This window comes from Nuphar pumila, chromosome 7 (assembly GCF_984573655.1).
Source record: "Nuphar pumila chromosome 7, dmNupPumi1.hap1.1, whole genome shotgun sequence".
Classification (NCBI taxonomy): domain Eukaryota; kingdom Viridiplantae; phylum Streptophyta; class Magnoliopsida; order Nymphaeales; family Nymphaeaceae; genus Nuphar; species Nuphar pumila.
The window spans coordinates 121,710,822-121,782,910 of NC_143255.1; the positions used below are offsets into that span (position 1 = coordinate 121,710,822).

Sequence of the window (72,089 nt, forward strand, 5' to 3'; positions counted from 1 at the left end):
GAGAAAGTTTGATGAATATAAATGTGATTCTTGAATATAACAGTAGATAGAATGATTCTTGTAATAAATATATTTTCAATTTATTTGAATGTTGCAACAAAATTACATGAACGAGTGTGATCAAGTATTACATTACCTGCATTGAGCAACAATCTTCCCTTTCTCCATCTTCAAGTCATTTCTTACAACCAAGACCTGTGGAATAGTCAAATGCACCATATCATTAGCTGCAATACAACATTAAGTGATTTTGTTGAACATCAAAGAATTACCATTAGCTAATTAAACTCTAAATATCATCAACATTGATAGCATTTGTATCTTCTACTTCACTTTCCTATGAACCAAACAAAATAGATTTTGTTAACAAGTAATAGTAGCAAATAAAAGAAGTGAGTAAAAGAATAAAATTTATTGCATCCATATCTTCTAAAAATGTGTAACATTGTGGATCCTTCAATGATGATGAACCTATAAATAAAAAAATAATGCATGAGTTATACATTATAACATAAGCATTCACTAATTATAAAAAAATGAACTTTCATTACCTCGTGCTTCAGCTTACAACCAATTTTGAGAGCACATCAAAGCCTCTACTGTAGTTGGAAGAAGTCTACTACGATGTGGACTGATCACCCTTCCGCCTGTACTAAAAGTAGACTCTGAAGCAACTGAGGAGACAGGAATAACAAATATATCCTTTGCAATCATTTTTTGAAGAGGATACTTGGGACCACTTGACTTCCAAAATGATAGTATATCAAAATCTGGAGTTCTTGGCATCATCCCATCTTCTAAGTAATGTTCCAATTCTGATCTCCCACATGCTTTTTCAATATCTTTAGATTGTATAAACTTATCAAAGTCAGAAAGATCATCAATTAGTGGACATTTGGATCCAATACTTGATTGAGGAGGAGGAGGAAAAAGTTCAGGTTCATTGGAGTTGTTTTCTTGTTTTTTCATATTCACTAATCAACTCCAAACAAAGATTCTTAATCCTCATAATTTCATTTAAAGCCTCATTGTCTCCATAAATCTTCTTGTAATGATATTCCAACATGCTCAACTTGTATCTTGGATCTAAAACAATGGCCACTCCCATAATACCATAGATCACACTTCAATACTTATTAAATTTTACTAGCATTCTAAGCACCATGTTTTTCACCACATCTTTTGGATCAATTAGCCACTTAGTCATCTCAACTCTAATCCCACAAATAGTTGGAAAATAGGCATTTGTTGTAGGATACTTTGTACCTAAAGATAATTCTGTTGCACGATGAAATAACTCTAATTTCTTACAATTATCTTGTGCCACCTCCCAATCCTCTTTCGTCGGACAACGCTTGTAATGGGGATCTCGATATGTCAAACGAGTAAAAACATCTTTATAAAGCAAAGCAGTTTGAAGCATGATAAAAGTTGAGTTACATCGAATTTTAACATCAAGAGCAAGGTTTTTGGTAATTGAAATATGCATTTGATGAGCAGACTCTTCAAATCTTTGTATTCTCATGGGAAATGATGTCCAATAAGCAACACTATCACGAATTCTTTCAATTTTTTCCCCAATCATAGTCAAACCATCTTGGACAATCAAGTTGAGAATATGAGAACAACAACCTAATGAAACAACCGTTCATATAATATTAATGAACCAAATGAAAGTTTATCCAATAAAATATCTACAATTGCATCATTAGTGGTGCAATTATCCATCATCAAACTTATCAACTTTCTATCAAGGTTCCACTCGAACAAACAATCCATCAAACACTCAACAAGAACTTCTTTGGTATGTCGATAAGGTACATATAAAAACCTGAACATAATTTAATAAGGTGATTAAATATTGATATTGAAAAAACATGTGAGTAAAAATTGGAAAAAAATGATTGACATTTGACAAGTACCTTATGATTCGACTTTGCAATCTTGAAGTGTGCAGTGATAGCCATGTATCCCTTCTTTTGATTGGAAGATGTCCACATGTCTGTAGTGATGACAACTCTACTCTTAGTTTTTTCCAACAACTTTATTGTCGTGTCTCGTTTCACATTATAAATTTTGTAAATATCTTTCTTTACAGTGTTTCGAGTAATCATTTTGAACAAGGGTTGAAGAGTATTAGAATATTTTCTAAACCCATAATGATCAACCATACTAAGAGGATATTCATGTAGAATAATCATCATAGCAAGATCCCTTCTTCCAGCATCTTGAACAAATTGCCAATTCTCTATTATTTTTTTGTCATTCACTGTAGCTTTGTTTGTAGCCAAAATATATTGCTTCATATTATTATGCTTAAACCTAGGGCAGATCTTAATATGATCATGCAAATGAGTAGTTCCAGCCTTGGCACCACCAACAAGACATTTATGACAATGATTGCACTCTGACTTATCCGTTCTACCAATCTTTTTCCTAGTGAAATGTTTCCATACAACTGATTTATGCTTACTTGTCTATTCAAGTGCAAATCTACCTTAATCAGTTGATTGATCTTCATTATCTTCCATTGAAACATGGTTGCTATCAACTAGTGTAACCAGAGCTTGAGACATACTATGTGAACTAGAAGGTTGAGAACTTAATTTATTGGTTATTGGTTCTTCCTCTTCCATATCAAATTCTTGGCCACTAACTTATAGATCTACAAAACATTCACAAAAAAAAGACTATCAACAAATTTCCAGACTGCTTATCAGATATGAACTTTAATTAATTTCTCCATAATTAAAATTTTATACAGAAACAGAAACAACTTGAACCAACCGTAACCAACCAAAATTAAAATGCAAGAAACAAACAGAAACAATAACAACTTGAACAAATATGACCAATATGGAAAAGAAAATACTAATTTGATAAACCAATATGGCATTGTTAGACATCAATATGGCATTGAATTATATTCATGTCTGCTTGCAAAATTAATCCGGTTATAAGGAATTCCTGAAAGAGTATTCCAAGCAGGAAGCAACCTATCGGCAATGTCTTTGGCTTTTTGAAGAAATATCTTGTCGCTCGATAGGTTATATGTGCTTAAAAGTCCACCAACAACTCTGAAATCCAGTGGTGTTGGAAACATAAGACACTAAACAAATGAGAATCAGATCTACAATGCCTAGTAACGACATTTCAGCACAACATAAAAACTCTACACTTTGGATATCCAAAAATTAATTGAACTAGAAAATTAAACCTTATAATGCAACCTTATGGTTGCCTCAAAAACACTAGCTTCACACTCCTTATTGAAGTCCAAAGATTGTGCAATCCACCTGTAGTCAAAGGGAAAAAAATGAAATATGTACAACAGAATATCAAAGAGAAGGCTACAAAAATATAAATGGCTAATACCAAAGAAGCAACTCACTCAAATGTTCAGACCATAAAATCTCATGCTTGACCTATATATAACCAAATATGAAAGATAATGAAGTACAATATCATTACTCAGAAAAGCCTAGGGAGGTCAGAACTGGAATTTTGTAATAGTTCAACTTGTGATGTGGGTCCAGTCTTTTTCTGAAGAGAATCACAAAAGAACAATTCTACACTTGATTATTTTTTCATATTTGGTTCAATGGAGCACAAGTAACTAATATTAGTGTTGGAAAATAAAAGGGCACCAATATGGGACAAAGGACTTAAGAAGCACATGAAATCAATAACTTGAAGACATTCCATGTTCACAATTCATGAAAGGTTTCTTATGAAGACATTCATTCCAAATGTTCATTCGACCTAAAATTAGAGAACATGTTTTATAGTATCTGATAGGATTCTTCTTGCATGCAGTGCACACAATTTTGTTCTTCAATTGTATCACTCATGTACACAGGTGAAACTAGGCTTTTGTACTACAGGAGAAGTGATGCCTTCTTTCATGCTGATCCATTTGAATACATATCAGGGCCCCATATTTAGCACCCTTCACCATATTTTGTTACTATTGGACTTAAATCTGAAAAAGTCAGTCCATTGATAAGTAATAACAAGCAAACTTTAAATGACTTGAGTGAAAATGGTTATCAATATGGCACTGTAACTTGAGATCTGCCTATCCATGTTCAACTTAGGAATTGTTGGAAATTAAACCATTTGATGTTGCCCAATCAAATTAGCCACCAATGTGCCAGAATACCACCAATGGTTATCATCATTATTTTAAAAGAAAATGAAAACAAACCTGTATGATAGTTCCTTCGTAATCATTAATTGAAGGCAGTGTCAACAATCCATCAACAACATATTCCCTCAAAGTTGAAATGTACAATGTCGAAAATGAGTTTAATCTTCATTGGCTGTAGTTCTTAGGTTCAAGAAAAAGAAGGTGAAGAAGAAAGGGAAGGTGATGAAGATGGGGAGAAGAAGAAAGAAGAGGAAGAAGAAAAAGAAGGTGCGGAAGATGGGAAGAAGAGGGGCGTTGGCAATGGCTGACGTTCGAATGAAAGGGAAAGAGAAGAAGGTGAGGAGAGGGGTCGGCGACGACGCTGCTCCGACGATGCAAGGCCACAGACGGGGAAAGGAAAAAGAAAAGAGGGAGGAGATGGCACCACAGAGGAGGCTCACGGGAGTGGCACAGGGCAACGACAGAGATGGAAGGAGGGAGAGATGGCGTCGGCCAACAGTGGTCGGTGTCGGCAAACGGTGGTCGGTGTCGGCAAATGATGGTCGACAACGGCCCATCTCCAACGATAATGCAGATGGGGAAGGGAAAGAGGCGACGTCCCGGCTCCAGGGTTAGGAACTTAGGGTTAGTAAACAGTAAGAGAAAATATAAAGGGGCGGGGCGGGGAGGGGATGGGGCGGGGAGTGGATGGGGCGGGGAGTGGATGGGGCGGGGAGGGGGAACGTGCCAGTCCATCCCCGCCTCCATCCCCGCACGGGGATGAATTTTAACCTTCATCCCCCCCTCCATCCCCGTTTCATGCCCTCCATCCCCGGTCCAAACGGGGTGAGGCGGGGCGGGGCCCCGCTTTCCCCCGGTCCACTGCCATCCCTAGTCACAATCACCATTTGTTGCCTTATTTATTAGGGATAAGAGTGGGTGTTAGTTTTAACTAGGGGTGTCATTAGGTTGGGTTTGTTTCGGACCCAAGTAGAACCAGACTTGGACCCAAATTTTGGGTATCAAGTTCAGACCCGAGTTTAATCAGGTCCACTATAAGACAAACCATAGCCAGATCTGATAAGAACTATATGAACCAGACCCAGACCATACCTGGTAAAATAATATTTTTTTTATCATTTTTACATTGAAAATTTGTGGGTGTTAATCGAAACTCAGGTTGGGCTAAAATTTCACAAACTATACCTGGATCTATGTATTAATCGGACCTTCAGGTCCAGATCCAGGTCTTAATTGGGTCTTATTATTTATCACCAAACCTAGACCCTATAGGGTTTGGTCTGGTAAACCCGACCCGTTGACACCCCTAATTAATTTTAATCCATATCCAAACCAAGTTCAATTCACATTATCTGATGCAGATCAGAACTAGAATAGATAAAGTTTTGGTCTGTTCAGATCCATAGTCGAAATCAAGTAGGCATACACTGCATACCTGGATGGTTGTGGCTCACAATGGGGTCAAACCCGATTCGTGTATCTTTTCTCTTAAAAACCAGTTTGTTTATCCATCTTCTCCCATCAAGTAATATATGGTATTCTGGACATATATATAAAAGGCCATTTTTATGCAGCTCCACTACTGCTGTTCATGCATCTCAACATTTCTCGAAATGTACAATGCACCCATCTCAAGAAATACCAAGATGGACGGTTACAATTGAACTGATTTCATAATTACAGCAAGCAATTACTGTGCTCGTGCCTCTGAGAATCTGAGTCCTTGACAACGGCAGATCAGGTGCAATCACATTGCACGCTTAGTGTGTCACTGCACCTGATCTTCCCCCCATTATCTGTTAGCCCCCACAACTAACGGGCTATACCCCAGAGATGGAGGGCCGTCAGGTGCAAGCACACTCAAAGTGTACAATGTGATTGCACCTGATCCACCCCCATCCGTGACTGGGTTGAGCACTGTTCAAGGGTAAACTGGTTCTAGCTAAGGGTGTCAACTAGTTGAGCATGTCCTTGTCCATATACACATACCGGATCTGGTAGGATTTGGGTCTGAGTACAGATTGATGTCTGATTAATAATTCTGGTCAGATCCATAGGGTCTAATTAGTATATGAATCTTTTTTGTTTAGAATTTATTACCCGAAAAAACCACACCCGGCACGAAGACCTGGTCGCGCTGGCTCAGCCATCATACCTACGGTCACTGTACCAGCAGCGTAAAACTCCGAAGCTAGGACCCCTGCCCCCGGGACCTGTGCTATGCATTGGCTTGCGCAGAGGGGCAACACCCTTGAAAATCAAGCCTGTGTAGCAGTCAGGGCCCCAGTACCCCACTCCAACCCCCCTTGGGGCATTTAGTATATGAATCTGAATATGATTATGAAAATTTCATACGAGACCCAGGTATGGCTCAAGTTCCACTTGTGATCCACAATCTTTTAATATATCATAACTTATTATAGTAAATCTCATAGGAACTGCATATGGTTTTTTTCCTGCGTTAAAGTGTGGTGCGATCTGGATCTAGAACCAGCACCTTATAGTTGGATATATATGGTTGCAGACCCACCACGCCCAGTGACAGTCCAATCCAATGATCCCCCTGATTTTAGGTCCGATTAAGGTCACTTACCACTTAACCAGAGACTTAGCTGCAATTCTAAGATGCAAAGCCTAGTCGGATCCTACATTGGACATTTGTGAGTTCATCCGAGATCCGAAATGTTGTGCTTGTTATCTGACCCTTTTCTCCCTCTATGGATAGTCAAGCTAGTGTTTGCCACGAGTGGCATTTAGTGAGATTTTAATATAATTTGTATTTATATTCATAATATTAAAAAATTTATTGTGACAAAGTCATGCTATAATAGCAATAGGGAAGTAATCCAACCAAATCTAACTTGGTTTGTTCAGATTTGTTAAGTTAAAACTATATTTGATTATAATGGGATGCATATACGGTTTTGATCCTTGGCTGCTGAATCCGCCAGGTATCCAGATTTGATGGCAATCAAATCTTCTACATAGTATATGAATCAAGCTACACTACAATAAATTACCCCTTTACGCGGCGCAACTCAAATTCGCGCCAGTAATGTCTTTATTGTCATGAAATATTTTCGCGCCATTAAAGAGTTGTGTTATACTGGCACGATACATTTCGCCAGTATAAACCTTTACTGGGGCGAAATGTGTTTGCGTTAGTAAAGTTAACACTTTACTAGCGCAATACTACCACGACATTAAAGGTGTTTAGTAAAAAACTGTAAAATATTTGTATCCTTTATTGGTGCAAAATAAGTTAACGCCAGTAAAGTAAACACCTTGGATGGAGCAAAATATGTTTGCGCCAGTAAAGGTGGCCATTTACTAGCACAAAAATATTTTGCGCCAACAAAGGCTTCATCAAACATTTAAAAAAAAGGTTTGAGAGACATGGCCTTCCCGCGTTTCTTGAACCTTCAGTTCTCTCTCTCTCCCACCCTCTCTATCATCCTGCCATCTTTCTCACCCCTGCCCCCTCTTTGTCACACCCGCCCCCTGTCTTGCCCTCTCTCTTTCTTGCCTCGGACCCCTCTCTCACCCTTTTGTAGTGCTAAACACATCTTCATTGTTAGATTCACCATTTTATGGATAGATAACATAATGGCATTTTTGACAATACAAGGTTACTTTTCTGGACTTTACAAGTCTTTTGAACTTGGAGGGAATTGAAAAATCAAACACTTTTTTCCAAAAAAATAACTTTATGAAGTCATCAAAAGTTACCTTTTTGACATCCAAAAGTAACCTTGCATTTTAAAAAATATCATTAGTTTAATGGTGTTTTACTTATTTTCATAAGGTTGAATTCATCTAATGTTGAACACAAATAATTTAATATTAAGATTAACCCTTACATATATAGTCACTAAAATATGAGAACTACCAGAATCATGATTTTCATGATTTTTTTGTTCTTTTCTCTTAAATCTAAGAGTAAGGCTATGATCTATATGCTTGGTTTTATAAGGACCAACTCTTAAATCATCCAATTACGATGCATAAACGTTACTATATTAAAGCTTTAAAATCAATAGCTCATAATCTCGATAAATATTCAAGCATTCAAAAATTATATTTTTAATAAAAAATAATTGATCAAATAGTTGATTCCTAGCAAATTTACCATGTTTAAAACATCATGGTTGAATTTGCAAACAAAATGCATTGAAAATGCCCATATTTCTTGTTCACACACACACACACACACACACACATATATATATATATATATATATATATATATAGAGAGAGAGAGAGAGAGAGAGAGAGAGAGAGAGAGAGAGAGAGAGTAATGGGTAGGTGTGAAATGTTAAATGATACATCCTAAATGATTTTTTTAGGGTTTTTTATTTTATTTTTAAATTATGACCGTACTGATGTGATCTATATACTTGATTTTACAGGGATCAGCTTTTGAAGTGTTCGATTCCGACACATGAGTGATTTTTTATAAGGTTCAAAAAACCAACAGTCCAAAATCTTTATAAAATTGTGAAGCTTTAAATATCAATTTTTCATCAAAAACACATGATCCATGTGTGAATTCTTCGTAAATAGACCATGCCCCAAACATTTATTAGGTCAAAACTGCAAAAAAAAAACACCAAAAGGGCAGAAAAACTCATTTAGCATGTATCATTTAGTACTTATCAATTTCGCACCTACCCATTTATCTCTCTTTCTCTCTCCCTCTCCCTCTCCCTCTCTCTCTATATCTATCTATCTATCTATATATATAATCCTAGACCATCCCAAAACCCTTTAAAAAGTGTACTTGCATGTGTTTAATGCTTAATCCAAACTTAGATGTCTTTATAATTGCTTATTCACTAAGAACCATGCTTAAAATAAAATCAATTTAACAAGAATTCTTTATTTTTAGTTAATCAAAGTTTTTAGTGTAATATGAACAATTGATGTTTTTTGTTCAACCAAAAACACATCTAAACATAAAAAAATATTTAAACCAATGAATGTTGTCTACTAAATGAAGCATATAGATCACCTCTACGCATTTGGATTAAGTAAAAGCTCATGTAAATATGTTTTTTAAATGAGTTTGGGATGGTCTGGTAGATAAATGGCCTAGAACTTACACATTACTCTTGATTTTTAGTTAATCAAGTTTTTGGTGTAATTGTAATGCTCCAAAATTTTTAATTTGAAATAAGTGAAAATTTGCAACCAATTTTTTTTTTTGAAATACAATTCATCTCGAATGAGAAGATCAATATAGTGCGAAAACAACTTTTGGTTTTCGAATCGAACAACCTTGGGCAAGTTACAAAAACTAATAACTCTGAACTGGACTAGGTCCAATTCGGATTTGGACTTTGATCCATGTTCGCACACAAAAAGATTCCATAAAAAATCCAACACCACATGAATTAAAATAAAATGCAATATCATTCAAACATAAATTAAAATGTATAAAAAATCATTGGACCATGTCCATACATATGAGTCACAAAACATCTCAGTATAATTGAGATTAAAAAATCCTAGGATCAACAAAAAGATAGAAACATGGTCCCTAGCCTTGCCACCACATTGCATCATCGAACCTCCGTTCATTCATCACCTATATTCCCATGAAACGGGGTCAGACTCTTACGAGCAAATAAGTTTATACTACTAACAATAATATTGCACATGCTAAAACATTAATCACAACCATGATATCATAGTTCAATAATTCAACATATCATGATATAACCAAAATAAAAAGTAAACATGTATCTCAGCATTAATGTAAATAGCAACATGAATGCAGATAACAAATAAGTATCTCAACATTAAAGCATAAATAATATTTTCTAAGTCAATGCATATCTTGTTTCTATTAGTTAACATCTCCTGAGTACTCGGGTGTAATTCTTGTATCTAATGAGGTCATGACAGATGTTTATTATGCTATATGAATTTTTTTTCCGAAGTGCCTAACAAACCAGATATCCAAATTGGGTGACCCGTGCGCAAAATAATTCATGTAAAAGCTAGACGTTTAGTAAGGATTGCAATCCAAAACTATCTGCAGTAGTTGAGGTATGTCACCTAAGACATATAAACAACCCCAACTTCCCTAACTTCGAGTGACTGAAGACCAAAATGAAGGTCAGCGCTCTCATAAATATTCAATAAGGCATGTAAGTGAATCTACATGTACTGGTGTCACTTGAGGTTGTACCATCTACCATTTTCAAGTAGACCATCAGTGTAAATGGGTTACAAGGCTTTTTTTTCTTAATTAATGTGTTTAACATTCTCATGTACATCGATTCTTGAGCCAAATAGGGCTCAGTAGCCTAAGTACCCTCTTAGGACAATAGCTATAACAAGATGTTATGTACCCAAACTCATTTGCGTTGCTCTAGCACTTTTAGCCCACATGAGCAATTTTTCGATAAAGGCGAGTGCAATAAGTCAAGGTGTGAATATATGCATGTAGTATGGTACGCCCTTGCTTCATGGGTTCTTAACAAATCCAAGCACATACACGAGCTATCAAATAAATGACATGACTCACATGCATAATAATGTTAAATGCAATAATAGAAAATTTTACATGTGTGTCCATTAACACTGCAAAGGTTTCTTGAACCATATGCTTAATACAAACAATAATAGTGCAAGTATGAATCAAATATACATAAAACCTTGTATATATTGTGCTTCACATTCATGTCATGCATTTCATCTCATTGCGTAATCTATTTATGCATTTAGGTCATACAACATTTCATTGCATACTTAGTCATGCATTTGTATCATACACCATTTAATTTATTGCATACTTAGTCATACATTTATATCATAGATACTTATCTGCTATCCATAACCAATGTATATATATACAAATACTCTTAAAGACTGCAAAAATGAGTATTCTTTTGAAATTTTCAACTATGCATATATGTATATAGCGCGTACCTACCTCTAACAGGGTACATGTACAATTCGCACCATATATATATATATTATATTTTTTGAAACTAAATATACATATATATTTTTCCTTTGAAACTGGGTATGTAACATACACATATCTTAGAAGCTATATACTTTTATATATATCTATGTTTTTTTGTTTGAACTGAATATATATATATATATATATATATATATATATTTCTTTTGGAAACCTTTTTTTTAAGGAGTAAACCAGGCTGCTGCACAATGCTACCAGCCACCTCTTGCCATGTTTCAAAACATGCAGCGTGCAGGCATGGTGGCATGCCCTGCTGTTCACTTGAAATAAAAAATTTGTTGTGGCCTGCCCCAAGAAGCACAGGCAGGCTAGGGTTGGGCATAACCCTGCCTGCAGCGCCCAGCAGTGTAACGTGCACTGGCTGTGCATCAGTAGCTGCAGCACCCAGCCAGTGAGACGCGTACCGGCTATGCGTCAACAACTTGCAGCACCCAGCATAGGTGCACCGGCTCCGATGGGGCGAACCCCTGGGCTAGGTTCAGACGTCTGGACGCACAGGAGGAGTCCAAACCTTGGTCAAAACTCGCAGCATGCACCCATCACTATAAAAAAAAAACACAATGTGAGAAGAAAAATATGATGGAAAAATAAACTATACTCAACATGCTTACATTAACCCATTACTGAAATACAACTCAGCATGCTTATGACTAACAAGAATGCTTGAAATGAAAAGACCAAAACACAAAAAAAAAATTCACAGCATGCTTACATTAACCGATTGCTGGAATACAACTTAGCATGCTTATGATTAACAAGAACGCTTGAAATGAAGACAAAAACACGAAAAAAAAACCCACATGTCTACATTAAACAAAATGCTTGAAAATAACATGAGACAAACGCAACTTGCTCATATTAACAAGAATGCTTTGAATAAGATAACTTAGTCATTTGCTATGTATTAAAAATAGAGAATAACCATCAAATGCATCTTATAATAACACTTAGTCATTAGACATGTATTAAAAGTAAAGATCCACCATTAAAAATACATTTACATGTAAAACATGTATTAAAAATAAAGATTAACACATTTACATGTAAACTAACCATAAAATATGTATTAAAAATAAAGATCAATCATTAAAAATGCATATACATATAAACTAACAAAGACCAACAATTAAATATGCATCTCCATGTAAATTAATCATAAAACTTGTATTAAAAATGAAGATCATACATGTAAACTAACCATAAGACATGTATTAAAAATGAAGATCAACCAACCATTAAATATGCATATGCGTGTAAACTAACTATAAGATATATATTAAAAATAAAGATCAACTATTAAAGATATCAGCAATGTTACAACTTGCCAACTGATGGGAGCGCTCACCAGTTTGTCATCCCTATTCCCCTATAAAAAAAATTTCAAGGCCTTGTTTATCCTCTTTAGAACCGAGTTTGGGATGGAAAAAAGTCTCATAAAATGCTATGCCACTGTGGAAAGGGCATGTTTGACCAACACATATTTTCCTGCTTGCGATAACACCTTTGCCCTCCATGATTGTATTTTACACTGTATCATGTCCTTCACTGAAGTCCAAAGATTGGCCTTTGTAACCTTCTTGTGCAATGGAATCCCTAAGTATTTCATAGGTAGCCCCTGCTTTTTACCTTGAAAGACCCTTCTTGCCAAATGTTTCAATTTTCTAGCTACTTTTTCTCTCTAATAAAAATTTAATGATAATCCCCAAATTTATGATATTTTTCTCACCAACTTTGCCAAAATATTAAAACATCATCCAAAAAAAAGAATATGCAAGAATTGTCTATACTTGGCAAGTCCACTCCTCTATACAATCCGCAACTGCTTGCTTGGCGAAGTAGATAACTCAGCACCTCCATGGCCAATATGAAAAGAAGGGGGGAATTGGGTCCCCTTGTCTCAGTCCCTTCTTGGGCTTGAAGAAAGACCTATGTTGTCCGTTAATGCTCACTGCAATTGAAGATGATTCCAAAACCGCTGCAGCCCACCTTACCCATCTCTTCCCTTTCCTCACCTTCTTTAGGCCTTTAAATAAAAAATCCCAACTTAATTAGTGAGTCAAGGTCAAGATTTAGCAAAAAATGACTTTTTCTTGAAATTGTGAATCGTCTGAATTGCTTCATTGTGCGCTAGTAAACACCCCTCAAGATTTTTTCTCTTAAGTACAAAAGTACATTGCGATGTTGGATCACTTGCTTGAGACGGCCATATCCCCACAAAGACACCAATCTAAAAATTTTCAATCTCATTAACCCCTTGTTCTTTGTGGACTAGAACCAAGTATGACTCTCCCCCATCTACTTGGCAGACGTGCATTATGATAAAAATCATTAAAAAAATTACAGCAAATTCCTCTTGACATGGTGGCCATGTGGCTTTGAAAAATTCAATTGGGAAGTCGTCTATCCCCGAGGCCTTGTTGTTTGGGAGTTCCCAACTAACTTGCTTGACTTCATGCACCAAGAACGACCCATTTAAGTGCTCTTTGATAAAAAAAAAAAAGCACATGCATGCATCTCCAAAATCAAACACATCATGAACCAAGGAAGTAAAAATTAATGTTCTAAAAATAAACAGTGGCAATACTTACATTATCCTCTTTTTCATACACACATCTCCCTATAGACAACGAATTATGAGAATTTCTCTTCAGAGCGGATGCATATAAGTAAAAAAAAAAATGTATTTTTGTCTCCGTGATTCATCTAGTAAACTTTTGATCTTTGTCGTCACTTAATTTCTTGCAGCATTCTCCACTTGAAAATACTATCTATCAAGAATTTTTGTTTCTCATGTCCTTCTCCCACCTGAACCATCTGCATTGACCACCATGCTTTCTTAGAAATGATTTCAACTCCTCCTCCCAAGCCTCTAATTATTAAAACCCTGTTGCCACTTCTCTCTTTGACCATTCGATTAGCTGGTGCATAACCAATTTCATCCTCTTTAAGAACCTTAGGGCCTCTCAGGGTGCTTGTTGCAGTTGCGCCCACTACTGCTTAATTTGTTTGACTAGGGTCAGATCCTGCAGCCACCATAGTTCTAATCTGAATTTTTCACACATGGTTTGAAATAGTTATCGAGCCCATGGTAGCTCTTCTGTCATGCCTACTTTTTCACCATCCCCTTGTAACAATAAATCTGTCAAATTTTCTCAAATAGAAATCAATACGTTTGTTTGTCCATGTGTATATCCCTCCCGATATATGCACACCCACTATATCTCATTCCTTTATAAATTTCGCAAACCATCTCATGTTTTCTGTGAATCTTTCCTTCTTGTTTGACTAAAAAGTATGAAGTAAACAATTGAAATCTCCCACAGTACAATTTTTCTATGTATTTTACGTCTTAGCTCATCAAGTTCATCCCAAAACAACCTTTTCAAATGTGAATTTGTAAGACCATAACCGGTGGTTAAAGTGAATTTCTCATCAGAGGTTGGATTCTCAAACAAAGTAGTGATTGAGAAGATCCCCTGGTCAACAATGATGCCCCCTCAACTCGTCCTTCCATGCCACCCGATAAAATGAAGTCAAAGGAACACCCCCTCCAACTTTGATTCATTCATTATCTTGACTTCGATGTGAAACCCAAATCTCAGCAAAACATGAAATAAGAAGTCCCTTTCGCTTGAGCAAGAAGAGATTGGGCTGGACCTAGCATGAAAGAGATATTGATTGACTTCCAAGCTTGACCTTGAACCTGAAACCTTGACCTTTCCATTCTTCACCTCCTTACCTAACCTAAGCAGAGGGGAAGGTCACACTTGGAAACTGTTTTTTACTATGAAGTTTAATTTGGTTTTCAAAATACAAAATAATGTCTACTTTTTGTTATTTGATCATATTTACAAAAAATAAATGTTTTTTTGGCACCCAAACGCCCCTAACATTTACATGTAATGAAATGCATAATGAAAGAATTTAAAAAAGTAACCTTCCTGACACCAAGTGTCATTGGGCAGAGCTGCCACCCACAAGGCTTCCAAATAAGTTTTTAGGCCAGCCCCCTCTTCAACCTTTGGATCTTCTGTCATGGACCGAACGATCCTCTGTCCTTCTGGGAATCGACTGTTGTTAACCCTTGCCTTACAGACAATGTTTTTAGGCCCCCCGTGGTGTAACACATTGTATTATTCTTCCAAAATTAATATATCGGCATTTCTCGCACGTTCAATCCCCTTGCCTTGGCTTTGATTTCTCAAACTTCATTAAAGCACCATATGCTCTTAAGAAGCTCTTGGACTGGACTGGACTGTCTTCCAATCTCCATTCTCCTCCTCCTCTCGACTGCGCTCGCCCTCTTCACTCCCCCGCCTGTCTCAACATGAGCGCAGTCACGAAGGACATGTGGTGGAATGGTACAGATGAACTCGTTGAGTTCCCTGGCCTTTATTGCATTCACATCGGCGCAATCCTTTAAGGATCTCGCCAAGACCAAAAAGAATCTCCAATCAAATTTTAGATGAGCATTGTCTTCCTTGTTGTGGCTATCCCTATCCTGCAGCGATATGCTTACTTCTTGCAGCAAACCACTGTTGACATCCTTGGTCTGCTTCCAACTCATCCCTCACCAAAACTATCCGTTAATGGACGTGATTCATCTTTAGCCTCTCCCCCGCCCACTAAACCTTAGGCTAGTTGCAGCCATTTTTTTCCTGCCTATGGATATTGGGACGTGCTGCCGGCACACTCGAGGCCAAGGGCCAAGCTCCGGTAGACTTACCTATCCCGGCATCCCAGGGATATTGGGAGATGCTTAGGTTGGTTAACTAGCAAGAAATACATTTGACATATATTTTATAACATAAAGTGTGGATGGTTGAAGTGTTTGGCTTGCAAGAACTACATTTAGAGTTCAAATGGTATTTGCCTATAGCTTTCAAACAGTGAACCAGTTTTAACTTAGTTCAATAGGCTTAAGGTCCAAATTATACTGTGCAATGGACTGAGTATCCGACCGGTTTTTGGGCCTGAGCCGGACTGACTGGTAAACAGGCCGGGCTTAGGTAGGGCACAGTCTTTTGATAGTCTTTTTATATTTAAATTTTGACATTATTTAAAAAAAATTAATAAACTTCACATTTGTTAGCCTATAGTCTTTTTATAGAATAGCTGATTCCATTAATTTACATGTGATTTTGTTGGCAGGTAATTAGGTCTAGAATACCAATATCCTGTGTTGGGATTAAGTTAGGCAAATATTTTATGCAAATTTTACCAGTACACGAAATGTTCACGTGAATCTCCTTGTTATTGAAATGTTGGGACATTCGGACAACATGCATATCTATCAACAAACACCAATAAGTTCACTTGTGCCAAGGATAAAATTATCCTAAAAAAAATGAGTATAAAAAATTTTGGACATGAAAAAGATTTCGACAAATTACAAAGTATTTTGAAAATCATGCCATTTTACAAAGACAGTACGATCATTTTTTCAGAAAATTGATCTATGTCTACAATTGGGGATGGAAACCGAGCGAAGATCTGGCATATGTCTGAACTGGATCTATTGTATCTGGATAGTCACCCAAAAATTTGTCAAGGAATCAAAACAAATATGGACAAGTTTTATCACTATTCGTTGTACATTTCCGTACATGAAAAACAGTATATTCATCTCCAATGGATCTAGTAGCACCGATTTGCAAACGGACTTGAAATTACTCTGAAGATGGATCCAAATCTAGAACAGGACCCACTAAAAAATTTGGATCTAGGATCAAGTCAACTTGACCCAACCCACGTCTGTCTGTATGCATTCCTACTTATGATGGGCAAGCACGCAAGTGGATTTGTGATTATGTCAGTTGGATTCGGATCCAAATTTGAATTTGAATGTCTTGCTGACTGATAGATCACCTGTAGTGCACTTGCCAACACTAGAAAGTTCATCTATAACACTTGCGGAAGCAAATGACACGAAATAAAATCCTTGAAGTATACAGCCACTATTCAGACATAGGATTTGTAAAATTCAAATAGGAAACACAGTAGAGGCAAGGATAGAACCAAATTATGTTACAGATGTTAACTCGCTTCTAGGTTCTCTACTGTGCACGAAATTGCACGCCATGAATTCAGTGTTGATGCCGAAGATGGAAGACATCAACCATTGTTGGCTGAAAATATACTTTCATGTTGCAACCTACTTCTAACCATTCCCCTGTTGAACCATACAAATCCATCCTGATAGCAATTCGCACAGTGCAAAAGCTTTGATTGTGTGTCAACTTACAGTTTACACAGAGTTCACTGAATCATCATCACTAGTTTCACTGTCACTGCTGCTTCCACTCCCACTCCCACTTCCACTTCCGCTGCTTCCACTGCCACTGCTACCACTTGAGCTGGATGACTGTCCATCACTCGCTTGTGCGTTGACTTGAGCACGTAGAGCTTCTGCGGCATTTGGACCCTTGTCCACATCATCATCAGTAACATCCACATCAGCAATCTCATCATCAGTGTCATTCTCATTATTCCTTATCATATTCACATTAATATTTAGATTTTCTTCATGATCAGCATTTGCTTCATCGTCATCCATAACTACATCAATACTCTCAGACTCATCAGTCTTCCCAATTGGAGATGAAGCTGGTAGCATTGGTGTGATGTTCGAATAATCAGTAGAATTCTTATCAGTAGTTCTGGCACCTGAATAATTTAAAAATCATGGACAGAGATATATATTAGCAAGAACATTTGCAAACAGCACAACAATCACCAGCTAGATGCATTAAGAAAATTATAAACAAGAAACTGCATGCCATTAAAAGAGCTGAGAGGGAGACCTCTACTTTTTCCTTTCTAGGTCATCTTTTACCAAATCTTCAGCAAGTAAACAATTGACAGAAAGTTCTGAAGCCATGTCATATCAAATAATCCATCAGGAATAATTTTCAAAAATCTGGATAGCTACCATAAACATTCTTGCAATTTTATCACAAGAAATTAAATTTCATAAAATAAGAAATTCCAGCCAAAAGCACATTAAATTAAAAATACCATATTTTCTAAAAGTTTCATGAATTTAAGGTGTTTTTCATTTTATTTCTAAATTTCACATTTACATTATTTCTGACATATTTTTTTATTTTTTAGCTTTATATAACGACCTTTTTTCCATATTTGCTGAAAAACAAAATTTGGAAATCTCTCTAGTTTTTCCCTTGTTAAAAAACAAGGGAATGGGATTTGTGACATTGTATTGGAATCTACAATCTAATAACAAATGGTACTGTTGCTGACAATAAAAGACTTAAAATTCTTGGTGTTAATGCAATAAAATAGAAAATGTGTGCACAAGTATCATAAATATCATTCTTGGGTTTGGGGAAGTATTTGGAAAATCTCCAAATATATGATATTTAAAATATACAAAAAAATAAAAGTATAAAAGTATAAAAGTAAAACTATAAAAATTGTAATCAGATAGTGATAGTATTGCAATATTCAGCAGTTGCGCATTTCCTGTGACAATATAGTAAGATTTAAAAAAGACCAGCAATGTTTGTCACATAGGTTCAAAACATATCTATTCTTGGATTATTAAAAAAAAACAAAACAATTGGTATGGCTGAAGTTGGCAAAGACATCTCCAATTGTCCACAAGTGAAGGTAACCATGTTTCTGCTTCTAATTTTGCATTTTTGCCTACGTTGTTTACTAGGTATTTCTGTAACTTCAGCAATCTTATATTAACATACTATATACTTCAATATGCTTTTGGAAAATCATTGATGAAGTTTAATATTAACAATATGATGTTATGTTTCCACATTGGTATTGCCTTGCTGCTAACAAGTTTCTTTTTCTCCTTTGTTCCTTCTTGTTCTTCTGAAACATAGGTCTGACCTTCAAGTATAGAGATACTATCAGAGCCATGTTGTTCGATTGCTCTTTTTCTTCAGCCTACACTAAATCCCTCTTCAGAATCTATTGCTCTTTTCGGAACCTGATATCCACTTCTCAATCTTTCATTTCTTTTAATGTTTATCTATCACTATCCTTATCTTTCCTTCTATCACATAGACACAACAAAAGGAGTAAAGGAATGGGACCACATTATTATAGCGTGATTTTACATTAAAAGGTGCACAAGGGCTCAACAACACGGAATAAATGGATGATCCCTGTGGCATAGCTTTCTACTCATTTTATTATTAGCATGATGGGGCCTGGCAGTGTGTTTTTCACAACAAAAAAGGTTATCAAATAAAAAAGAGACTGACTTTTGCACCAGCCTGATGCCAATGTAACATTAGCAGGTATCTGTATGAACTTACTGCGGGGTGGATTAATCTGCCCTTTTGGTCGATTTCATTACTTTCTCCTGTTTCACTTGCTTTCCATTCCTTCAACTACCTTGGTTCTTTACTTTGACACCCTTAATTTCTTTTCAATCATGTGTTATTCAATGCATTCATCTTTATAAAATCTACTTGTGACCAAAAAAGTCTTGTCCAAATTATAGCTTGGAACTTGGAAGAAATAAACTAATCTCTTCCTCTATATTCAGGATTTAATGGGGCACCTGATGAATCTGATAAGTCATTTGATTGTTAACAATTGGATGAAAAAGAAGGCAAAAAACGTGATCTCCAAGAAACATGCAGATTTTCTGGTCTTATGAGAATCTTTGGTTGGTTATTGTATGTTATTCCATCTCCTGCATGTGAGATTTTGTAATGTACCAGAAATATTCAGCAACAAAGATGAAGATGGCACAGCGATTGGAGCTGTATGGTGTCATGATTCCCAATGAGAGATCGTGCCCTATTCCTTTTCATTATATATTGGAAACTGAAAATTTACATGACAATAATATCCCTGCTAATATACAAGGAGATCTTTTACATATAGGGGTAAATAATGAAAAAAAATACTACAAACATGAATCAGGTATGGACCCAGATGCAATCTAAATCACATCACATCCAAATAGCTTCCCTCGAGTTGTGCACGCCTCTTTACCATGGACAACTTGTCCTTCAAAAACCAGAATCTTTGCTTCATCAATCCATTTGTGAAGACTCAAGAGATAAGCCAACTGATGTTCCATTCTAACAAATTTGGCTTCCAACTCCTGATCTTCAATTTTTCTCCTAATAAAATACTGATCTATTTCAATATGCTTCATCTTCCAGTAATGAATTTGATTCAAGGATATCTTTATTGCACTTTGATTATTGCACAAGAAGATAGATCGGGAATCACCTCACTACATCATTTAGAAGATATCTTATCTATGTAATTTTGGTTGTCACAGCAGCCATGGACCAATGCTCAGCCACACTGCTAGACCTAGCTAGTGCCTTTTGTTTCTTGCTACTCCATGAGACCAAAATTCTCTCAATAAAGACATAATAGCTAGATATTGATCATCGCTCATCTTTGTCCCTTGCCCAATCTATATCAGAATAAGCCATGATGGTTAAAACCAAGGTTACCAGACTAGGAAGCGGAAGTGGAAGTGGAAAATGAAACGAGAAGCGAAAGCGAGAAGTGAGATATTTTAAAATCTATAAGAAGCGGAAATCGATGAATCAATTTAAAAGCAAAATAGGAATAAAAGAGAAAGTGATATGGGATCAAATGGGAATCAAAATACAAATCAATAGAGAAAGAAATAAAAACTAAAATAAAAATGATTATTCTTAAATTTTGTGATTTCGTAGTGAAAGAATTAAATTCTTCTCAAAATCCAAAAATGATGATTGCTAATTTAAAGAAAGTACATGAAAAGCACATGGAAACATAAAAAGAAGCGTGAGAAATGTGTATAGGAATCATGTAGGGAAGCAGGGATGAAATTTGTGAGAAACATGGGAGAATCGAGATTCCTATCAAGTTTCGAAAGCGAAGAGTTTTGCGCTTTTGAAGCGAGGTTCGGGGAAGCGCACTTCCCACCTATCTATGAAGCTTCTGGTAACTCTGGTTAAAACTTTTTTCTCTTTAGTCATCTTTCTATAACACAAACCATCTCCTATTGTACCTTTCAAATATCTCAAAATTCTCTTTACTACTTCCATGTGCACAGTTCTTGTCTCATGCATAAATTGCAATACCTGATTAATAGCAAAAACATTGTCCGGTTGGGTAAAGGTGAGATATTGTAACATACCAACCAAACTTCGATATTTGGTAGGATCCTCAAAAAGTTCTTGATCATTCATACTCAGTTTCTGATTTATATGACTAGAGGTCAACACTAGTCTGTAATCTTTCATTCTTGACTTGGCAAGGAGACTAACAATGTATTTATATTGAGCTAATATGAGATCTCCATCTCTCCTATCTACCTCAACCCCAAGAAAATATCTTAACTTACCAAGGTCCATCTTGAATCTTTTATTCAAGAGTTTTTTCACATTATCAATACGTTGATCAGAACCACCTATGATGATTTATATAATCCACATAAATAAGCAGCAGTGAAATAAAATTCTTACTCTTATAAATAAACTGCAAGTAGTCTAGAGGAGAATGATAAAAACCATACTTGTTAATTTCTAGGGAGAAACTTTCAAACCAAGATCCATGTTTCAATTCGTATATGACTCTCTTTAACCTGCACATGTGTTTTTTTTTATTATTCTCATTGTATCCTGGTGGCTACTCTATGTATACCTCCTCTTTTAACTCCCTATGCAAAAATGCATTCTTGACATTCAACCGGCTCAATTTCCAACCATGATCACTTGTTAAGGATAAAATAATTTGTATTATACCCATCTTAACAACCAGACTAAATGTTTCTTCATAGTCTTGTCCAGAGTTACCAGAAGTGCCATGCAATATGGGGAAGTGTGCTTCCCCAAAGCATGTTTCGGAAGCGCAAAACATGGCGCTTCCGAAACATGCAGGGAAGCACCAAAAAAATTGGAAAGCACGCTTTCCATCCTATTTAGGGAAAGCTCACTTTCTCTTTTTTCGCTTCCCCCTCGCTTCCGAGACGATTCTTGGTTCGCTTCTAAGTTGTCCCGCGCTTTCCGCTTCCTAAAAGTGCTTCGCTTCCCGCTTCCGCATCGCTTTCCACTTCTGCTTCCGCATCGCTTTCCGCTTTCCCGGCTGGCAACTCTGGTCTTGTCTATGCTCGTGTACGAACCCTTTAACGACTAGCTTGTCTTCGTACCTTAACCCACTTGGTTTATATTTTATCTTATAAACTCATTTTGATCCTACAATGTTTTTATCAGGTGGCTTCTTGACTATCTCTCAGGTCTGACATTCATGTAAGGGTTCGATCTATTAATTGATGGCCTCGATTCATCTATTTGATTTAATTGTCTGCTAAAAATTTTTGGGCTCTTCTTACTTTTCAATGAGTGAGGAACATCTAAAAATCAACACTAAAGTTTCCATGGTGAACCCATCTTTAAATGGGGTGTCGTATTCTGGTACATCTTACTAAGAGAACATTATTTGGGTCTAGGTTTAGACCCAGATCCAAATAACGATCCAATATATCTGGCATGAGACCCAACCTGACATGACATCTTGTTGTCCTGCTGTGTTGAGATTCCCAGTTGTGTTGAGACTCCTTATTGTGCTGAAACTCTTTGCTATTTTTTTCCTTATTGTATAGGGTATAATTGTAAACTTTATCTTGTAGACTTTGTATCCTACTCAAACATGTACCGTTTTCTATATATTGAAATCAATAGACCCACGTTCCCTCATTGGGAATTGTGGAATAGGAGCAGCAGCCCCAGCCTCAACGTCTTCTCTTTTTCTTCTTTGTGCTCTGGATCATCTTGTGATGCCTATTCTATTAGATCTAAAAAATTGTTGTAATTGTGGCTCATTATTCTCTTCATTTTGCAGTTGTTCACCCATATTATGCACCTCCCTACTTCTTCTAGAATAGACACACACTTCTTTAAATCTTCTAGAAACGTCTCCTACATGAACCATCTCATTCTGCCCGTGATTTTCGTCATGTTGCAGATCTTGATTAGCTATTTTTTGTTAAAGAGAAACTCCTAGGTGCGTGTTTTCATGACCAATGGATGCAAAGAGATGTACTCAGCCATGGTTGACAAGTTTCAGCACCATAGCTGCCCTGGAACAAAGAATCACTAGAACCATCCACAAAATTACTTTCATCAAATATGACGTTCCTAGAAACTTTCACTTTTCCTGTCTTGGGATCATAGCATCTAAAGCCTTTATAATTTTCAGCATATCCAACAAACCTACAAACCCGAACTTGTTCCTTAAAGAGTTGTCAGCATGTACATAGCAAACACTGTAATGAAAGAGAAAAAAACAACACAATAATGTGCCTCTTATGGGCTTACAAGAACAAAAGAGCATAAACACAAGGACGACTTATGGGTCAATAGGAAAATACAAGCACAAGGGCCTCTTAGCGGCCAAGAACACAAGTAAAAAATAAGAGCTTTATTTGAGCGTTTATGCTTGAGAAAGCATAAACTTACAAGAGGGGGAACACCCTCTTTTATACACATAACAAGGCTCATAGAGCTGTTGGGATCTCCCCAACGGCTAGAAATAGAGTTGTTGGGGAGATATGGGCTTTTTCATAAATGTCCTCAACAATAATTTAAATACTAAATTATAAAAAGTAAAAAGGAAAAAAATATAAAAGAAAGTTGTGCCCATAATGGGCACAGCCTATTACAGGACTGTGAAATAACCAAAATACCCTTGATGAGTATTTCCTATTATAACACTATAAAAGAATGTAAACTATATATATGCGAATTTATATGTATATATACATGTGAATACATATATGTATATATGTTAAACTTAACAAAACACACCAAAAGCTCCAACTTGGCATAATCTAGATGTTCCATAAATAATGAAAAATAGGGTGATTCATTCTCAAGAATTCTCATGGCCTATTGATAACATGAACAACCGTATAAAAGGCCTCTATCCAAAGTTTAATGGGGATATTGCTAGCATGAATCATGGACAAACCACTTTCAACAATATGACGATGCTTCCTCACAGCCATGCCATTTTGTTGAGGCGTCCGCGGGCAAGAAATTATACGCTTAATCCCATTACTTTAGAGGTAATTAATAAATTCTTTTCATGAATATTCATCCCTACCATCACACTAAAAATGGAGAGTACTAGAAGAAAATTGATTTTGAACAAAGATATGAAATTTATGAAACAAATCAAACACTTCAGACTTTTGCTTCATAAAGAAAATCCATGTGAAACAAAAATAATCATCAATAAAGATAGCATAGTATCAATTGCTTGAAAATGATAAAATAGGAGCAGGTCCCCACACATCATAATGAATAATCTCAAAAAATTTTGAAGCCCTTTTATTATAAGAATTAAAAGTACACGACTTATACACTTGACAGCTTGAACAAATGTGACCATCAGACTCTCAACTCAAACTGGACTTATTTAAAAGACCACTAGAGATCAACCCTTCAATAAAAACACTACTACAATGACCCAAACAATTGTGCCATGTATCCGGCTTATTGGACTTGGATTGACTAAAGACACATATAGAAGAAATAAACTCAAACTTTGAACTCTAATACAGCTGAGCACGGGTAGCTAAAGGGTCTTCCTTAAAGACATACATATTTTCACATCGCTCTCCTTCCGTAAACGGCTTCCTTGTTCGGATGTCCTTGACGTACACAGAAGATGGAGTAAATTCGATGTAAGAATTTGTATCATCCATAAGCTTAGATACATACAAATATTCTTCTTAATATTGGGAGAACAAAGGACATTAGACAATAAAATAAATTTGAAATTAGATATAAGAAACAAGACATTTTTAGTGTGAGTAATAGAGTAACGATTACCATCTTGGATTACTATATTACTTCTGCCAGAGAAATGAAATAATTTTAAAATTTTACTTGTATCACTTATAACATAGTTGGCAGTCAATATACCAAACACCTTGATCATTTTGCTTAAAACCCAACCCCGCCAAAGTTGCCAACAATAACTCTTTGCTCGACCCATTTTGAGATCCATTGCTTTGTCCAATATTCTGACAATGATTGTTGTTTTGCCCTTTATCTTGTGTTTGTGGATTATATCTAAGATTGTCCTTGAACCAATACTTTGCTTTTATATGCCCAGGCTTCTTGCATATGAAGCACGTAGATATTCTATTGGAATTATTGTTAGCAAGAGCAGGCATGTTTGGAGTGGGCAGCAAGCCCTGTTCTCCTTGGTAACCCCCATGACCAAGACCATGGCCTCCTCGATAACCTCCTCATCCACGACCTAAAGAAGTATTGGTCACCAAAACCTCATGAGAAACTGGATTCCCTTGTTATGTGTCTCTGGACATTACTTTCATTGACATTTCTTAGTGTAGCAGTTTGGACCAGAGTTACCGGAAGCGCGAAACGTCGCACTTTCGAAATGCGTGGGGAAGCATCCCCCTTTTTTGGGAAGCACGCTTCCCTTTTATGGGAAGCATGTTTCCCTTTTATGGGAAGCACGCTTCTCCCACGCTTCCCCCTCGCTTTCACATTTTTTTCGCTTTCCCCTCGCTTCCAGTTCGCTTCCGAGACGGTTCATAATTTTCTTCTAAGTGGTCCCACACTTCCTGCTTCCTAAATTTTTCAAAGTGCCTCGCTTCCCGCTTCCCGTATCGCTTCCCGCTCCCGCTTCCTCGACTGGTAACTCTGGTTTGGACTTTAATTCATTAAAGGTGGGAAGCTGAGAAAGATATTGAACGTTGTAAAAAGCACATGAAATTCGGGACCCAATCCAGATAAAGTTTGTTGAACTTAGTCCTTATCTTGAACTTCACATCCCACCAATGCCAGTTAATCTGTGATGCTCTTGATTTTATTAAAATAATCCAAGATCAACATGGATGAATCTTTCCAGAGAAGCTTAATTCTTTTTTAAAAAACATCACCTTTGCCTCTGAAATCTGAGAGTAGGTTTATTAGGAACTCCAATCAATCTCTTGAGAAAAAGTAGAGGTAATGTAGGCAACTAACACCTGGTCGTGCTTCATCCAACTAACGAACTCACGATTTCATATGTTTTTTTTTACGATACAACCCCTTTGTCATCTTTCTATTCCTGCAAAATATATTCTGATGAGATGGGAATATATCCATCCAGATGACCAACGAGATCCTAACTTCTAATAAATGAATGATCTACCCCTTTCAGGTAAGGAAGTTGGTATTATTGAGCTTTTCATAAATGAATTGGTTCAGAAAGTTGGCTGAATTATCTGATTGAGAGGAACTTGAATCCATTTTGGAGAAGAAGACCCAAAGAAAGGAAGAAATACACACGAATTAAAGTCCACAAATTCAGAACAAAAATCGTGGGCACTCCCAGGTAACAGCCATGGGCGCTACTAGGTAATTTGGTAACGGTCATAGGCACTACCAGGTAACAGGTAATGATCACGAGCACCACCACGTAATGGAAAATCTTTCAGTATCTCAAGAATAAAATATCAACAAATAAATGACTCAAAAACTGATCAGAATTTTCTTTTTGCAGATAAGCAATAGCAATACAATCTTTGATCAGATACCCAAGAACAATTCAGAATCAGATTGGATGCCCAATGGATAATATGTACCCATGAACAATATGACCAGTCAATCCGTGTGGCAGAGTAAGGCAAAGATGGTGATGAATATCAACAGGAAAACAAGATTAGAGTGTAAGAAAAATATTTAGAAAGAAACCTGAAACAAAAGACTGAAGAAAGAGGGGATGATTTTAAGAAGAGACGATTTTAAGAAGATATGAAGGGACGATTTTAGAAGACAAGATTAAAGCAACATGCAGCAATTGAGAATCTCAATAACAGCAAGCAAAAGAGAATGATGAGAATGATTAAGGAAGATTGAAGACATGAAAAAAATAGGAAGAAAGAAGGATTGGAAGAAAAGACAAAAATACCTTAAGGAAGAAGCCAATATATGTAGATCTCAATGGTCATTTAGATCGATGAATATCGGTCCCATAATGGTCATGAAATATGTGAAAAAAAAGCAAGAACCACAAAAGGCAGGCTTACGATAACACAAACACAACACCATGAAATAATCCAAGGTGCCAACATAGGCAATACAAACAGCCACTAAGGGCAATACCATACATTAAAGCACAAAAGCAAGAATACTCACAAAGTAAGTTAGAATGCTTTAGAAGAGCATTGGAGAACAAGAGGGGGGTTCACCCCTATTTATACACAAGAGGTACTCTCAAATAGAGTTGTTTAACTGTTTCAACTGCTGTATTGACTAGTCAACTGTATGTTGACTAGTCTAAAAAGAACCCAACGACTCTATTTGGTCTTGCATTAAATAGTCTCTATAAAAACAGAAAATAATAAAAAAAACAAAATAAAGGAAAAGAACTAAAGTATCCTTAACAGGCACAACCTATTACAATATTGTAAAATGACAAAAATACCCTTAAGAGGGTATTACCTATTACATCATTATAAATAAAATATATATATATATATGAATATATATGTATATATATACAATATAAAACAAATATATATATATACAACTTAACACTCTCCCTCAAACTTACGGTGTGATATATCGAAAGTTTGAAAATACAAAAAAGAATCAATGGATAGGATCAAAGTCTTCAAGCGTTTTCATTGAGTGTTTCCATCTTTATGATGCATCAGAGAATTTTGCAAAGTCTTTGAATGTCTTCATTAGCGATCATCCCCAAACGCCTTCATCAGCTATCTTCATTTTCATGATATGATGTATCAAAGATACTCTTTTCTCAATCCATCACATCTTTAAAAACATGCAAAGAGAACAAAACACAAATTCTAACTACACAAAAAAAAGATATCCTAACCAAATAGTTATATAGTTTAAAAAAAAAACTAATATGCATATTTTGAACAAAAATTACACTCAAGTAGAACAAAGAAATAATTTTAAGAATTTTAGAAACATTAGTAACAATTCAAGCAAGATAAGAGGAGCATATCTTAGATATAAAATTTATAAAAACAATTTTAGACAAAGTTAAGCCCATAATCAACATATTTTTCAAGAAAACATAAATATTGATCACAAGAGAATTTAATCACTTAAAGAACAATTAAATTATCAAGAAGAGATAAATAATTATGTATTAATAATATCACAGATTTTTAGAAAAACACTTCAAATGGAACAAATCATCAATTTATACTAAAAACAAGTATATAAAGTATAACACTTCAAAAAAGGACCCTCAAGAAAAGAGGAGTTAATTAAATTTATGCATACAACAATATGGACAAGTTAATCAATTATAAACATATATATGCAATATATTTAATGCAAATAATAATGAATGAGAGCAATCCCATAAATCACAACCCATTAAAATTCACACACACATCCTAAAATGAGTTTTGGAGGACCAAATAACAATCTTAAAACATATATATATGTTATCAATGAAATGCATGAAATTTTATTGATAAGCATTTTTTTCAAACAAGAAAAAACAAGTAAAAGTTTAAAAATTTCATAGAAAGATTTTTAAAAAATCCTACATAACAAAGGGAATGATATATGCAAACCAACACTAATTTGCGAAAGATATGAAGAGATTTAAAAATCCCATAAATATCAATAATGATATTTTGCAAATCTCAACAATAGTTCAACCACCACAAGAAATCACCTCACTAGACCTCCAAACCTCAAAAATCAAGTGTACCAGCGACTAGAACAAGAGCATAGACATAATGCTACTAAAGGGTCAAAGACACACACGAAGGTGTGTATAAACATCTCTTGTCTACATATAATGACACTCAAAACAAGTGTATCATCGACTATAACAAGATCATAATCGCAATGCCAACGATAGACTAAAATCACACATGAATGTGTAAATAAACATCTCTTGTTTATATATAATGACATTAAAAAATCAAGTGTATCAACGACTAGATAAAGAGTATAATCACAATACCAACAATGAGCTAAAAACATACACGAAAGTGTGAACAAACAACTTTTGTCAACATATAATTATACTAAGATGAGATGCACAATAGGAGCAACATACGAGGTAAGAGAGCTTGTAATGAAAACAAACTAATGTCATCAAGAAGAATAAGATTATCAATTTTAGCAATCTTTCAAAACACCATGGTTTCAAAATAGATAGCCATCATATATAAACATAATTATAAGCATCCATAATAATAATGGCCAAATAAACAAATGAGTAATACAACACACCCACAGAACCAAAGATCAAGCAACCGTCAGTTAGAGTCAAACCAGTGTTGTGAAAAGCATTGAGGCGTAGCGAGGCGCTCCACCAAAATCTGAGGCGAGGCGTAAGCCTCGAGACGCAAAGCGTAAGCCTCAAAAAAAATTAACTTAAAAAAAACTATAAAAATTATCTAAAATTATAAATAAATAAGAAATGCTTTATTGATGAAGCGCCAACCAACACGAAATAAAAAATCTCAAATAAATATGAAAAAAATATGAGATTAACATGTAAAAGTAACATTAATGCAACAACTTGATCTATATAAGTATCTAATTGCATAAATATGAGCATTCATTCAATAAAAAACTAACATTAACAACAAAATGCATATTAGCACTAACAACATCATGTCATAATTAAAAAATGCATGTTAACATTAACAGGAGCTACGTTGCTCATGTGTGCCAAAGTAATAGAAACAAAACAATGACGGCATACATAACTTTTCTGTAATGTAACAGACTAATATACAACATGCTAACTGAAGGCATAGTAGTCAGGAAGTTGCAAATCTATCAAAATATAATGTGAGTTGAAAGGTTCTTTAAGTAATTTGTCCATCTTAACCAGGTTTGGTCTGTTGCAGGTTTTGTAAACCAAACCCATGATTGTGATCTCTTTAGTTCTTTTAGTTGAAAACACATACCACATTCAAAACTTATCATGTTTAGTTAGATTTTTAAAGAAATCTAAAAATCAGCATATTGTATTACACTAAAACTTCAACATAAGTATTAATGTACTGCAGTTTTTTTTAACTAGTCTCACTAGTATTAATGTATCTAAAAACGATAATTAATAAATTAACAACTAAATTCTAATCTAAATACAGGAAACAAAATTTTTGAGATTGAAAATAAACTTAACAAGAAAATATAACAAGAAAATGATGGCAAATGCAAGCAAAACAATAAGACACCCGATGCAGAGAACTATTAGTAGTGATGCAAACACAGATTAACAACTAAAACTAAAGATACAAGTTCAACAATCCACAGGAATGTATTACAATCCAAATCGATTCAAACATTTGCATGAATTTTTTCACAGAAAAAGAAAGAGACAGGGGGCTTCGCCCCCCTGTTGGTTGACCAAGAGAGAAAAGCAGAGGGGGGGAACCCCCTGCCCACGAAAGGCGACGACAGGGGGCACCGCCCCCTTGTCGGTCAACCCCAAAAGAAAGGCAGGGGATAACTGTAATAAGCAAAAAAAAAAATTGGATCGGGTCGGATCTAGTTTTGGACCCGACCCAGATCCAAAGGGGGGACAGGCGGTCGGGCACCCCGACCGTCTCTCTCGTGCCTCTTAAGGTCGAGGGAAGGGAGGTGAGGGAGGTTCACGAACCCCCCTCCTCACTGTCTCTCTCCCTCACCGCCTCTCGATCCCTCTCGTCTCCGTTCCTTCTTGTGGCCACCGACGCCGGCGACTCGCCGCCGGCCACCACCCTTGTCTCGGCTACTGCAGGCATCGACGGCAGCCGAGAGCCTCCGATGCCGACGCTGTCGCCGCCGCCGACTTCTAGGTACGCGCCTCCCCCTCTTTCGTTCGTCTCTCTCTCTCTCTATCCCTCGTTTCTCCGTTACGCAGGGAGGGGAGGGTCGAACCACCTCCCTGCTCCTGTTACGGCAGATGGGGCAGAAGAGGGGCTCGCCCCCCTCCTCTTTGTGCCCTCTGTCAAGGCAGGGGAGGGGCCGAGCCCCTCCTCCCTGTCTCCTGTTACGACAGAGGAGGGGCTCAGCCCCCTCCTCTCTGTGCCCTCTGTCAAGGCAGGGGAGGGGCCGAGCCCCTCCTCTCTGCTCCCTTTTAGGCAAGGGAGGGGCTGAGCCCCCTCCTTGCTCCCTTTTAGGCAGGGGAGGGGTTGAGCCCCCTCCCTGCCCTTTCGTTCGGCAGGGGAGGGGCTGAGCCCCCTCCCTGCTTCGTGATACGGTAGGGGAGGGTCTGAGCCCCCTCCGTGCTTTTTGTTTTGACAGGAGAGGGGGGTTGAGCCCCTCCCTGCTCTTTGTTACGGCAAGGGAGGGGGTTGAGCCCTCCCTGTGCCTCTTTTCTCGTTAGGCAGGGCATCGCCCCTGCCTTCGCTGTTTTTCGGCAGGCCGGGGCAAGCCCCCTTGCCTCGCTTTTCATTGGCATCGGGCGGGCCTCCGTTCGTTGTTGAAAGGCAACGTGCGGCCTCCTGCTTCCCCCTTAGTGGCTCGCAGGGAAGGGCCTCGCTTCCTTGCTCTCTTGGCTGGCAGGGCGAAGCCTCCCTCGTTGGCTTCTTCGGGCAAGGGTGCGACCCCCTGCCTCCCCGTTGTTCGCTGACAGCATGTCAGCAGGGGCTCGTGGCCCTGCCCCTGCTTCTTGCGCTTATAGCAGGTGCGCATGTGCACAATGTCCCTGCCTCTGCTTCCCTTACATCAGGACGACGATAGTGCCCCTGACTTCCTATTTTGGTATTGCTTGCTAAGATCGTTACTTTTGCAGCTCGTACGACGGATCCCGCTCGCGCTCCGCGACCCGAGCCGCCAATCGCGTACATCCGCGGACGACAGCAAGCTTGTAACTCTCAAAGGTAGGGGAAGATTGCACAAAAGACTTGGACAATTGAATTGAGTTCAATTAACTAAAAAGGACAATCAAATAAATATATATGCATATATATATTTATATGAGTACGTATGTAACTCAAGGACGCGGTTTCGCGATCCTTGTCCTTTACTTTGCCGTCGTGCATCACACAAAGGTTCTGCGTTGCACTCCTGCTTACGGTCTTTACTTTGCCGTTGCGCCTAGGCTCTTGCTTTTGCATATGTGTTGGTATTGCCTTGCTTTTGCAGATGACGTGCAGAGTCTTGCTCTTTGCGTATGCCTTAAAGGCATCCTCGTGGAGGATGCAAGAGACATCTATCACTCACTCTTGCGACAAGAGTTCAGTTGGGAGCTGGCGATACATCCTCGTCTAAGGAGAGGGATACCTCGCAAGGATCCTGGCTCTTCGTGCGTGCAGTCCTGCAAAGTCGACTTAAGGTTTCAGGGAGCTGCGCAAAAGCATCAAAGACTGCTCCAAATCGAAGCATTTGGAAGGATGTGACTGGCTGGTTCTGCTCGCCTTTTTGGCATATCTCGGGTGATCCCGAATTGGGGGTTCAAGCGAACTTCTTAGCAGGTGTTCTGTTGAGAAACCCGTATCCCGTTTATCGAAGCCGATATTGAGTCATGCAAGACATGTAGATACCCCGATAGCGGATGTGATTCGAGATAATCACATACATAATGTTGGCACAAGGTACTGTTGTTTCAAAAGATAAAGTAAAGTAGATAAACTTTACATCTTTGTGAAACACTCCTGTTGAGGCTTCTATTGAGGAGCTATACCCCCTTCATCCTAAAGTACTTGTAGTCGTGCACGACACGTCTAGTACTGCGATGATCGGATGAGACGGTCGTGCGACCTCGAACAACGCTAAATGCAAAATGTTGTACTCACATAAATGGCCTCACATTCGCCTTCACAGGCAAGATGCTCGGGTGGTTTAAATACCACAGCATAGAATGGGTCGTTAGTTAAGCAACCCCTAACGTACCTATTCGCTTCTTTGTGTCTATCAAGGGAGAGGACAGAGCGGTACAAACTCCAATGGACAGGTTGTTAACAACCACCCTACGGGCAACGATCCGGCCTCCCCAGTCATTGGAGTTAGGGGAAAGGGGCTACATTAGTTAGCTCAACACTTCTGCAGAAGTTGGATGCGTCCGTGGCACAGCCTCCTTTGGGGAATCCTCTCTCGGCTAAAGTCGTCCCTTTGGAGCGAACTCAACTAGCTATTCAGATTATTGAAAATACATAGAATAACAGACGCCCGAACTAGTTTCAGTTGGGTCTACGTTTTTGCCTGCGCGTACCCGCAGGTTCGTAATTATCGAAACCTAAGGTCTGTTCACACTGGTCGTTGAGTCGTGAGCTTCGCTTGCACTACTGCTTCTCTTGCACTACTGATTCGCTTGCACTACTGATTCGCTTACACTACTGCTTCGCCTGCACTACTAATTCGCTTGCTTGCTCGATAGTTCAATATGCTACTCGTTGAGCTGTGTACGCCTGTTAAGGCGTTACTCTAGTTGGTTAAACTGCTTACACAGTTCTTTGCGAAGTAATAAGGAGTTTCTCATACTAGTTAAATGCTTATAATAGTAGCATTATGTCAGTTGCTACATATTAGCATGTGACTTGCTTTATCCCTTGGTCGAACTGTTTGGTGCTTATTGTAGCGTAGCACTTGTTGGCTTGCATCTCTTATGATTGATGTGATTGCATACAGCTCGTAATCTACGAACTGGTGGCAACTAGGATTGATGTGGTCTCTTGTCTTATAAGCTGCTTACATATTGTGATATAATTGTTGTCGTATGATTGCTTATGAATGGCTTGTGATGTAATGGTTTATGCCTTACGATTAATTTAATTACTTGTTCATGGACTGAGCCATTTTATGGTAATTATATGTTTTACGAGCATTGTTATGAGTGCTTGTCTTATTCAGTTGTTTTGTTTGGCTGACGGGTAAAGTTAGTTACCCTTCGCCCATAGAATCAACTGAATTGCCATATCTGCGCGTTCTCATGTGTCGTTTACACATGCTTTGAGGGCCTATTTGAGGATTGCAATATTCCCCGTGGCAATCATACGATGCGTAGGATTATATGCTTCTGCGCGGAGTGATACAATGCATATTGTTGATATACATGCTTGTGCCCATATTGTGGCTACTGACCTCGAGAGCAGTCAACTGTTCGGAGCAGTCGATTGTATAGATGCGTGTATCACCGAGTAGGGTGTCTGACGAGCACCTGATCTCCAAAGGATTATCTGCGAGGGCGTGTATGATCAAGACCAGGTACCCGGCTAGAGTGGTAGATTCTCTGTGAGGATGTACACTGTCCACGAACGGGTAGCCGCAAGGATGGTGAACTCCTGTGAGGAAGTGTATGGTCCAAGATCAGGTATACCATCTAGAGCGGAATTCCTTGTGAAGTTATACATTTCCCAGACCAGGTGATTCGGCGTTGATCTTGTTGTTTGTATTAGTAGCTATCGACCCCAAGAGCGGTCTTTTGTGTTGATGCGTGTATCGCAATGATTTTCATTGGATATGGCATATGTTGGAGATCGGTTTCCCAAAGGTTTCGCTGTGAGGTTATACATTTCCCAGATCGGGTGACCCGGCTAGAGTGGGAGATCTCTGTGAAAATGTACACTGTCCACGAACGGGTAGTTGCAAAGACGGTGAACTCCTGTGAGGAAGTGTAGGGTCCAAGATCAGGTATACCCTCTAGGGCGGTAATTCCTTGTCCGGTTGTATATCTCTCGGACCGAACGATCCGACGTGGATCTTGTGTTTTCGCTTACCATAAAAAGTTATGGTGAGCTGTGACGATCTTCTGAGATTATTTGTGATAGCCAACTATGAATTCATAGTTTCGGCTTTCTGTTTTAGCATGATTACATGCATGACTCAGATGTGAGAATCAGATCGTTAGTGATTTGAGTTAGTGATCATGTTTTGGACCTTCTACGGAAGGGTGAGCTTCTCTGAGAAGGTATGACGCCTTAGTGCGTCATAACCGGTGACGGTTAGCCGCGTAAGACTTTGAGAGATGAGGATAGATTAAGGTTGTTCAGGACAATGCGTTTGTTAGAAGTAGTGAGCGACAAACGATGTCCTGATGGTGATTAGATGCAGAGACCTCGTTCTAGGAACGAGGACAAGCTTGTTGCGTAGTAGTTCTCAACTTACGATCAAATGGATCGTATGTTGCGTTGGTCAGTTGCACTGCTTACTTGCTTTGAACTGCTTACTTGCTTTGAACTGCTTACTGTTTGCACTACTTACGCATTTGCACTGCTTACTCGCTTGCACTACTTACTCGCTCGCATGCCTTATTCGCTTGTACTGCTTACGTGTTTGCACTATTCACCTGCTTGCATTGCTTACCTGTTTAACTGCATATCTGCTTTAAACTGCGTAGCCTACTGAATTAAATGTACTTAATTCAGTTCCTTGTAGTCTCTCTTGTGCACCTACTAGTTTTTCGCGAAACTAACCCATTCTATGGGTACAGGTGTTTATTAGGTACACTATGGGCGATGGCGCGATTGCAAGATGGCTTCAAGACTTCTTCTTCCTGCTCTTAGCTCGCGTCCTGGACGCTTGGGTTTGTATCGGATTTCCCTTAGGATATCCGAATCTTGTGAGTTTTGGTTCTTTTAGCTAACGTGCCCAAAGTTGTCAGCTTGCCTTATGATTTATCAAAGAAAAATCTTCCACTGATTTCATAAACAAACTCTGAAGGAAAGAGATATTTCTAGTCTCTTGCCTGTTTTTCTGAAAAGGGTTCGCAAGTTTGAAATTTGGGGTGTTACAATAACCCCCTGCCTGATGACAAGGTGAGCAACAGGGGGCTTTGCCCCCCTGTCGGTCGACCCCTCAAAAGAAAGGCAGGGGGTAAACCCCTGCTTGACGACAAGGTGAGCGACAGGAGGCGGAGCCCCCTACCGAAAAAGAAAAAGACAGGGGGCTTCGCCCCCCTGTCGGTCGACCAAGAGAGAAAAGCAGAGGGGGGGAACCCCCTGCACACCAAAGGCGATGACAGGGGCTCTGCCCCCCTGTCGGTTGACCCCAAAAGAAAGCAGCGACAGGGGGCTCTGCCCCCTTGTCGGTCGACCCCTCAAAAGAAAGGCAGTGGGTAACCCCCTGCCTGATGACAAGGTGAGCGACAGGGGGCTCTGCCCCCCTGTCGGTCGACCCGTCAAAAGAAAGGCAGGGGGTAAACCCCTGCCTGACGAAAAGGTGAGCGACAAGGGGCGGAGCCCCCTATCGAAAAAGAAAGAGACAGGGGGCTTCGCCCCCCTGTCGGTCGACCAAGAGAGAAAAGCAGAGGGGGGGAACCCCCTGTCCACCAAAGGTGACGACAGGGGCTCCGCCCCCTGTCGGTCGACCAAGAGAGGCAGCAACCAAGAGAGAAAAGCAGATTGGGGGGGGGGGGGGCTGCCCACGAAAGGCGACGACAGGGGGCACCGCCCCCTGTCGGTCGACCCCAAAACAATGGCAGGGGGTAACCCCCTGACGAAGAGAGGTGACAACAGGGGGCTCTGCCCCCCTGTTGGTCGACCCATCATAGAGAAGAAGAAGCAAAGAAGTTTACTTGTCACCAGAAAACGCAAAGGTCGCCGGAATGGACGGCGGTGGCAGTGAGTCGCTGGCGCCCTCGTAACAAAGAAAAGAAGACGGCGGTGGCAGTGAGTCGCTGGCACCCTCGTAACAAAGAAAAGAAGACGGTGGTGGACGGCGGGTCGTCGATGCCTTCTCAGCAAAGGAAAGAAAAAGGTGGAATAGGCGATGACCGACGACGGGTGGTGGCCGGCGACAGCAGTGGCGGGGTACGAGAGGGGACAGAGTGGAGAGAGAAGGGGCGAGGGCTTTCCCTCGCCCCGAAGCGCCTGTGTCTTTTTTAAAGACACAGGTTCTCGATCCTTCGAGAATACGGGCCCGGATCCGGGTCGAACTCGGGTCCAGGCCATCCGATTTTTTAATGCTCGCCTCACTTTGAGGCGCGCCTCGCCTCAAGGCATACGCCTCAAAGCGCATGAGGCGTACACTTTTATGGTTTTGGCTTTTTAAGTGCGCCTCAAGGCGAAAAGGCCCTCGCCTCGAGGCGAGGCGCGCTTTTTGCGCCTTGAGGCGTGTTTTTAACAACATTGAGTCAAACTATAAGCCAATAATCTAAACTGACAGAAAATTGAGGTGCATATAACTCACCCCAACAAACAACTCTGGTTGAACAACAAGGCCAAAAATAAATGAGGCATCATATAAAAATCTGTGATAGACAAAACAAATGCCACAAGGAGGCAATACATACTCACGGAAATCAGTTTCTAAATAAGTGAATTCATATATAAGAACCAATTTGAAAAAACAAAGTTTTAAATCAAATCCAATAAAGGTAGATGAAAATTTTAGGATGAGTATAGTGCAATCATATGCACAACAAGATATCAAATTATGCAAATATATACACGGTCAATATAAGCAAGTCTACTATGAGACAACAATGGCATACAACATTAAAGATAGCCAAAAACATATAAAGAGATTTTTAAAGAACCATATGGAAAACCAAGAGTATACATAAGTACAACTAATCATGGATACTCACAAAAAGATCAAAATTCATGTATATGCAATAATCTAATAAATTTAAAGCCATAAAAAATTATGGAAGAACACATAAGATATGCATATGAACACCATGATTTCACATAAGATACTAACATACCCAAAATATATTTTGACTACCATGCTTACACAAGAGCCAATAAAACAATAGCTTACTTAAAAAAGAATTTTTTAAGATAAAACTCTAATTTCAATTTAATTTGATACCATAAAACAATACCCAAAATGTCCAATTTTTCAACCCAAAATACCAAAAACAATTTTGAAATGGCACATAAAACATGCATAGACATATGTCCACAATACATAAATATGAAGATGATATGCCGATAGAGCAATCTCATAAGAGCATAAAAAACATTCATCGCATGACTAATGAATGACTCAAGATATAAAATGTACAAGAATTTATAAATTCTTAATAAGCACATCTCAATGAAAGCACTAAATAGAATTCAAAGAACATGCTTTGACATGTGCATAAAGTCACCAATAATCATAATGGTATCCAAAAAACCTAATATATATACCTACACGAGATCATAGAATTATATATTTTTCATATTAAAAATAATAATAACAATGAGAACTTACCATAAGGAGCTCAAGAGTAGACTACTTATGGGTTAATGTCAAAAGAAACAAACACAAGAGCCATTAAAATAATATTTCATTAAAAATATTTCACAAAACTCTAATTCCAATTTATTCAAAAAACACATTTTTCATATCCAAGAAATAACCATAATATTTTAAATAAATTTTGAAAAGAAAATAAATGAAATATATATTATAAATACCTTTGATTAAACAAGAGATACGTACCAAAATACGAGAGCTTCGAGTTCAAACCATATATATATATATATATATATATATATATATATATATATATATATATCAATCCAAAATTTACTTTCGAAGTACAAACTCGAACAACATACCAAGGTCAAGAATCCCTCGTTCTGATACCATGTCACTAAATATACGAGAAAACAAAAGCAAGAACCACAAAGGGCTTACGATAACACAAATGCAATGTGCACATGCACAAGTCCACCATGGGATAATACAAGGTGCCAACATAGGCAATACAAACAGCCACTAAGGGCAATACCATGCATTAAAGCACAAAAGCAAGAATAAAATAAAAAATATTTTATTCATAATATACTCACAAAGTGAGTTAGAATGCTCTAGAAGAGCATTGGAGAACAAGAGCGGGGTTTACCCCTATTTATACACAAGAGAGAGTCTCAAATAGAAATGTTGGACTGTTCCAACAGCTATAAATATAGTTGTTGGACTGTTCCAATAGCTCTATTGGCTAGTCAACTCTACGTTGACTAGTCCAAAAAGAATCCAACAACTCTATTTGGTCTTTGACCAAATAGTCCCTATAAAAATAAAAAACGACAAAAAGAATAAAATAAAACAAAACTAAAGTACCCCTAATGGGCACAACCTATTACAATATTGTGAAATGACAAAAATACCCCTAGATGTTATTACATATTACATCATTATAAATAAAATATATATACATATATACATGAATATATATGTATACATGTATAATATGAAACAAATATATATATGTATGGTGATATATATATATATATACATGTACAACTTAACAATAATCTCACCTGCTTTGATACCATGTGAGATTTTGTGATGTACCAAAAATATTCAACAGCAAAGAGAAAGACGGCACATAGATTGGAGTTGTACGGTGGTACAATTCTCAATGAAAGATTGTGCCCTATTCCTTTTCATTAGATATTGGAAACTGAAAATTTACATGACAATAATACCCCTGCTAATATACAAGGAGATCGTTTACATATAAGGGTAAATAATGAAAACAAAATACTACAAACATGAATCAGGTATGGACCCAGATCCAAACCAAATCATGTCACATCCCAATACTACTAGGAAGCACTGCTGCAGATTCTTTTTGGCACTTGTACAGTTCAGCTGTATAATTGACTGGAAAAATTAGTTTATCTTCTACAATGGCAGAGTTGAAATAATATGGAATCTTAAATTGCAAGAAGTTGATTATGCATCAGCCTAGAGCTACATTAAGTCATAAAATGATGATATCCTGATGCAAACCTTAATGATCTAAGGCCAGAAATAACACTTCAAATACCAGAAATGGCCTGACGCATCCAGACTTTAGTCATGAAATGGTGATTGTTAGTGTTCAATAAAATGAATATGCGACAAGGACCGCCACCAAAAAGTTAAAGGTCAAGCTACCAACAAAGGGCACTGCCAGTGAATTTCCTGATATTTACTCAAAGGCTACAAACCAAGCAAACAAAATCAATGCAATCTTCTCAATGCACTTCCATATTGTAGCTTCTTAATGTACTTCCAAATTGCATGGTAGTGGTACTATTGTCATTGGAGATGGAAAAACACCATCAAAACTAGCATGTAAATTTTTTACACTGAATTTTTTTTACATTACTATTTTACACTGAAATTTTTTTCTGATTTGATTTTTGTTTTATAAATTAGCTGATCCAACCAACTCACATATATTTTTTGCCCCAACCTATGTTCCTGAGAAGGATCTTATAAAAATGAGATGTATATTAAAGAAAGAGATCCATAGGCTATAATATCATAAGCAAAGCTCCATTGAGGCAGTTACGGTCGAGTTGTCCATTATTCCAAGTCTTGGTGTTGACAAAGAGTGAGAAGTTATGGCTTAGAAGGCTCAATCATTTTTCTTAAGGATTTTAAATATTCTATTTGAAAGGAACTTATTCCTCTCAAGAAGAAAGATTCCAAACAAACACATTTTCTGTTCTAGGTATCAACCATGTAAAATCCTTGAGCTTCACAACAAAAAGGCTTCATTTCAACTTCAGTTGGTTCATTCAGAAGAATACAAAAAAGCTTCATTTCAACTTCAGTTAGTTCATTCAGATGAATGCACAATAGTTCTGTACACAATGTCAGACTCTTCAAAGACTGCGTAGAAATTTGAATCAAGATGGATACAAATTCACACTAATGAACAACTCCCCTTTTTTTCGGCCATTACACTTGCATTTGACCAAATAATGTATAGATAAACCATGCATTGGAACTCTTCAAAAAGTTTTATCATAATTATTCCTACACAGAAATACTCATCTGCTGCCATCAACTTTGACATGCATTCTTTGTAGATGAAACATTTTCGTGCTCTCAATAATTTTAAATTAACATTCCATTAAGCAGCGACTATATCATAAAATTTAAAAAAAAATCTGCAGCCATGACTTGTTTTGCAGGTTCACCACTATGCATGAATGAAGAAAGAAATCACTGTAAAAAATACACAGCAAAAAAAGCCTAAATTGAGAAGTAGTTGTTTAGTTACTTAAGGTTTCTCTTTCAAGTAGCAGAACCTTGCAATATTAACCTAAATATAGGACAGTAACATGAACATCTAACTTCTTGAAAGGAAGATTAAAACATGCATCATGCATTCTAACAGGAGAGTGGTTGGAATAGAAGAATCATGAGCATACTTTGTCAAATTTCACTAACATTTCCTACTATGAGTGTTCAGATTCGCACAAGGTCCTAATACTGCGACAATCTCGCACAAAATTAACAATAAACAACCTTGACAAGAGTTGGGATCTGCACCCAATAGTCAACAAAACCTAAATCTCATGAGCAACATCATCATTGATATGTGAGACGTAAATATGAAAAAGGTCACCAAAAGCTGATATACAATTATCTAATGAAAACAAGAAATCAATCAGATGAAAGAATGAATAAACTTGGAAAACCATATGCATCTAATATTCAGCAATTTGCAAAGAGGACAGAAGCAGCAAATTGCATTTTTAATCATCATGGGCTATGAAAAACCTGAGCTGCCAAATTCGCCAATATCAATTCGCTCCACCTCAACCTGCATGAAAGATAGAAAATGAACCATTTGATTACCAAGGCAATAGCCATAATACTCCAAACTGTCATCGCCATAATATTAAGTTGGACCTAACTCACCATCGTTAAAACATTATTTCGATAATCAAAACATTAGCATATCATTTAGAGAATAGATTCACATCACATCTTGAAGGTTTCCAGATGGAATACCATAACTTTAAAAATTCATCGATGAATCAACAACATATGTAGAAGACACAGATCCTCAATCTTGATATAGAGAAGGGCTAGCCTTCTACTGGGTGCAGCTTGTGGAGTCTATGAAAAACAAAACAACTAGAGAATAGCTTCAGACTAAAGCTCAAAAGAATTATGAGAAGTGCAGAAAACTGCAGAATAAGATAATGTCAAGATTGTGGGTCTGACAAAACTGAGTTGTGACTGGAACCTGAGAATTAAGAAGCAGACGATTTCTCCTTGGACCTAAAGTTACACTTCATGAAACCGTAATTCAAATGATAATGAGCATAACCTTCCAACGACTCAGGTAACCATGTTGAAGAAGATAGAGCAACAAGGAAAGCATGTGACAATAATGTCATCACATGTGAATAAAGCAGTTGCAGACAGAATGAGGTTGCGCTAGGTGCCAAGCAATTCTCCGCTAGTTAATAAAAGGCTTATATATGTAGGAGGTATACAATTAGCAGCAAGTGAGGGGCAGAGAATTCGACTGGTATTTATATCAGAGCACCAGAATCCTATTGTCACGCTTACCTGGGCAGCTATGGGGATCTTCTTCCTCATAATAACAGAAAGGAAGATTCCATTGTCACAAACAGAGAGTGGCTACTCTGCCACATTGTGTCGAACACCATAACAGATAGCAGAGAGTAACTTTCCCTTTTTCTCTCTCCCCCCTCGAGCAGTAGATGCCTGACCCTCCATGTCTCTTTTCTCTTGTAAATTCATTTACAGAAATACAAAATCAAAATACACAATGATGGCAAAGATTCACTACAATTCCGCGCTACGATTGAAAGCTTGCCCAACCATCTTACCGTACATTACAGCAAGACAAGCAAATTCAATAATTTAAGACGAATGAGGCAGCAAGGATTCAGCTTACAGGGACCACCGAGTGTAGGGCGGTTTTAGTCACGAAGGGCAGTGGCCCCGGGGGCGGTTTCGCCGAGGATGATTTGCCATGAGGCGGAGTGCGCAAAAGAGCCTCCCCTGCAGAGGCAGAAGCGGCGGCAGATGACTCTCCAGGCAGGCGGAGGTGGCGAAGGCGCTTGACCGCGCGATGCAGGCGTTCGAGCCGGAAGGATTGGCCGTCGAAAAAGAGGACGGCGTCGTTGTCCTTGTAGTCCTCGCTGCTGCCTTCGAAGGCCACCTTGGGCTTCCCCGGTTGGTTGTTCTGGAACTCCACCGTCACCTTGTTGTCCTTCGTCTTGTGAAGGCTCCCCGGTTGGCTCTTGTCGATGGATGCCGGCTTGAATTCATCTTTTAGGAAAAAGAAAACAAGAAAAGGAAAGATGGTTGGGATCAATTACCACAGCACCCCATAAGCAGGATCACCATTTTTTCTTGTGTGACTACATCAGTATAACTGCTGCTTACATCTCAACGTGCAGAACTTGGAGGAGGAGGAGGCATCGGTGAAGGAAGAACCAAGGGTTAGGTCGTACCACCTGTCCGGCTGTGGAGCGGTACTGGGTTCTCTGTTAGTGTTGTTTGCCATTTGCCGTCACGTTCGTCTTGCTTGCTCGTTTGTTTGGGGAATCGAGTGAGGGGTTTCGCCACCCACACAAATACAATATTTCTTTTGATGAACAAATCAATTTTTTGAGGAACCATACAATGATACAAAAATATTAAAATCTTCAAAATTAAACCAGATTGTGCCTTTCAAAAAAATCAAAATTAAACCAGATTGTTACAATCGAATGATTAGCATGCATCTAATAAAAAGCACTGTATATGACAATCTTTCATTGTTCAAGTCAGGGAGCCCTTGTCTTTACGTGTGCTGGAAGGATAAACCCACCACATTGGTCTTCTTTCGAATCATGAAATTCATAATTATAATATCATAGTAGTTTGGTCGGTGTCTGCCTAACCCGAGCTTGCTAATCCAAAAAATAATAATCTTTCATGGTCGAAGCAGGTTTGACTCTCATCGGGTGGGTGTGCCTGTGCCTTCAATTGGTATGGTAGGCTCCATAAGATAGTGGGTGTCCGTAACTCCACTCGGGGGTTTACCTCACAAAGGGTTCCCACATTGTAGACGACCGGTTAGGGTGCACCAGCGCACCTATACCCGCCAGTTGGAAATCGTTTGTCATGACAGAAAGAAATAAGAAAAGAAGAAAAAAAAAGACGAACTGAGAGAGAGAGCCCTGACCCATCGAGCCTCCTTCATTTTTTGTTTTTATTTTATTTAGTATTAAATTTAGGTGAAACGAAGGCTTTGACACTCAATTGTTGAGGCGTGCACATCAGTCTAAACCTCACCTCTAGGCGTACACCTCAGACCTTTTAAGCTATTTATGTGTGTCTCAATGCACAAAGGCCATTGCCTGGAGGCGCAACACTGCTCTGGAGTGAACTTTTGAGTTCTCAAATTGCTACTCTTTGCTAGGACATGAGCTGATTAAGTTGGGTTGTTGAAATCTTGAAGCAATGTGATTGGTTTTTCTACCTTGGGCATTCGTGTGCTTTATTTCAAGCAAGTTCTCTAACACATCCAACTCAAAGGAGACGTTGGATAAATCCTCACCTGAAGCAGGCAAGATTAGTGAAGAGGGAAAGATTGCTGACACTTCCACATTCACCTCAAGCAATCTTTCCACACTCAGCTCAAGAAAGATTGCAAGCTCAGAAGGAAATACTGCAGGCTCAAAAGGAAAGAGAGCCGACATTTCCAACTCAAGAAAGGCTGCAGGCTCAGAAGTAAATACTGCAGGCTCAGAAGGAAAGAGAGCTGATATTTCCAGCTCAAGAAAGGCTGCAAGGTCAGAAGGAAATACTGCAGGCTCAGAAGGAAAGAGAGCTGGCATTTCCTCAATCAGTTCTATCAAGACGTTGGCAGGTTCAAGCAAGAAGCTGGCAAAATCTGCAAGAGTGACTGCTGGCCTTTTCACTTTCAACTCAAGTAAGGTGTGGTTGACTCATCCATATCCAGCTCATGTGAGCCTTTGGGAAGGTCTGCTAAGATTAATGATCCTTCCTCATCCAGCTTACACGAGATTCTTGGAAAGGTTTTAAACAAGAAAAGAAAAAAATCAGATGAAGATAAGAAGAAGGCGGCATTCATTCCCAGTGTAAATGGAAAGACAGAAGTCGTCTTGAATAAACAAGGAAAGATTGAAAAGATTATGAAAACAGAAAAAATAAAATCAAACCAGAAAAGAATAGATAAAGATTTGCTAAATCTATGCAAACCTTATCAAGAACTGAAAGAGAATAATTCTTTATATTGTACCAAAAGAAAAGAGACAAAATAAGAAAAATCTCCATCTAAGCCGAACCACCAAAAATTGCTTAATGGCTTGCCTCATTTTATTTTCTGCACTTACTTTTTGTTTATGTTTCACATGATTCTTTCTTTTTTTTAGAATGGCAATCTCCTGTTAGGCAAGCCCCAACCAGTTATATAATGTACCATTGGGTTTTGAACCTGCAACGTCAGAACACAAGGTGACATGCACTAATAGCTCCTACCAAACAAGTGGAGACCTCTTGGATGCAGTTAACAGAAGGATTGCTGTTTTGAGCAGGTGGGTGTGTGTCATGTTTGTGCGTGTGTTTACCAGAGACAGACAGATAGAGTTGGAAGACAGTAATTATTATTTTATTTTTTTGAAAGGCAAACTGGGGTTAGGCAGACCCCTACCAGTTATACAACGATACCATTCGGATTAATTTGAACTTGCAACGTCCCAACACAAGATGACGTGCACTGTCTGCTTCTACCAGACAGTAATTATTCATGTTATTTTATTTTTTTGAAAGGCAAGCTGGGGTTAGGCAGACCCCTACCAGTTATACAACGATACCATTGGGATTTGAACTTGCAAGACACAAGGTGACGTGCACTGGCTGCTCCTACCAGACAGTAATTATTCATGTCTGTTTTCTTTTTCTTTTTTCTTTCTTTGAATGAATATATTCATATATGTTTTCATTAGTACAAAAGAAAGGGTTCTTATTTTTGTGGCCAAATAATAACTAATTGGAAGAGAGAGTATATGTTCTGATCTTACCTTCCACGACTGTGGGCTTTGGGTATTTATTCGGTTTTCCAAGGAATCATGAATTTGTTTTTCTGCAGTACTTAATTTTATGCCTTTTGCATTTTGAATCCAAGACTGGGCTTCTGAAACATACTGAAATTGGTTTCGAATTTGGCCGAATCGGTAGCTTCCCATGTTTGAATTGCATGTGTTTGTCAAGCTTAAGGCATGCTGATGACCTGAATTGGTGTAGATTGTATGGCATTGTATTTCAGGCCCAACGACAAGATGTTTTTATATTGTAGCATCAAGTAACAAACTACTACCAACGGAGCAGCTAGTGCATGTCACCTTGTGTTGGAATGTTGCAGGTTCAAAACCCAACGGTATAGCTGTATAACTGGTAGGGATCTTCCTAACCCCACAGCTTGCCTTTCAAAAAAAAAACGTAACAAACTAATAATGCGGCATTTGTTTTTTTTTTTTTTTGTTAGGCCAAGTAAAATTGCCTCCAATACCAATTGCATGTTGGCGGGCCTCCAGTTGGTAATGTGTTGTTTGTGGGTGATTTGTGATTTTTTGGCTAGGTCAAGGGGCAAAATCCCTCTTTATGCAACCCTTGAGGTCCCACCAATGGGGGCTCTGCTTGTCTGGTAGGAGCAGCTAGTGCATGTCGCCATGTGTTGAGAAGTTGCAGTTTCAAAACCCAATGGTATAATTGTGTAACTGGTAGGGATCTGCCTAACCCCAGCTTGCCTTTCAAAAAAAAACCTTGAGGTCCCCCTTGCACACCAGGTAGTACACTCAATTTTGACCTTGCAGCTAAGGACGCCCCCTATGAAATTCCAACTTGTGATGTCTCATCAACTTGGTGACATTCACTAGTATCCCCAATCAGCTGAGTGGAGCCTTGTGGGAAAGAAGCATGTTAAAGAAAATCAAACCCCTCTTTCCAAGGAAAAGCACATAAATATTTCAATGTCCAAATACTTGGTATATAGTATGAACAATTGATCTGATTTTTCTGCAATATATATATATATATATATATATATATATATATATATATATATGTAAAACTCAGCAAGTTGCTTGTATCATAGCTATCCCAATCCTAAATATAATAAAAGCAAAAGCAAGGGTATTAAGTGCAAAAAATTAGATGCTTTATAATGTTTTCTTAATTGACATTCTTCATATGTGAATTAAGAATGTAATTAAAAATCAGAAAATGACCATACTGTATGGTTAATTTGACATGATTCTCTAAAAATCTTACAATTTCGTATACTTTTGATGTCCAAAATCATAAATATATGATATCATTAGGACACTTTTACCCTTTGCAACTACAAATTTATGTATTTTGTGTTAAAATTATACCGCCCATCAAATATATCCAACACTCACTTAAATTCAGAATCGTAGGTTTTTTTATGTGAATTTAGACCTCAGGAACTCACATAAATTTATTTGTGAAATCATGATGAAACTAAAACCACCAAAATCACAAGTATTCCACTCTTTCGCTTATAATAAAAAAATTTATATAAAAATATTTGTGAAACATCTCTCATAAATAACATATTGTTTCACATATATTTCTCGAAATCACATAAATTTATGTGTGAAACTTCATTTAAAGGAAACCAACAAAATCACATATATGCTACTAAATATTTGCAAAATTTTTATTATATGAGATTTTTCTTAATAGTTTTGATTTTGTTGAATTATATATATACTCATTTTTATTCTAAGGTTTCTTCTTCTATTTTGTGTCTGCAAAGAACTTCTCTGTAGAACCCTTGTGGTGATTCATGCATTCCGGGCAGGTCGCGGTATCATCCTTATGATCGACTTTCCCATCTACAATTTTGAAAGGTGAGTTCCATACAATATATACTTGTGTATTTTCTAGAAGGTTATGGTATCATCCTCGTGATCGACTTCTGTTTAGGGTTTACTATGTTTATGGTTTTTTTATAAAAATATATATTATTATAGATGATTTATGAATGTTTGCTTGTACTTAAATTAATATGTGTTGTTCTTGTGTTGGTGTAATGGAGCTATGTTCATTGTCCACAAGCATTAAAGGGACTAAAGTACACTATCGTAATTATTGTAAGAAGTTAATGATGGCATATGAAAGGGCTAAAGTACATTATACACTAATTAAAAATCTATAGTGTTATCTAAAAATATTATCTTTAAAAAATTTATAGCTTTGATATCTCGTAAAATCAGATATGCGACTTTGGCCTTTCGGTATAGTTATTCTCCAAACAACCAAGAAATGTGGATAGATATTAAGAAGGAGGAGGATGTAGAATCGATGTTATTTAGTGGTGATATTCACTTAGAAGTATGCAAAGTTAATGAATGAGAAATTGATCAATGGAATGATATGAATCCCATGGAGAATGTGCATCTATCTTAGTTATCATCTATCTATCTGAGTCCTTTGTTGATTATTCAACCATCTCAAATAGTACACAATATTGATGTTGTACATGATTAATGGATAACTACAAAGGATATGGAACCACATCGGCAAAGAAGTGTCAGTAACCTTCATCATCATAATTTGAATAACATGCAACCTTTCCGGGCATATGACAATGCTATGTATAAGTTATAATTTCGATGTAATTTATAGTTGAGATGATGATGAATATGATATTTTGATGGTTAATCGTGAATGTTGAAAACATAGGAATGATGCATGAAAGCAAATGAAGCGATAGATACAATAAATTTTGATGTAGTTGGTACAACCGAACAGTCAATTAGTGATAGTGGTGAATATGTTGACAGTGCATAATCGAATGATATCGATGATTACCATGTTGATAGGAGATGGTGAAAGTGATGCACCAATGGTATTGAAGAATATGAACCCATGATTTCCGTTCAATGAGTTCTCATACATTGAAGAACAATTATAAATTATTAAAGCAGAGACATCTGATTTGTATGAGCAATTATGTAATAAAAGGCTTAATGGTTGTGAACAATTCATGACTATCAACATACTAAAACGATCGAGAAATTGCTTTTGGGCAAAAAGTTTAATGATTTACAGTACTACCATGAGTTTTTGAAAGATCATGTGATAAGGAATAACTATAAAGCAAAATATTTGAAGTGTTGTAATAACATAGTCATTGTTGTATGCATGAGGAAGAACGTTCATATGATAGTTGATTGTCTCTGAAAGATCCATTACACAAAAGTACATAGAGCGCATTTCTTTCAAGTGATGATGTATGATAGCAACCATACATATGGTGGATCACTGAGCAACCTTGTAATGGAGAAACGTCTTCTAAGTGGATTTCAAGTGTTATTCACAAATACATACACAATAACCCAAAGATAACTCCAAGATAAATCATAAATGACATTAGTCGCAAGAAAGGTGTAAATGTTACTTACAAACAAACATGGTGTGGACAATAACACACTAAGGTTGCATTATATGGTTCATTTGAACAGTCCGTGAAAATGCTTTGCACCTATTTGGATCATCTGATGAATGCTAATTGAGGATCACTATGGTATATTAAGACCGATCAGAAAGATCGATTTAACTGCATGTTCTTCTCCTTCCAGCCAAGCATCAATGAGTTTTTTAAAGGATGCCCTCCAGTTTTTATGGTAAATGACATATTTCTAAAAGAAAAATATGTAAGTATATTATTGTCGGCACATAGTATCGATTATTGTGGTGAGATATTTTTTGTAGCATTTGCAGTTGTTGATAAGGAGTCCAAAGATTCATGGGCATGATTTTTAGAGGTATTAAAACACAAATTTATACGCTTTGATGAGTTTAGAGAGAAATGATTATTGACAATTATCTCAGATAGACATTAAGGTTTAAAGCATGTTGTCCCCCACACATGACATACATGTCATGTTGGATTTTGCACAAAGCATTTGATGGAGAACTTTTCGAAGAAATATAGTTCACCACTCAGTGCACTTTAGTAAAGTGCAACTCGAATAGCCACAAAACAACAATATAATTATTTTTTTGACAAAATTAAAGAACAAAGCATAGACGCATACAATTATATTGATACTGACGTGAAGCCAAAACATTTGGCTAACTGTCACTTTCAAGTAAAAATATATGGTTGCTTAACATCTAATATAGCAGAGAGCTTCAATTCATGAACTCTCGTCATACATGACAAGCCCTTAATTTTACTTATTGAAAAGCTTTGTTTTATGCTGATAAAACTTTTTGAGAAAAAAATATTGTAGGGCAACATATGACTGGCGTTGTGGTGCCGAAAGTAAAAAAAAAAAGTTAGAGAAAATAAAAAAAAGATGCAACAAATATGTGTATAAGTATTGCATTGCCTTCGACAATGGTACGAAGCCCACGATCGATTTCACGGTTATAGTGTTGATCTTTACACTACAACAGAGCAGTAGATTAGCGACGACCACCTTTCGTCGCTAATCCGTCGCTAACATGGTTAGCGACGGATTAGCGACAACGCGGCGACAGTATGCTTACGTCGCGAATATTTCGACGCTAACTGGCGACGGAATAATTCTGTCGCCAAGTCTGTCGCTAATTGCGACGGAATAACGAGCGCTATATTCCGTCGCCAATCCGCCGGTACTAAACGGCGACCACGGCGTGGCGACGGATTTAATTCCGTCGCTAAGCCGTCGCTAGATTAATATGAATAGCGATGGAATCATCCGTCGCTAATCCGTCGCAAAAACGAAAAAAATCAAAAAAAATTTATTTAAAAATTAATTACGAAGAACTGTACAATTTATATTTCCTGTACAATTTATATTTCCTGTAAATAAAAAACAAACCACACAAAAAAATTCATATAACAAGTATCTATAATAATTAATCGTTCCACCTTAAAACTAAGAAGTTTAATTATTTACAATTCAACAATTACAATTAGGAAAAATAAAAAAAATAGAACTTCTTCAACACAGTCCTCTAATCATCGCCAAGATTTTGTGCGTCTTCTTGTTCATTGTCTTTATCTGTCCCTTCAGCTCCACTACCCTGATTATCGCTAGCAGCCTACACAAGAAAAGAACAGTCAGTATTGATAAACAAAATATAATGAAATAAATTACACACTATATGTGATTCTATCATGTGCTCATGTGTGATCTAAGGCAATAAAAAAACTCTATATGTGATTCTATCATGCTCATATGTGTGCTAAGGCAGTCAAAAAATTGAATATGTGATTATAGCATGTTCATATGTGTTCTAAGGCATATAAAAAAACTCTATATGTGATTCTACCATGCTCAGATGTGCTTTAAGGCAAGCAAAAAACTATATATGTGATTCGATCATGCTCGTATGTGTGCTAAGGCAGTAAAAAAATTGAATATGTGAATATAGCATGCTCATATGTGCTCTAAGGCAGGCAAAGCCAAAAATTTTATATGTGATTCTATCATAAATGATATATAACATGTTCATATGTGTTCTAAGGCAGTTAAAAAACTCTATATGTTATTATAGCATGTTCATATGTGTGCTAAGGCAGTCAAAAAACAGAATATGTGATTATAATATGCTCATATGTGTTCTTAGGCAGTAAAAAAACTGAATATGTGATTATAGCATGCTTATGTGTTCTAATGCAATCAAAAAAACTTTATATGTGATTCTATTATGCTCATATGTGCTCTAAGACAGACAAAAAGTTAAATATATATATATGTGATTCTATCATGCTCATATGTGTGCTAAGGCAGTAAAAAAATTGAATATGTGATTATAGCATGTTCATATGTGTTCTAAGGCATCTAGAAAAACTCTATATGTGATTCTACTATGCTCAGATGTGCTTTAAGATAGTCAAAAAAACTATATATGTGATTATACCTGAGAGGGACCTGGAATCGAAGATCCCCTATCCTGAACAGCGGCCTTGATCTCATTTCGGAGAAAGGGGGCGACGGTGTATTGGAAGTAGTTATTCAGTGATTCATTAATGATCTCGCGTACATCATCACCGGAAAGAATAGTCGGCTGCTTGGAGCTTATGTCGGCGCAAGAAGTTGGTGAGCCGTAACTGGAAGAACCAATAACTGGTGAAGTGTTCATATTACTCTCAAACCCGAACACGCGACCTTTTTTGGGTTCACCTGCTGCAGTCACCCATGCTGTAGGATCAAATGATGGATGCTGAGTAGCGTCTTCACCATATCGCTCTACCATTTGTTGCTCATATGCCGCCTACAAAATAATGTTTAAAGTATTCATTAATAATTAATGATAACATTATGATGACTTGCATATATATTGCAATGATTATTAATAGAATTAATACATACCGTTGTCGTTCTCGCCTTCTCTGATACGAAGACTCCCTCGTCACTAGTTTGACTTTCTTCTTCTTCTTCTTCTTCTTCTTCTTCTTCTTCTTCTTCTTCTTCTTCTTCATTGTTTGCCCATCCACTTGGTACATCATTTGGATCACATTCCTCTATGAATGTTTCATCAGCCAATGGAGATATGACATGCATATCATGCGCAACATCGTGACCATAAGCGAAGTCACAGACATCATCTGATTGATAGTAATCACTGTCTTCAGCTAACTCATCTTCTTGTAACTGATCATACTCGGGGTATAGTTTGGATTTCACCTTGCAAACTGCCCACCATTCATTTCTATCTGACTTTTTTATACTCGGATATGAAGTATAATAAACTTGTTGAGCTTGCGAGGCTAATATGAATGGTTCATATGTTCCAAACCTGGATTTATGATTCACCTCCACAATGCCTGAAGCTTTGTCGAGTCTTGTTGCAGTTGGATCAAACCAATGACACTTGAATACCGTAACCCTGTTATTCATGCCTAAGTAAGTCAACTCCATTATTTCCTCTATAACACCGTAGTAATCATGTTCATTTTCACCGTAGCTGCTACCCTTGACACACACGCCACTATTTATCGTTGATTTGTTTATACCGTAGTCTTTTGTATGGAATCGATAACCATTTACGATATACCCGTTGTAGCATTGCACAACTTTGGTCGGACCATTTTCTAAATCACATATTCCTTGATCTTTAACATCACCATGGCGAACCTACGCACAGACATAAACAATTATTGTGATCACGATCAATTAAGTAACTTAGTGTTGTTTATAAGTACAAAATTTATGTTAGCTTCTTTACCAACTGTTTCAACCACTCCACAAACTTAGTTTCACGTTCTTTTTGTACTTCTGCATTAGTGAGATGTGAAACTTTGCTTTGCAACTCCAGATCAAATCGTCTGCAAACCACAAATACTTATATTACCGAGCCATGTATCCACATATAGAACATAAAAGGATTTATAATTGAGTTGCATATACATATACTTACTCGATGTATGGGTCGATCGCTGAACAATTAAAAAGAATATAGATGTGTGCTGCATCTTGCTCTCGATTTGTCAATAGCCTTGATCGGCAACTACCAAATGCATGCCCAAGTCGTTGAAATATCGACAGCTTGTCAGCTACAGTTACTTGTTCTCCATCATCGTTACGGGGCGGGCATGTGTAACGTGTTGAAATATGAGGTTCGAAGTACATAGATGAGAAATTTGAAATCTCTTCTAAAGTGTACGCCTCACAAATAGAGTCTTCTACTCTTGCTTTATTACGAACCTTTTTTTTTAGGTTGAACATGCATCTGACAAGAATATACATTTCAAATTTTAAATATCTGTCATTAAAGAGACAAATATAAAAAAACATATACCTTTCAAATGGGTACATCCATCGATATTGCACAGGGCCACCAACCCTTAGTTCATATGGCAGATGTATGATCAAATGTTCCATAACATCGAAAAATGCTGGCGTAAATATCTTTTCTAACAGACAAACAGTGGTGATGACAGAGTCCTCGAGATTCTTTACATCTGATACAATGACCTCCGATGCGCACAATGTTCTGAAAAATCCGCTCAACTCAGACAATACCCCCCATATAGGTTTGTCTAACATATCATGGAATGCATTTTATATAAAGACAACCTACCAGAAGATTGGCAGGTTAGCGAGATTCCTTGCAAACATGTGATCACATGTATTTTATATAAAGACAACCTACCAGAAGATTACTGTGACAAGTGGTTCAATGTTGAATCATATCGAGCTACATATAATCAATATTCATTCTTATCAATGGTGGATAATGTCTCACACATCGCTTTACCTACTCTTATAGCTATCTATCCACCAAAAGAGGTTCGCAAAGCATAGCGACCTAAGGTTAATAGATGAAGAACATAACATACGGATGTTAGAAAATTGACATGAAGGTTAATAGACGGAGAACAGAGCACTGAGTTCTTTGAAAATTTGATATAAAAGAAAATGACTTCAGGATTTACAATTTCACGATGAACACATTTAGCAGATAAAAAGCTCAAATAAATAGTATGATAATATAACTTACTCAAGAATGTGTTTTTTTGTGCATGTTTGTTATCTCCTTTTCATGCATATATGTTGCAGATTCATTTTTTTAGCATAATTTGGGTTGACTATTACAAAGATTTGACAACACAAAGGATAGAGGGTATTTGTCAACAAGAGAACGATTTATTACTTTGCATTTTTTTGTTAACTCATTTCATACATACACATGATTTTTACTTGGTATTTCATTGTTTTACAGTTTTGACTATGGTATATTTGTCATACAATATATGTAATACTTGGGTAGAAACTGGAGTTTAAACTTCAGGCAAATATATATTTATGTGTCAGTTGTTCATTAGTTTGAGATGTTCATTTTAGTTAGTTGTTTGCTAATAAAGGATTATTTTCAGCAAAATGTCACAAATATAAGGAATCATATGATCAAGTTCTATAAGCACATTAAGGAAAGGGCTTTAAAGGGTGCAGAAGACAATAACAAAGCAGAGACATTGGTTAGAGAGGTACTGAAAGAATTTGTCTAACTAGTTGAGTTATAGACAATTATGCACCTTTGTATAGATCAAGTTAAACTTACATTTGTAATTGGATGGATCAAGTTAAATTTATAATTGAATGAATCAAGTTAAACTTTGACTATAACTTTGTAATGAAACCCATGTATTGAATTCAACTTTATAATTTTTAAACTTTAGGTTATTTGATTTCATGTAAACCAACTATATTTAGTTCTATGTTAATCATATTGACTTGTCTATACATAGAGAAATATTTTTGCAAAATTGTTCAATTTTTGTCTATCAGTAGGATTTTTGCAAATATACATCATGAGATTTCAAAACGTATATGCAAACAAGTATGATTCAAGAAATTTGTAAAAAATAAGAAATATCATATATTTGTCATAATTTCACAAATATTTAAGTATGATATTTACAATATCTGAAGATTTGCAAATAACTTCATGTGAGAGTATGCAATATATGCAAAAAAGTAAGTTATTTATGAAATTAGTGGTAAGTGTTTCGCATGTATATTTAAGTAAGCTATATGCAATTTTGGGAAGTATATGCAAAACAATATGTTATTTGCAAGAGATATTTCACAAATATTGTTATGCAAAAAATTTCATTATATGCAAAAGAGTAGGATATTTGTGGTTTTAGTGGTTTCAGTTTCAATAGAATTTTACAAATAAATTTATGCGAGTTTGTGAGGTCATAAAAAACTGTGGTTCTAGATTTAAGTGGGTGTTAGACATATTCGATGGGCGGTACAATTTTATCTCAAAAATACATAAATTCATAATTTGGTAATAGTCCATGTGTCATTGGCTTCTAGTGCCTTAACCTCAGCTTCCATAGCTTGACACCAATTTTCATCTTTTACAGCAATGTAATAATCCTTTGGTTCATCATGAGATGAAATAAAGACAAGAAAGGCAAGATGTTCATTGGAAAATTATGAGAAAGGGAGACAGTGAGAAAGAGAAAACTTTGTGCCCTTCATCTTAGAGTCGAGTGTATGTGCATAGAGTGCAGCGTACAAACATTGGTACTCATCAAGATAGATAGGTCTGGTCTTGGCACGACTGGATCTCCTAAGGTTGGTGGATTCATTTTTGTTTTCTAGAACAGATTCTGGAACAACATCTATGCTAGTTTCAGATGTAGGTCCAACGACTTGATCCATTCTAGATTCAGGTGCTTCCCTTTGTTCTAAGATGGGTAAAATCAACTTTGGATCTGGATCTTCAGAAATAGAAATGAGCAAAATAGGTTTCTAGTGATCTTTTTCTTCATTAGTTTGAAAGAAAAAAATTGTTCATGAAAAACCACATGTCGGTTAACAAAAATCTTTTGAGTCTCCAAATCAAACACCTTGTATCCCTTTTGACCATACGGGTACCCGACGAATACACATTTATAAGCATGATTATCAAATTTGTGCATGAAATGGATATTATGATCAAAACAAAGGCAACAAAAAACCTTAAGATGGGCATACTTAGGTTCAGAACCATACAACACATTATGAGGTGTCTTACATAGATTACCATCTATCCCATATATGGAAAGTCTATTAAATAAATAAGTAGTTGTGAGAATGCACTCTCCCCATAATTTGATGGACATATTTGCTTGAAAACGCAAGGCTCATGCAACTTCAAGCAAATTTCTACATTTGTATTCGAGTATCCCATTTTGTTGGGACATGGAGACACAACTATGTTGGTGTAAAATGCCATTTTCATGAAGATATTGTTGTATGTCATTAGAAAAAAATCGGTTTCACTATTAGACCATATACTTTTGATTTTTGAATCAAATTGCATTTTGATCATGATAATGAAAGCCTACAAAATTTCTTTTGTTTGTGACTTGAACCTCATTAAATAAACCCAAGTGGCCCTCAAAAAATCATCTACAATGGTGAGAAAGTAGTGGACCCCTGTCAAGGATGGTGTGGGATACCCACCTCAAATATCAACATGAATAAGATCAAACACCTTTGATGACTGAGTTTCTCTATTGGAAAAAGGTAGGCGAGTTTGTTTTGCCAAAGGGCAAACATCATAATGACCAATTTTAAAAGAAATGAAATCATTGTTTTGAGATAAAGCTCTCAAACAATGGGAAGATGGATGACCAAGATGCTAATGCCATAAATCAAAAGTAGGCTTACAATCAATGATGGTGTTGGCAAGTTTATTAGAATCTAAATCAAGAAAGTATAACCTACTTGTACTCTACCCACTCCAATCGTGTTCTTCGATCGAAGGTCCTGAATTTCACAATGAGTAGAAAAGAAAACAACATTACAATTCAAGGATTTGGTGAGTCAGTTAATAGAAATCAAATTGAATTTAAAAGAAGGAATATAAAGAATATGATCAAACTCAAGATTGGTTGTGATTCTAGTCATTCCTATGTGTCACAGGTGAGAGACTACCATCAAGAAGTTTGATTGGTTTAGAACAAGTTTGAATAGAAGATAACACAGGAAATGTGCAACCGATATGATCGGTTGCACCTGAATCTAAAATCCAAAGGTTTGCTTAAAGATGAATTATGTTGGCTAAAGAATTACTTGTCATGTTGATCATCCGATGTTGTTTACCTACTGGTACTAGAGAAAGAAGGTGAGCAAGTTGTTCTTTGGTGAGCTGAGGTGTGACACTAGAACCGGCCAAAGGCATGACAATGCAGGTCTTGTTTGGTTCAGTTTGAACGTTGTAGGATGTTTGAGACCTTGCAATCTCAACTTATGCGGTAGCAACCATCTTTTGTGGGAACCCATGAAGATGGTAACATTTATCTTTGTTATGGCCTAATTTTCCGCAATAATCACACTTAAGCCTTTCGTGGAAGTTCTTTCCTTTGTCATGAAACCCTTTGAGAATAACTGAGTTGTTTCCCATTATCTACAAATACTGCCACATTATTCTCTGATATGGAAATGATTTGGAGTTCTCTTTATCTTTCTTCCTGCATCAAAAGCCCATATGCCTTATTCACATTAGGCAAAGGATCCATAATCAAAACTTGGCTTCGCATGCCTATGTATGACTCGTTAAGTCTCATGAAAAACTCGATAAGACATTCTTGTTGATGTAGATCGACAAGAGCCTTTGCAGCACCACAAGTGCAGGTGAGAAGAGAAATATGAGTTGCAAGCTCATCCTACAAATTTTTTAACTTCACGTAGTAGGTCGTAACTGATATATTCTCTTGTTGGGATGTCATAAAGGATCTATAAATCTGAAAAATCCATGGTCCATTAGTTTGTGAAAACATTCTGCTAAGATCACACAATACCTCATTCGCGGTTTCAGCGTAAATGACGCTTTTTGACAACTCTTGGGATATGGAGTTCAAAATCCATGAAAGAACCATATTGAATATGGTCTCTTCACGGATCTATCGACAAACCCGAGTTTATTCTTAATAGAAAGTGCCACTATAATAGCATGTTTCTACGACTGGTAATTGTCTCCAGTGAGAGAATTTGAGAATAACACCTGTCTAGGATTATCAGAGTGGTGGAAAAAGAAAGGATTGTGGATTGACTGTCCCGAATTTTTGTTTGTGTTCAATCGATTGTATGGTTTCTTCTCAACCATGGTGGAATAGGATAAGAAGCAAGGGAGGTGAAAACTTCATCGATGATACCTTGTGAAAAGATAAATATGATATTCTTCTCATTATATGGTGGGTTTACCATATTGATATTTATACAAACCAAAGAGCTTTCCTATGCATAATCTTTCTTCTTATAACAAACAAGAAAAAAAATATTTTTTCTTATACGAGGATGGCCTCCTTATCTACACAACAAATGGAAAGATTACAAAATAAAGATGCCTTCTCTTTTGAATGATGATCATAGTTGATTCTTGCTAAAATCTGGCACCTTCATGGATGGAAGGTGATGCATGATGCCTTCATTCATAGGATAAGATCACCCTTCATGCATGGGATAAGATCACGTATCTTTCATTAAACAACAATAAGCAGCAGTCCAATTCTCATAGTCTCAACTTTACTCAATCGGGTAGCAGGAATAATCAAAATCAGAATAGAGGCAATCCTAAAAATCCAACGATCATGCATTTGAACAGAAATGGTTCGGGAGTATAACAAGCCAAAAGGCAAAAAGATAGTTTGCCAAATATGTGATGTTCTAAACCATAGAGACATAAGCTGATGCCATAGGTTCAATCAGGCGTATCAAGCTGAGGATGTGCCCCAAGCGTTGGCTGCAATGAAGATTTTGAACAACCAAGATAATTTGTGGTTCCCGGATACAGCGCATCAGTGCACATCACGTCAAATTCAGGTAAGCTCAACAATTTTATTTCTTGTCATGGACCCCAAAGGATTGTTATGGGAAATGATGAAAAACTGAACATCACCCACATGGGCACTGCTAGGTTGAATGTCAAAAGTTCTTTTTTAAAACTAAATAATGTCCTTTTTTTTTAAGTCAAGCTGGGGTTAGGCAGACCCCACCAGTTATTATTCAACGTACCATTGGGGTTTGATCCTTCAACGCCCCACCACAAGGAGACGTGCACCGACAACTCCTGCCAACCACATGGAGCCCCCACCACAAAGAGAGGTGCAATGACAGCTCCTACCAACCACGTGAAGCCGCCCTGCGTTGGTAAAACTAAATAATGTCCTAATGGTGCCTGAAATGAGGGAAAAATTAATTTCAGTAGGTCAGTTGACCACTGATATATATGCCTCGTGCCTTTGAATTTGATGATAACAGTTTTATGATCAAGGACAAAGCAAGTCACCCAGTGGTTGCCATGGGAGTAAATCGGGAGACTTGTATGCTCTTGATTCTGGAATAAGAGGGGTTCTTCTCTTCGAGATTTTGTGTTGCTAGTAGGGATGTTTGGTATTAACGGCTTGGGTACCCTCATAGAGAGATTATAATAGACCCCAAAGTGGGTGATTTTGTTGTAAGTGTGAGTTGCCAAATGGGCAAGATGTGTTGTTTTCCCTTCTTACATGTTCTTGAGCATTGTCCTAAGCTGTTTGGAGAGATTCCCTGATTATGGGGACATGATTAAATTATTTTGGTAAAAAAAAAAATGGTTTTATTGATGAATTTACTCATTACACTTGTATTTATCCATCAAAGCAGAAATCGGATCTCTATTTAAAGTTTGTCGAATTTCATAAAATGGTGAGGACACAATTTAAAAAGAAATTAATTTTTTTTTGAAAGGCAAGCTGGGGTTAGGCAGACCCCTACGAGTTACACAACTATACCATTGGGTTTTGAACCTGCAACGTCCCAACACAAAGTGACACTAGCTGCTCCTACCAGACAAGTGGAGACCCCCCCCCCCCCTTTTCCCAACAGACGAGAGCGATGGACTCGATAGTTTTGAATTGGCTATCTAAAAAACCATGGATTTCATCACTCCAAAGCTTGGCCTTACCATAATGTTTCACAAACATTTTTTAGTGACGACAGATGTTTGGTTGATTAATAGACCCGCCTCTTATACGCTTGGTAGGAAACCCTTTGAGATGTTTTTTCACTAATGTCCAGCTTATTCCTCACTAAGAACTTTTGGATGTCATTGCTTCTAGTACCTTAAAGATTATAATAAAACCAAATTTGAGCACAAATCTCTTCCATCCACGTTTTTGGGGTATTCCCACCAACTGGACATGTCTTCACCTCAAGACATTTGTATTTTTTTTCTACATAGCAAGACATTTGTATTTGACGTAGGCATTTTTTAATACCAAAAATCTAGAAACCTTTTTTCACAAGCCAAGGACAACAGTCAATTACCGAGTTCTCTAATCCCCCCCAAAACAAAATTGACATTGTTTAAATATGATAATCTATTTCAATATATTTTGTTCTGCCATGAAAAATAGGGTTAGCAATAAGAGATGTCTGCTAAATTATCACACCACAACACTAGAGTCTGGTCTTGATTAACACCTAATTCCGGACAACAGCATTTTTAACCACATTAACTTCAAAGTTGCTCTTGCAAGAGCCTTATACTCAGCCTCAGTATTGGATCTTTCTACATTGTGCTGCTCATTGAAACTCCATGAGACAATCTTTGGCCCCATAAAGGTTAAATATCCATTTGTTAAGCTCCTGTCATCTGGGCAATCTCCCTAATCAGCATTAGAATAATGCCAACAGTCTCAAAGAGTTGGACCTGACTATTTTGATTTCATAATTAATTGTACTCTTTAAATAACGAATAATGCACTTAAACTGATTCCAATGTTTATTTGTTGGTTCATGCATAAACTCACAATCTTTATTAACTGAAAAGGCCTCATCAAGTCTCTTAAGAGTGATATATTGGAGTGCTCCCACAACACTCAAATGGAGATGCACTTTGTTTGGACAAAACTACATTGGATGCCATAAGAGTGACCGTGGGTTTTGACTCGACCATTCGAGTCTTAACCAAAAGATCATGAATATACTTACTTTGTGTCCTACAAGATGCCAATCAATGGCTACCCGAGGGAGAACAACGATCAACAATTTAGTGACACAAATAACACGTAATAATAACACGTAATAATAGTCCAAGTATTCACACCGGGGAAGGTAAACACGTTAAGCTGCCCAGGCAACTTCCGTCATACAGTACAATCTTTACACCCTCTTTCCTTCTGTCGCCAGCACCATTGACCTATAACAGACCTTAAGACAAAAAGCATATCAGAAACTTGCTTCATGTCAACGTCAAGTGAGGTTAGATACTAATGTTTGCGGGTTTAGCGGTTCGGTATAATAGTTAAAAATACCTGCCTAGAGAGCCATCTCTGCCTGTAAAGCAGCAAGCTCCTCGTCTTCAGATGTTTTCTGAGGTGTAGGTCGCACTGGTTGCTTGCCAGCAGGAACATACTGTACTGGGACAGCAGGGGCAGTGGTTGCTGGCTGAAGCAGCTGCTCCTCCAACTCTGCTCCCTCCAGCTCCTCGAGTTCGGCTTCCAATTCATCCTGCCATATCAAGGTATTAGCAATTCCCTTCAAAAACAGGGAAAGTTAGGCATTAAAGTTACAGAATAGTTGAGGACTTGCTTCATCAAAGTCTGTTGCTGGACCAATTGGAGCAGATAATGCTTCCTGGATCTGCTTCATGTTTTCAGTCTGTTCATTTATTTCATCCATGGTCTTATCAACATCATCGATGTTCCTAGCAAAATATCACATTTATGTTAGCACATCGCAACATCATCCAGCAAAATAGTCCAGAAAGGAACGACTTATGGGTAAAAAGTGGATCCCTTCTCAATAAAACATAATATATACTGGAGCATAACACTACGATGCCGGAAAATATGGGCAATTCATTTGGGCCCCGTTTGTTTCGTTCTCATGTAAATGAAAGGCTTTACATGGAATGGGCACTCATTTCTAAAAAGTACAGCCAGCTCAGCCCATGTAAAAGCTTTTATAGGAGGGAGGGGGGGGGGAGGGGGGAGGTATGAATGGGTTTACATATAAAAAGTGGTGGCTGGTAGGAAAAACTGAGGCCCACTTGTCACAGCAATGACACTTTCCCACCATAATAATTTGATGTTTGTTTCATTCATGGTGGGAAAGGATTACATCAGGGTTGCCAACTCAGCACTTTGTATGAAACAAACGAAGCATTAAAGTAGAGGGATGTTCTATCCATGAAAACACAAACAGTTGCCAATGGTTCTGCTGAAACCCACCAGTATTGGCATTCCACAAACCAAACTCAATATCTAGATAAGCAGAAAAAATAAATGATATAGTAACGCTTAGTTAACTGATTTCCTTGATATAGAGACTTACGTTGCTTTTTGCATAGCTTTCATTGCTGCCGCTCCTGACCTCAATGCATCAACTGTTTCCGTAGTAGCTTTTGCACCTTCTAGCAAGATCATCTACGTAAACCAAAATAATACCAAAGAAAGAAATAGTACTTTAAGGAATTCTTTTAGTCCATGTGGATGACTATAAGATTCAGTAATTCCTCCATAACAAAAAGAAAGTGCCATAAAAATTAATACCTGGTCATGAATCCGCAGCTGGAAATTTCCAAGTGTCTCAATCTGTGCTTCATACATCCTCTTCCTCTTCAAACATTGTATGGCAGCTGTATATCAAAGTACCAGAAATTATACCATCTCAGAAACATTCAACCAACTACATCTTATCCTGGCCTATGTTTCGCAATCAATATATGAAATAATTGACATGAAGTGTGGCATAAAATTTGAAATAATTTGTTAGTAGTAGTATACATCTCATTTCAAGATAACAAGAGCTTTGCCTCATAGGCTCATACTGTCCTAATCTAAGGGATAATAAATATAGTTTCCCATTTTCTTAAAAGCTGCCAAGGTTGTCCAAATATATTTGTGAGAACAATCGGAAAAAAATTAGCAACCACCAGTCTTTTTGCAGACAAATTCCCTAAAATGAATTTGTGGAAGCTAGAGCAATGCTAATTCGTCAAACAAGAATGTTCAAGATATGGAAATCACCAATGTAAGAAAAAGAATAGCATGGTCTCCACAAGGTATTTTAGAGAAGAGCGACCTAAACAGATGAACCAATAGAACCAGGAAAACTCACGCACAACTACATACTTGGATGAATACATGTAAACCATCATAAAAATGATATTGAAGAGACTAGTCAGATTCATGCAACGTTTTCACTGCCATCATGTAATTACCATTGCAGTTCATGAAATTCATGCCCTCTTAGGGACAGGCTGAGCTATAAAAAGGGTAACCCATGTAAAATAAATTAGGTCATCTACATGTAAGCATCCAGAGGTTGCTTGAATTCACATTCCACAAACAAAAATTTTAACAGCACAGTTATTTGGTAACTCAAGAATAAGGTACAAAAACAAGTTTACCTTTTCAGGCTGGGAGATGTAAAACACTGAAACGAAAGAGACAATGAGAAAAAGATGAAAAGTTGATTCTTTCACAAAGATTATCATGAAAAAGACACGACGACGAAATGTTCTAATAATGAAGTTTGTTTAACAATCACATGGTCCAACTTAGCGATAGAGTTTTCTATTATATTAAACCAATTAAACACATAGGACTAATCACATGGGCAAGCGCATAATTTTCATCATTAAAACCTACGAGAATGAATCAACACATAATGACAATCCAACCAATGGATATGTAACATGAATGAAAAGAAAAGACAGCTTTACAAACATATTTTCATTTTTCTCTCTTGAAAAATATAAGATAGCATCAGTGATTTTACCAAATCACCTTTTTATATTTATTGTATTTGTTGTACAATGAATATGTACAATCTAATGTCAACAAGACATAGAGCATAATGTGGTCCACAAAATATAGCGTTCGCTAATGAGGAAAAAGACGCAATGTTAGTATGGACACATGCTATCATTCAAGCATATATATGTCCTGAAGCTGACAGGGTTATATTCTATGTCACATGGGTGCGGGTGCGGGGATGCGGCACTTCCAAAAAACCCGGGTGCGGAGGTGCGGCAAAAAATATATATATATATATATATATATATATATATATATATATATATATATATATATATATATATATATATATTCCAAAAGTTGGACATAAATTACCCTGGGTGCGTTGACTGCACCCAGGGTCAGGTTGACCGCATCGGGTGCGGGTGGAGAATCCCTGTGACATATATTAAAAATAATAATTTCTTGGCAAATTTTTCTTTTTTAAGTCCGAAAAATTGGACCAAAATGACCCTGGGTGCGTTGACCGCACCCAGGGTCGGGTTGACCGCACCCGATGCCGCACCCACACCCGCACCCGCGTCGATGCGGGTGCGACACCCTGCTAACCGAATCCCTGTGACATAGGTTATATTTAAACATATAAGTTCAATGTGAACAATCATATCGAAAACATGGGCCTCATCTGATGGCAAATTATCAAGGTGTGTCCTTATATGATGATAAAGTGAGCATTGTTCCTTGCAATCCAAGAGAAAATGGTATTAGTATCGAACCAACTCCACATGATCAGTGCACTGCTTTCAATTTCTTCCTAATGCAAACATAAAAGTTTACACATACACCGTTTGTTTTTTGCTCTAGTAAATTCCTTCGCTCGCTCAACCTCTGCAGCAGCCTTCTTTTGAAGTACTTTCTCTTTTTTCTCCAGCATGTCAAGAGTCTGCGTAATCCACAAAATAAGTCAATTTATAGACTAAAAAAATAAAGTTCCACATTCTGACAGACCAAACTCTCCCTCGTAATAGGGTATGACCCAAAGCCAATAAAAAATCTAGCAAACAAAAATCCATTTTCTTCATATTTTCTAGGGTAATTTCCAAATTGGTACTTAAGTTTTCAGCGTATCTCAAAAATGCACATATGTTATGAAAAGTTTTAAAAATGCACCTAAAATTTGTTAATTAAAAAAGCCATGGACAGTTAAATGTATAGCAAAATATCAAATATGACCTTAAAAATTATATTCATCACTTCTCTCTTCTCCTCCAAACTTCGAACTCTCTTTCTATATGTTGAACAAATTTTTTGTGGCATGGGGATAATGATGGCCCAAATAACAATGTAGGTTAAGAATAAATACAAAATAAAATCAAAATTAAAGGGAGGAACATGTGAAACCATAACCCACCTATTTGATAAGCCTTGCAAAGCCCATGTTGGAATATAAGACCAAGAGTATATTATAATTGTTGGTGGGCAAAATGATAAACTTGTTATACTAACCCAAAATAGGTTAATAGTAACTAAAGGTAATTCTAAAAAAATTATTTTAATCTACATAACAAAACTTTGGTGCCTTTTTTAAAATTTCCAAAATCTTAAGTGCATTTTTTATTTATGCCAAAAAATTAGGTGTTTTTTTTTAAATTTCCCTATATTTTATGAATCATACCAATTTGACCAGCTACTACATATGTATTCAGGACATTTGCTTCAATTACAAGGCACCATCCATCACTGAATTAGATGACACTTCTTAATTTGTCAATTTTGCATGTATACTACCCAAAAATGGAGCACACCAAATATACAATAAATGACAACTAGGTCTTGAGCATGTAGGTAACCATGAAAGAAACAAAAATCCTTATTACAATGAACAATAAGCACCAGTTTTCAAAAACCAATAACCAATGATGTGTGTTGATATGATAATCTCTTCAAATTAATTGAAGCTACAAGAAAACAACACCAGTTACAAAGACACTATGCCAACATGATCCCTAGTTTCCAACTTAACCATGACCTTTTCCCATTACAGCAATCTCAAGTGAAAGATGATACCTTAGGGTCAGAAACTTTTGAATGTCCCATGGTACCTAAAGGAGGTATTGAAGTTTACAGCTTGATCCACAAAAACCACTAGATTCAAAATGCTGTAGAACTCACTACAGGCATAAGCTACAGTTGATCTAATTGCAGATCTACTCTTATGTCATATTCTGTTAACATTTACTAATGACAAAAAGAAACATGCATGATTCCTATTTTTCAAAATAATCCAAGATCGTTTCTGTGTAAAGCAATCTTGAGTGAAAGAAGATAACTTAGAATCAGAAACTCTGAATGTCCATAGTACTTAGAGGAAGGATTTCAGTTTGCAACTTGATTCACAAAAACCAAGCACATGCAACAATCCACAAAATGCACTGCAGGCAGAAGATACAACACTCTAATTAAGATCATATGAGCACAATTTGTCAACTTTTACCAATGCCAAACAAAGGACATGTAGAATTTGACGGAAGAAAACTAGCTACACAAGTGAACCATCAATTATTACAAATATTAAATGAAGAAATAAACTCAACAAGATCTGCTTAATAGTGTTTCGTCATGTCCACAATTCATAAATTATTTATTTTTAGTACTTCCATTATTACTGAATTTACTAGGCATGTAGTCAAAAGCGCCGACTAATCCGCCTAGTCGGCCTAGGCGTAAGTAAAATGCCTAGGCTTTATAGTTCCTAGGTAGATACCATAAAAGGTACCAATTTTGCTGACTATGCATCGACTAGGGTGCCTAGTCAGCGACTAAGATGCCCTCACCTAGGCACAAGGGCAGTTTAGTCATTTAAGGGAGTTAATTTTAAATGATTATGTTTTTTATATATGTGTGTGTTAATTTGTTTCTAATGAATTTTTCTGTTAAAGGCTTAAAGTGGGATATATGTGTGAGTTTTTGTAAATTTTTCTAGTATTATTGATTATGTAATATTGTTATTTATATATGTATGTGTTACTGTGCTTAAGTGGATTTTTCGGTGAAAGGCAAAAAGTATGATTTTTTTGTGTGTATATATATACACTAGACCAATGGCCCCTCCTTACAAATGGGCAATAAAGAAAAACAACTGGCAACTCATATTAAGAGGGTGATCATAGGATCAAAATTAAATTCATTACATATAAAATTTAGGGAAAAGATAAAATAAATAATACCTATTATGTGCGCCTCCTTGCTCTAAAAACTATGACTTCTTTACTGAGTTGTCATAACCAACATCCCCCACCTTCAACCCCATTCAAGGTTGAAAAGAGCAAGTGCTCTCTCTCTCTCTCTCTCTCTCTCTCTCTCTCTCTCTCTAGGTAACTCTACAATGATCACTAATTTAACTTAACTTTTAATATAGTTCACAATTTTAACTTTGAAAGTTTTGGTAAGATCTTCTCTCTTGTGGTAACTTTAATTTTGGTAGGATTCTCTCTTCTTTGGAAGAGTGGTAACATCCCCATAGGATTATCTATCTAACATAGGGGTGTCAATGGGCCGGGTTTACCTGGACCTGACCCGGATCAAACCCTATAGGGTCTGGGTATGGTGACAAATTAGAAGACTCAATTAAGACCCGGGTATGGACCCAAAGGTCCAATTAATACATGGAACCGGGTATAGTTTGTGAAATTTTATACCAGACTCGGGCCTGACCCGAGTTTCGATTAAGAACCACAAATTTTCAATGTAAAAATGATAAAAAATATTATTTTATCGGGTATGGTCCGAGTTTGGTTCATGTAGTTCTTATCAGGTCCGGGTTTGGTTTCTCTTATAGCAGACCCGGGTTCAGACCCGATATCATACCCAAAAATCTGGTCCAAGTCTGGTTCCACCTGGGTCCGAACCAAACCCGACCAGTTGGCACCCCTAATCTAACATCTCCATAGGTAAATTTTCCTAATCTCTCTCTATAATAATGCAACGCCCTCATCTAAAGAAATTTTCCTACTCTCTCTCTCTCTCTCTCTCTCTCTCTCTCTCTCTCTCTCTCTCTCTGGCAATGCAACGGCTATAGGATTGCTTATCTTTAACATCCTAATCAAAAACAATTTTCCTACTCTCTCTCTCTCTCTTTGGCAATGCAACTGCTATAGGTTTGCTTATCTTTAACATCCTAATCAAAAACAATTTTCCTACTCTCTCTCTCTCTCTCTCTCTCTCTCTCTCTCTCTCTCTCTCTCTCTCTCTCTCTCTCTCTCTCTCTCTCTCTCTCGTGCGTGACAGGGGAAATATGGCAAAGCAAGTTGACAATTTAAAAATGTCATTGAACCAAACAAAACCTTTATGTAATTTTAAAAAAGTTTATAAAAGAAATTATTTTGGCACACCAATGCCCCTCTTCCGTCTTTAAAAAATAGTAAGATGTGTGTGTGTGTGTGCATGTGTTACAATCAATTTTTCTATGAAAGGCTGAAAGCATGTTTTGCTGATTATACTGAATATGTTATGAATAACTGAATATATAATTATATATATATATTATTTATGTTCTAGTTATATATATTTTGTGAAAGCATGTGAAAAGTGTACTTGTCAGATAAAAACATCTTATTACTAAAAGAATTAAATATATTTTTATGTATATTTTTTATCTTTTTTATCTTTTAATTTGGATACTGACTAATCCGACTGGTCCTTGACTAGTCTTTTTAGGGGTGCACCAACTAGGCACTGCCTAGCGCTTTTGACTACATACTACATAGTTTCCTAGAAACCAAAACTTCTACACTCTGTAAGGAAATAAAGGAATGCTCAAAATGCCGGGTTAGTTTAAACTCCACAAAGCTATCAACACAAGAGAACTATCAAAATATGCAAAAATGGTGAAGTGTTGTAACAAATACATGATGAGAGAATTATATTTAATATTTTTCTGTTTTGTTCAATAAAGCTTTTATATAGTTTACCCATATAAGCCTCTACAGTACTTCCATAATAAGCATACACTAGCACAGGAACATACTAGCATGCATGCATATTTTGTAAGTTATTCTATTCACAGTAGCCAATCAAACTTCTTCATTAGATACCACAAAAGAGTTTGGCAAGAACCAAAAAAAAGACAGGATCTCATAAATGACAAAAGAAAAAGAAGGGATGAACAAGCAACAAACGTTACAAACTCAATGGGTTGAAACCATTGCAATCTTATTATATTAGTGCAAGCAGATGTGATAGGTGATTCCCTATCCCATCATATCTCCAAGATTTGTCATGCAAATGCTTTCATACCTTTTTCAACATCACAAATATACATCTTTTTCACATTTTTTTTATTAATAAGAACACTTCCACATCCTCTCAATATCAAACTGAATGAGACATGCTTGTTTGACCCATATCACAACATTTTCCATCCTCAATATACCCTCCTGTGACCTCAGAGTAACATTTGAAAGAAAGAATGAAAGATTACCTTTACATGCTCCAACCCTAAAAGAAGCTAGACACATATCTTTCATATGAAAGATTGTGTGAATATATGTCGTGCAAATTCATCTTCATCCATATGGTGGGAGAGAAATGGAACTTCAAAATTTGATTAAAGTTTTGGGCTATTCAAGATGATCATCAATCACCATGATGACAAAGATGTGGTGTCTATAAATCATGTCATTTTCCAATGACAAAATTAACCAATAAATACATTAAAAATTAGATCACACTGAGTTCATGCAAGTAGCCATCTTCCTAGTATATCCAAATTCGAAAGGAAAAATCAGAACTGACGACTTGATGGGCCTAGAGAAGAACTTCAAATTATAAGCTCATGACACTAAATTGCAAATCTAAACCAACAGAAGACAACCGATATCGTTATATCACTTGTTGCCCAACATGATACATATCAATCTTTGCTCGATGCACCTCCACCGAGTGGATGACCACTCTAACCAATAAAGTAACTACCCCATTTAGGACATCAATTGGGCACCTTTCTCATGCTTCACGCGCATCTTTCCTGCATTCACTGCATGAAAATCAGCAACTTCTGCTCTCCAGTCATAACCATCAAAACGAAAAAGACGATTAACTTGGGGAAAAAGCAGAAAAGATCAGATTTTTTATCCATCGACATGTTCAAAACCAAACCGCTCAGGATCTCAAATCATTAACACCTAAATTCAGACGTGATTAAAGCACCTCCGATTCACACAAAAGAAAAACTCCGGAATTCTTACCGAAACCACCACTCCATAGGCCCAGAATCATTTTTGTACCCACAAAGGAAAAACAACAGCAAAGGACATCACATCAAAATACAGATCGACAGCAACACAATCAACAATATGTCAAAATAAAAGAATCAAATCAAAGCTTACCAGAAAGAAATAAACGGAATAAAACAAAAATTTTATGAAAATAAACTGAATTACCTCATTCAACTTATCAAGCGTGGTGAGCGCATTCGTCTCCTGTTTCGGCTTGCCGAATATTCTGTTAAACATGATTCCTCCACAACAAGATTCCTCGCCCTAAACCCTAATCAAAGAATATCAAGAAGACCCAACAACAAGATCAGACAGAAACAACCCAAAATCAAACCCTAACAACAAACAAAAAATATAAGCGAGAGAGAAACAGCAAATTTCTCAGAACAAACCCTAAAAGAGAAGAAGAGAACGAAAAAGACAAAGAAAGAAACAACAGAGAGAGAGAGAGAGTACCGCTGTCGTAGACGGAGCGTCGTCAACGGAAGATCGTCGCCAGTGAACCGAGAGAAAGGAGGAGGAGAGGGTCAATTATACCGGATCCGATTGGATTCGGGTTTGGTAGTAAAGATTGAAGTTTGATTAAGGGTCCGATAAGTATATGAATCTAAACATGGTTTACGGAATTTCATACGAGTGATCCGCAAATTTTTAATATGAGAGACATGAAAGTGCATCTCATAGGATCTGCATACAGGCCCCACTGGCGGGATGATCGTGGGTCGACTGAGTGTTTTCCTTCGGAGAGAGTTCTTCCTCGTAGAAAATGAAATATAACAGTATTGTAGAATAAATTTGACGCGTTTTCTCAAAAACCCCACAATTTGTAAACATAAGTCCGATGACCGATTTTGAAGGTTCTTGATTTTTTAGGACTTTTTTGCTTTTGACACTCGCGTAACTCCCTGATTTTTGTGCGTTATGTTGCAAGGCTCTCTTGATCTCGCTAATCTCACTAAAAACAGAAACCTTACGATATTTTTACAGAAATTAGGTATTTAGCATAAATAATATAAAAATCATTATTTGGCATAAATAATATAAAAATCAGGACACTTCTTGTGAAAATCTCTTGCTGATTTCATCAAGAGTTTTGAATTGGTGGTCACGAAAGTCTACCTGCAGCTGCAAAATTCAAATACTCACATGCGAAGTTCTGTTTTAGTATGCAAATTTATGTGTATATATAGGTGATTAGAGTGTCAATTTTATCAAGAGTTTCACGTTGATTGTTAAGAAAGTTTACTTTGGATGCAGAATTCATGAAAAGTTTGCAGAATTCATAGACTTTTGCATGATGTCAACGAGATTATATTTTAGCCTGCGAATTTATGTGTATATATAGGCAATTAAAGTGTGAATTTTGTTAAGAGTTTTGTGTTGGCGGTTGCAAGATTCTTAAAATATTTACTAAAATCATGAAGTTTTACATTAGGTGATGCGAAATTCTTTTTTTAGCATGAGAATTCTACAAGCATTAAATGTGACGTTTTATTTTTTAAAACCTTTTTTGTGCAACCCAGGGCAATTTTCGCATAACCTAAGGTTCTTGTAGTTTCCAAACCTCTTTCTTCCTGAGAAAATCTCTAGAGACTATTTTTAGCAACTATTTTTGGATAATATTTCTGGTGAAACACAGAAGAGTGTCCTATCATCGACAACTATTTCAATCAATCCTTCCAGTTTTTTGATAAGCTCATTTTCCATTAGTGAATCTATTTTTTTAAACTTCTGGTAAGGTCATTTTTTATGGGTGAATTAGTTTTTTTTAAACATTGGCATGAGTCAATTACTTTGCATGGTT

The 72,089-nt window shown here is 37.1% G+C and overlaps 2 protein-coding genes and 1 long non-coding RNA gene across 4 annotated transcripts; all 3 read right to left on the reverse strand.

The window, feature by feature from the left end:
* Positions 1-17,059: 17,059 nt before the first annotated feature.
* Positions 17,060-43,320, reverse strand: LOC149833243 (uncharacterized). The gene is made up of 4 exons (XM_090012767.1): positions 43,178-43,320; positions 42,684-43,060; positions 41,531-41,573; positions 17,060-17,810 (listed from the first exon to the last, which is right to left on the reverse strand). Exons 1-4 carry the CDS (start codon positions 43,296-43,298, stop codon positions 17,392-17,394), a joined length of 960 nt encoding a protein of 319 aa, XP_089868893.1. The 5' UTR covers positions 43,299-43,320; the 3' UTR covers positions 17,060-17,391.
* Positions 43,321-50,671: 7,351 nt separating this feature from the next.
* Positions 50,672-51,855, reverse strand: LOC149833244 (uncharacterized). Its single transcript, XR_016433152.1, has 2 exons — positions 51,686-51,855; positions 50,672-50,863 (listed from the first exon to the last, which is right to left on the reverse strand). It is a non-coding gene; the product is annotated as an uncharacterized LOC149833244 (long non-coding RNA).
* A 9,190-nt stretch (positions 51,856-61,045) lies between these two features.
* On the reverse strand, positions 61,046-70,879 carry LOC149833245 (vacuolar protein sorting-associated protein 32 homolog 2-like). Of its 2 annotated transcripts, none has more exons than XM_090015013.1 (8): positions 70,742-70,879; positions 70,451-70,556; positions 64,854-64,953; positions 62,802-62,887; positions 62,584-62,675; positions 61,840-61,954; positions 61,563-61,758; positions 61,046-61,458 (listed from the first exon to the last, which is right to left on the reverse strand). In XM_090015013.1, exons 2-7 carry the CDS (start codon positions 70,520-70,522, stop codon positions 61,567-61,569), a joined length of 657 nt encoding a protein of 218 aa, XP_089871139.1. In that variant the 5' UTR covers positions 70,523-70,556; positions 70,742-70,879; the 3' UTR covers positions 61,046-61,458; positions 61,563-61,566. The 2 variants fall into 2 exon arrangements, with proteins under 2 accessions (XP_089871139.1, XP_089871140.1); XM_090015014.1 differs by having other exon boundaries at positions 61,311-61,447; positions 61,567-61,758.
* Between the last annotated feature and the right edge of the window lie 1,210 nt (positions 70,880-72,089).

Excerpts from the sequence above, each read along its gene's own strand:
- LOC149833243 (XM_090012767.1), bottom strand. The coding sequence starts at position 43,298 with ATGGCAAACAACACTAACAGAGAACCCAGTACCGCTCCACAGCCGGAC. Across the intron at positions 41,574-42,683 it reads CCCTACACTCGGTGGTCCCT|GTTGAGGTGGAGCGAATTGA; the intron begins GTAAGCTGAATC and ends TCTTTCATGCAG. Across the intron at positions 17,811-41,530 it reads TGGCGAATTTGGCAGCTCAG|GTGCCAGAACTACTGATAAG; the intron begins GTTTTTCATAGC and ends TAAATTATTCAG.
- LOC149833245 (XM_090015013.1), bottom strand. The coding sequence starts at position 70,522 with ATGTTTAACAGAATATTCGGCAAGCCGAAACAGGAGACGAATGCGCTC. Across the intron at positions 61,955-62,583 it reads AAAGCTATGCAAAAAGCAAC|GAACATCGATGATGTTGATA; the intron begins GTAAGTCTCTAT and ends ATATTTTGCTAG. Across the intron at positions 61,759-61,839 it reads CAGCAACAGACTTTGATGAA|GATGAATTGGAAGCCGAACT; the intron begins GCAAGTCCTCAA and ends TTGATATGGCAG.